The sequence below is a fragment of the Symsagittifera roscoffensis genome, chromosome 9 (genome assembly GCF_963678635.1).
Source record: "Symsagittifera roscoffensis chromosome 9, txSymRosc1.1, whole genome shotgun sequence".
In the NCBI taxonomy this organism is placed as follows: Eukaryota; Metazoa; Xenacoelomorpha; order Acoela; family Convolutidae; genus Symsagittifera; species Symsagittifera roscoffensis.
Window position 1 is genome coordinate 49,384,608 of NC_087070.1, and position 72,089 is coordinate 49,456,696.

The following is a 72,089-nucleotide window of genomic DNA, read 5'->3' on the forward strand; positions in this document are numbered from 1 at the left end:
CATTACGCAACCCTTGAAAAAAGCTTCTGTTTTTCCTTCAAATTATATCAGCGCTGCATAGCAATTTCTTCAAAACATGTAGATTCTGCATTAACTAGTTTGCTCACAGCAAAAAACTGATTAATGTTTCGACTCAATAAGAAACAATTGACAAAATGCTTAAATCAGGGCAGAACCTTGATGTACCGACTGCAATTTAAGATATATCGAATAGTTTTTGATACATTTATTTTTATTTGAAAAATCAAAAACAGTGAATAATAATAAAAAAAGGAAATAGTAATTTTGTGAAAAACGTCATACAAACGCTATAAAATTACAAAATGTTGTAAACACTACAAGTTTCGAAAAAAGCGCCAACTAGTTTTGATTTGCGTGATATTTGAAAAGCAACATATAAGTTTTAAACTCAAGAAATATTTAAAGCATCCTTACTTTGGAAGCATTCAGTCAAATTAACCAAAGGTTGTAAAATTTTTTAAAAATTACAACAATTTAGCTTGCCTCAAAAGAATATGCTTGATTTTGTGTTTAAATAAATAACCATTAAAACGTTAATTGAACAAATATTTTAGGCAACACCGTTTTTGGCAATTTGACACCGCCTTTTCTAGACGAAAAAATAATACGTACAGTTTATGATAGAGATAGATGTATTATAGTAAAGTGTTTGTATTGACATGGATTGATTTTGTTACAAACTAGCTCAAAAAACTCCGACCACACTTATCACAAAATTTAAATAAAAGTCTGGAAAAAACGAGACAAATAAATAACTTCTTTTTGACGCCCGTCGAATACACTTGAGGACCGTCGAACACACGTCACGTCCGTCGACCTTCCTCAAGACACCTGCAACAACAGAAAAAACTCTCTCTAAGCCTTATTTGCTCACGACGTTGTGGAGGTGTCGAAAAAACCTCAATTTTTTTTAGGAAATAGAAAAGTGTTTCTGCACTTGGAATAATTCTTAATAAATGTAATTTCGACAAAATGATTTTTTGACCTTTAAAAAGAGCAAAAACGGAGTGCTCAAGAGGATGAGTTCGAAAATCGATATCAGCTGGGAGAGGGCTGTGTTAATTAAATTACCAATTATGCAAAGAAGAATAATGAGTGGCTTTTCGTGAGCTTTTTTAAAAATATTTATATATATATTTACATATCTATATATGTAAATATATAGATTTCTTGATCAAAATTGATTTCTTGATCTGAATGCGCCCAGACGGTTATGCATACCTTATAATAAGCTCCCACGATTCTGTTCTTGTTATAATTTACAATGTCACGAATTAAACCACACTACGAAACGTTCCGAATTGAATTGAGGTAGCTAATTGGTTTTATTATTCCATATAGGACTCAAATTCTCATATTTAATTTTTGATATTATCAGCCTAAATAGTTTTGATAATAATTCATTTACCAAATTTTATTCAAGACCAATTAAAGAGCAGTCAAAATATTCAGGGCTTTGCCCTGATAAGAGCAGCATTGCTTATACCCGTGCCGAAAAGTTTTATATCTTATCCTAACTTTTGCTCATTCCGTATGAAAGGTTTAAATAAAGTAGGGATTTTCTTGATTTTTCCCCGCCATAATTCTGATCAAAAAACCCCCTTCCTGCAATTGTATGGACGGTTGTTCTAACCGCTTAGCCAGGTGACCGAATACTTACGAACAGTTTTAGTAAATTAATGCAAAGCAACACTTGTTATAACAAGTGTTAAATTGTATTGTATTGCTGCTCCCATTATGTATACTCGGAGCATTTTAATCTCAATGCGGTTGAGCAGTGAACTAACTTCTGGTATTTCTTTTCAGAAGTTGTTTATTTCTAAACTAAGAAGATAAATAGATCATTACTGAACAAAAAATACGATAAAATTTGGCTGGATAATCTAAATAACATTTCTGTCTAGACATACACTCTTCGTTGGGTGTGAGTGAACAGATAGTATTAATGATGCTAAGAACATTAAACGATTTATTTAAGCCTGGCGAATTATCAAATTATCAGTATCACCCACTACAAACTCGTTCCTAATTTTGTACGACTCAAAGTTTTAATATTGATAGTCAATAGTCCCAAATTGGCCCAAATGGCATTTTTCAAACCCACAGTATTTTTAGGAAAAAGACTTCACAGGTTAAACACCTGTTTAAATGTGAGCTAAAGACTTCAATTATTTTCAGATCATATAAAAAAATAGTCCCAAATTGGTCAAATTGTCAATTTTTCAAACCCCGATAACTTTGCAAATTAAAGACTTCACAAGGATAAATACATTTTAAAATTTGAGCTCAAGGTATCAAAACTTTTCATATGATATAGAAAAAACTCAACGTGGCTAGTTAAAAAATCGAAGTTTGTCTGAAGAAAAACAGAAACGCACTGAACACAAATGTTCCATCCTTTCTTCAAAAGTCGGGACGGACAGAAGGTGAATGTTAGCTTGCTTCCAAGATGACTACCTAATTTGCTGCGAAATTGTTTTGACACTCAATCAACCCAATTGCCAAGTATTAAACAGGTTTCAAGTTTCAATCGCTTATTTTCAGACTTTTCAATAGATGTTCGGATACAATAGATATTCGAAACTAAATCGCGTACGAGCTTTCTTTGAGCTTTGATTGGCGTGGCCATTCAATGGTAGCGTATGTTATACTGCTTTTTGGTTAAAACTACTAGTAAAAACAGAAGTTAGCCAGCCTATCGTTAAAAACTCTGACACGATAGAACTCTATTGTGTATCAATTTTCAATGGTACACTAAATTCTGTTCGTACTTGATATTTTATTTTGATTTGGACGCTGAAGCAAAGAAAAGCTCATAGTTCTTAAACAGTCCAAAAAACAAAAATTGACACGTCTTCGAAAAATACTCTAAAGAAAGCAATTCAAAGCTCACGATTTTGGAATTATATACTACACTACAAAAATCAAGTAAGCTAATTCTTATATCATCAAATATAAAAACGCATTTGACAATTATGGAACAATCTGATATTAAATAGTTTAAATAAGTTACTGTGGGAAAACTCAATTTATTATTATTATTATTATTATTATTATTATTATGATTATTATTATTATTATTATTATTATTATTATTATTATTACTATTATTATTATTATTATTATTATTATTAATATTATTGCCTCAGGTTTTGTTTGGAAGCACCGACGACTCAAATCCCAAGTTCGAAGGTCGAACTTGAGACCAATCATTGCCTCGAATAAAGTCTATGGAGTTTCATATTCATTCAGAACACGCGTCTTCTTGCCCCAATTATTCCTGCAAAATATGCGGAAATGTGTTCGCTACAACTAGGGGACTGAAACAACACATGCACGTACACAGCAGCTGTGTGGTGAAACCATTCAAATGCGAGGTTTGTGGCAGGTCTTATACTCAATTCTCGAACCTATGTCGACACAAACGAATCGTGCACTTCGATTACCGAAAAGTATTTTATTGTTCCACTTGCGGCGATAGTTTCAACTCTGTCATCGCTCTAAACAAACACCGACGCAGGTTCTGCATCAACAAGATTCTGAAAAGGGTCCGTCGACCATCAACTTCGGTAGCGACCACAGCAGCACAGATTTTGAATGTTCATGCTCCAAACACCCATTTCATGACAGGAAGCTGCGCTTCGGCTTCATCTTTCCACTCGATTGACGAGAACCGAACGCGGAGTCGACATAGTTTCAGTTCCGAAGAAGAAACTTTCATGAAAAGAGAGGAGATTTTAAATGACATGAGCTGCGAGTCACCGTCAAACAAAGCAACACGACAATCCAAAGATGATGCGGACTATTCCACCGAACAAGACATGTTTGAAAGTAACTTTCAAAGTGGGCTAGCCGAGAACAAACATCGTGATTCAAATGAAGCTTTTAGAGCGGCACAAAATTTCGGATCAACCGAAAAACTTCTGCCATTTGGTCATCAGGAAGCAAACGCTCTTGACCCTGAGCTGTCTGCTTGGCTGAGCATGGAAGACGTTTGCAATCAATCAGAGTACCAAAAACTATTGCAACAATCGCAACTTGGATTCGGTTCCGATGCCGGAGGGCAAGTCCCGAAATTGAACCCTGGAATCATCGGGGGTTCTCTTGTATCTGCACCCTTCTTTAGAGGTCTACTGACAGCTTCCTACGATTCGCATGACTTTTTTTGTAATGTGGAAGATTCTTTGACGATTTGTAGCTCTGCCAAGAAAAATTACGTGTGCAAATTCTGTGCCAGAGTGTTCCCTCAGTCAGCTAACTTGACTAGACATCTCAGGACTCACACGGGGGAGAAGCCGTTCTCGTGCAAGTACTGCAACTCAGCCTTCAGTATATCGAGTAATCTGCACCGGCACGTGAGGAATACACACATCAAAAAGAAACCATACCACTGCAAGGCAAGAGTTCATAAGTCATTGTTCTCCTATCAGTAGTATGCATATAGTGCGTTAGGATCGGGGGGGGGGGGGTTGTCATACATGGATGACCATTAGGTATAAATCATAATGGTCACCATGTATTAAATGATCAGCAATGGTCACCATGTAATAATCCTAATTGTCACCATGTATAATTTTATACCTAATAGTCCTCATGTAAAACTTCGGTATATTATTGAGTATTCCCACTGAACGTTGTGGTTACATGTTTGGTGCGGGAAAGGATTTGCCAAATCTTCGTTCTGAAACCAGCTGGAGTGTTTAACTGCGCTATAGACTGTTTGCTCAATTCTTCTTAAAACTTTGATTCAAACTCAAATTACATACAAATACATACAAAAGTATGCTTAAGACACTATCGCTTAAATGAAAATGTTTATATCCCAGATTAACTGAGTTCCAAAGCTGAACAAAATCTCGCACTTAAATACACACTAAACGCGGAATAGCGGTAGGTCAAATTTTATGTACAGACAATTCTCATATTAAATAACTGAATTTTATTTACTATACAAAAGTTAATGTGGTGTTTTTTGTGTTTTAATCTATTCGTCGATTTTTTGACCGTGGTTCTTCTACTTCAACTGCTTCATAATCGAAAAACGAATCGTTGAAGAATGACGACTCGTCCTCATCGGAAGTATTGGCCTCCAGATCCGCGATATCCCCGCTATCAATATCACTGTCGTTGGTTTCTGCTGCCCGAATCAGACCGGGGTCTGGAGTTTGCCAACTGCTATTGACCTGGTCCATCAGTTGTCGAAGCGAGCGATGTGGTTGTGTGTTCTCAACAGCAAAACTATCCTCAGAGTATTCATCATCAATTTCCGGATGGTCCCAATTAATGTTTTGAGTGTTAGCGAATTCTTCAGACACCCCATCTAGGAAATCGTCACAATCCCACGACACTGGCTGTTGACGATCTTCAAAAAATGGCATCCATTTTTCCAAATCGTCATCATCGGTTGGGTCAGAATTAACAGCGGCTGTGTTGTCATCACTATCATCAATGCCAATCACAGTTTGACCCAAGATGTTTTTGTGACCGTAGGGAAGAGTCTGCTGACCATCATCGAGGATGTAGCGTTTGTCATCAAAAGCTGATAACGATGTTTTCGTCGAAGTCACTGTTTGCAGATTGTGTGACTCGGATGCGATTCGACTGTTTTCAGTTTTGAATAACGAGCCAGAGGTCAAGGTGTCTCGATATCGCTGATGGCTCAACATCTTCTGAGCAGCTTTCGATACACCCTTCGCCGATAATTTTCTGCAATCTATAAATATAATTATATGATTTCTAATCAATTTTTTGATGATCACTAATGTGTGGTGGTAAAAAAAGAACCAAATGCAATCTGTGGTTTTGTGTTTTTTAGGAGCTACATCATGTTAACTTGAAGGTCAGGTGCAACAAAAAAAAATGACATGAAGGCCAGGTGTGACCTTAAAAATTAGTCATCATTAAAAAAATCGACCAACACAAAAAAAAAAATCCCCAAAAAAATTAAAAAATTTTTTTGCAAAAAAAAAAAAACACTTTTTCGCCCGAAAAATTTTTCGAACAAAAAAAAATTTTTTTTTTCCAAAAAAAAAAAAATTGTCCACAAAAAAAAAATCGTCCGCAAAAAAAAAATCGCCCACAAAAAAAAAAAAAAAAATTTCGCCCACAAAAAAAAATCGCCCACAAAAAAAATTTTTTTCGCCCTCAAAAAAAAAAAAATTTTCGCCCACAAAAAAAAAAAAAATCGCCCACAAAAAAAATTTTCGCCCACAAAAAAAAAATTTTTTCGCCCACAAATAGATATTGCTTTCCAAAAAAAATTCCACAAAAAATCAAAATTTTTTGAAATTCGTGCTCACAAATAAGGCAAATAGAAATTAATTAATTACCTCTGGACAAAATGGAATAAAGCTTGGGTTTGAGGGATATAAACTCGGTTATAATGTCTCCTGGAAACTCATCCTTGAATTTTAAAACAACCATTTTGTTTTTTGGGTCGTAGAGAGGGTGGTTCTTCGGGTAATTTGACAAGTCAAGTTCATTCAAAATATTCCTTTTTTCGGAAATTTCTCGGTATAAATCTTCACTTTTGACTTGGTACAGGAGACTGTCTGTATCAGAATACAGTAGTTGACATTCAAAATTTGGTTTCATTATATCGTAATGAAATTTATACATGTGAAACTTTGCTAACTCAAGAACACTAGCTCCCACAATTGTTGGGACATCCCAATAGATTTTTGTTGGGTTCGAAGTGAACGCTGCCAAGTTTTCTCCAAAAATTTTGTAGGATTTAAATTCGAATGCACTAATTTCTCGCAAAGCGGCATGATAATCTCTAACTATTCGAACAAGCATCCGTTTGCGCTTCGACTCGCATGTTTTCCCATAAGCACAATTGTTCAGTAGTTTGTACAAATCCTCCTCAAATTTATTTCTAGCTTGTTGTCGTTTAGTCGTGTTCAATGTGATGTATGGTTCTAACCATGCTTCTTGTTCAAACTTCAGCACACGGTGCACTTTTTTAACTTTAAGTCCCAACCTAACAAACAATTGCAATAGTTTGTAATGAATTGTATAGTTTGACTTGTCATGCAGCGTCTGCAGTAACTTTTTGGTCTTTCCAATTGAACGTCTTGCAATGTCTTGATTTTTCATCTGCTCGAGTAAATTCGTTTGGTAGGGACTCAACCAATCCTGGGGTACACTTTCTTTAGTAGGAGCTAAAGGGTAATCTTGATGATCCTCATGCAGTTCTTCTGGGTACTCGAGATCAACTTCCAATATAAATCCAATCAAAGAGTCTTCAGTCATGTTGAGGATTTGGTTCACAATCACCTCGTCTTCTATATGCTCTATTAACTCAAAGTTACGCATCGGTAATTTCTCCGTTTGCATGACGCCGCCATAGAGGTTATTTGCATCGATCATAAACCCGTAGGTGCTAGGTTGATCTGGGTTGAAGTCGGGGCATTCTTTGTTGTTGGCTTTGAAAAAGCGACTATGGAACACGGATGCAGTACCACCTCGCATCATATTCTCGACCATTTCGAGATGCCTGCGGTCTGATAAAAGCTGAACATTCGAGTCTTTGCAGATACGTTTGAAGGCGTCTCCAGCTAAGTTTGAAGCACTAAAATGGTGCGCGCAGTCCAGACCATAAGTTTGGTGACTAATTTGTCGAAATTCTTCAAAGACGCAAGCAAGAAGGAGTGTATCACACTTGAGATACAAGTTGTGATAATCCTCCAAGTTTTGACATTTGAACATTCTAAAAACTTTCCTTGCATGCTCCAGATCCGCTTGTGAAACTGCAACTTTTCCTCCATTCAAAACATCGGACCAATTTTGCAAAGGAGGCAATTCTTTTTCTGCAAATTTTTCTCTTTTGGTCATGTACGAATAAGGGTAGAAACCTTTTTGTCGTATCAGACACCGTTGCTCCTCCGTCTCGTTTGCAAAATACTTGTTCAAAACTGACATTTTTTCCGCTGGTAGATTATCAACCAATTTTTGCAAGGAAGAATTCAAAAACTTGCATGAGTCAATAAATCTGAGGTATTCAAAAACTTTTTGCTCGGATCCGTTTTTCCTTTTTATAGTTTTAATTAGGACTCCAATGCTTAACGATATATATTTTTCGTCGGTGCTAGGTATAACACTCATTGTACTTGTTGGCTCGCATTCATGCAATGCGAGACAAATGTGGTGAAGGTCATAGTTCTGGATGTTATGTCCAATGACTGGGGTGAAATTTACAGTTCGTCTTGCGAGGTTGCATTTTTCATGTGCCCATCCCAAAAATTTTCCAGAAAAATGGCAATGGTCAAGACATTTTTCGTGCTCATTGGTAAAATGTATACAGCAAATCCAACATGTTGATGTGTTTTCTTTGTTCAACGATTCTTGGCTTTCTAGAAATTGAGGAAACCGTCGCTTTTGATCATATATCTCTCTCGCTAATTGATGCAACTGATTGAGAAACTTTTTCATGCATTGATCAGAGCTGTCATAGTCAAAGAAGTAGGGCTGTGAATTTCCGTGCTCAATTACAGCCAATGAATACCCACAAGCTTCGTGTTTTTGTACAACTCGGGTAGATGATCGCGATGGATTATCAGGACAAGAATCTACAGGTTTCAGAAATGATTCAAAATCAAAATAAATCACAAGTGGTACAAACCACAAGGCCTGGAGGTTTTTGAACTCGTATCTGTTGGTACCTTTTTCTGCTGAAGGCATGACTACTAGAGCAGGTTCATGATCCTTACAACACTGGATGTGTTGCTCGTGAGTTTCATCACTCCAACTAATGTGAAAGCAGTTTCTACATAAACGTGCAATTGGGCGATACTTACACCCTTTGATTTCGCAGATGAACTTTAACAAATCGATTATAAGTACATAGTGATGCTTTGCAGGCTCATACAAGAGAAGCAGGTCCATGTCAAATATTTCAGTTTGGGTGCTGTTATCTTGGTTTGGTCGTTTTGATATATACATAGGCAACAAATCTCCCTTGTGGTACTGGAACACATTTACCCGCACGTCGTTAAGTTGTTCAAATTTTCCAATTGAAGCGAAACTCATGGGTGAATCAAAATTACTTTGGGCTTTGTGTGCACTTTCTGCAGTGTATGTATCAGGTTGTGTCCGCGCAGCTGCTGGGTTCGCTTTTTGTTGATCAGTTAGAAGTAGGTCAACACCATGCTTCAGACTATAAGCAGCGGTAAAGCAAAGTTCGAAGCAATTATTATCTTCGTGATTTCTAATGTTTATCAAATCCTGGGACATTCGAATTCGAAAAGGCAAGTCAATATAAGATGACCCACGGATTGGTGAAAACTTTGCAAGTTTAACAAAAACTTGAATTACATGTTGCAAAACCCAACCGCTTCCATAAGATGCAAAAGTCTCCAAAACTGCTTGCATTTTTTCGACCATTTCAAAAAACTCATCATCTTCTAATCCTAAGCTCATCACAGGTTTCATATCAGAGTTTGCATAAATGTCAATCCGCTCGTCGTGCTCAGTTTTACTAGAGTCATTTATTACTTTAGGTTTTACCAAACCTAAATTAGCGCTGAACTGAACTTTTCTAGGTCCTTCTGCAACTCGATCGATTATGAGACTTTGAATTTCATCTTTTTTCTCTTGCATAAACTGCAAAAGGTCAATCGGCTGAGTTTCATCCATGGGTTGGTTTCCGCCGATCACATACGTTTCAAGAACACCGAAAAAAGCAGACTCACTTTTTTGAAGATTGGTGCCGTTGATTTCGTCTTCATCGACAGCATGCACATCACCGAGAGCAGCATTAGCAGCGGCACTTGTAGTGGCTAAATCAGCAGAGGCAGCTCTCATAACAGGAAGACCATGGGTTGCTAGTAAATGAGCTGATAAGTTTTTGGGCGAATGAAATCCCAAATGACAATAATCACAAACACCTCCAAGTTGACCATGAGTGTGAAGAATATGTTTTTGTAAATTTGAAAGCATTTGAGCCGTGAATGAACACTCATTGCATCGATAAACAAAAAGTCCTTTTTCAACAAAATGTTTGTCACGCTCATGGCGACTTCTATTGCTCTTATTTGCATATTTCAGTGGACAAAAATTGCATTTGAACATTTTTTGAAATAAGTTAAGCTATTGATTTTAAGAAAGAAAAAGAATCAAGTGATCTCAAATTACACTCAGAAACAACAGTAAATTAGAAGCATAACTGTTCGTCTACCAATTGCAGAGAAAACGGTTTGTGTTTTGCGCGCGTAATTTTGAATTTGAATTAAAGTTCCCGCCAAAATTTGAATTAGATTTGAATTTCCCGCCATAACTGGCAAACTCAAATTCGATTGGACGAAACAGATAAATTGTTGTTTGAAACGTTAATAATTATTACAAACGATAGAAATTAATCTAAGCCAACCAAGTTTGGGCTAAATTTTAATCCAAAATGATTTTAGAGCCAAGATAGAAAAGTTTTAATTTTATATTTTATCAATTCAAATTATAAATTGATGAAATTTTCGAAATTGCAAATAAAAGTTGAGCATGTCACAACACATGATAGATCCTAAATATCCCAGTTGTCATGGGGACAGAATATCCTATAAAAACGTCAAAATTAGTATCAAAAACAGTTGAAATGATGAATAAGTAAAGCAAAATCTAAAAAATGACAGTTTTTTAACTTTCCAGGCGCATTGTTATCAATGATGTCAATCACGGAGCGGTCGCACGGTCCATATCACCATGAATTTGTCTCAGTTGTCTTTCGAGTTGAAAAAAAAGTCCGAAAAAATACTTTTCTGTAAAGAGAAATGAGTTCGTTGTTTTAGGGGGGATTAAGGGGATTAGCGTTTTTCTCGAAGACTATTGAAAAAACATCTACTCCCACAATCTCATTAGTCGTGCCCCTCAATGCACTTTCATAATAACACCACTTGCTCATAATAAAAAATTGCGTCTTCTGGTTGAAAATCGCATTTTTTCGGAAAAATGAAAAAACGATGAGTCATCAATTAAAAAGTTTGATTTTTATTATTTTTCTCAAATATTTTGCATGATGATGAATACTTGTATTTTTTTCAATATGACCATTTTTGGAGACAACAGTATCAATGATCAAATGGTAACTCCAATTTGTAGAAAAAGAAAAAAATTAATGCTTTTTTTTCCTTTTTGTAATTAAAAAATCAAATTTTTAACTAAAAAACCTTAAAAAAAATAATTATTTTTATCAAAAAGTTGGTTTTAAACATCTTTTATACTATTTTTAATTATGTTTAATTTGTATGATAACTATTTGAATAAACATATGACAACATAAGTTTTCATCCAAAATTATTTTTTTACAGTTTTTTTTTTTGACGTTAATTATCTTTTTTCAAAAAACGAATTTGATTTTTTTAATCTTGTTTTCTAAAAATTAGCATATATATATGGATGCTTTTCAGTTTTTTGTCAAGATCACTAATGTAAATAAGAACTTCAATGTTAATATGTTAAATCCTATTTGTGGAAAAAATGAAAATTTTACGGATTTTTTTTTTGTTTTTAATTGAAAAAAAAATAGTCAATTTAATAAAAATAAATGATTTTTGTAACTTCAATTTTTAAAGGCTTTTGAAATAAATTTTTAATCAGAACCCAATCGTGTGATAATTAATGAACAAATACAAGATACAAACTCAAACTCAATTTTAAAGTTAAATTATTATACACAATAAATACAAACAAAAATCAAAAAAACTCAACCTCAGTTTCAAAGTTATATAAGGTCCAAATACTCCTGCGCTTTCTCTAGTGTTGTTAACTTCCTTTTTTTCTTTGGCGCTAGACAGAGAGAAGGGGTTAAGTTTTCCATGTGGTTGCTCACAGTAGCCACAGGGGTACGCTTTGGAGTTGAGCAACCCGGTTCGTCAAGCCATGGTGAAACTACAGGGGAAGGATCAGCTTTCGGGGTAACTACTGATGGTGACTCAATTTGTTCCATTCCCCATAAACGATCAAAAAATTCAATTTCTTCAAAGTATTCTAATTGGTTTTCACACATCGGAGTAACATCACAATCGTATTTATACAAAAATTTTTTTACTGGTTTTGATAAAGTTGAAATATCAACCTGAAGAGCAAGAGGCTCGTCAGGATCCGTATATTTACCAGAATTGGTAAGGTAACTCAAATACTTTATATTCAGTTCTTCGTCTTTCTTTGAATTTTTTAAGGAAAGTTTACTGAATAAATGTAAAAAATTTTTGGGAATCATAACGTGATGAGTACAAGTCCACTCATCAGAATTGAAACTTTTTTCTTCGTTAATTATTGCTACAAAATTACCGTGAACGGTTTCATAAAAAATGGTTCTTTCGTAATTGGAATATCCGGCAATAATATAACAAGGCATTTTTGAAGAAAAGTTGGAAGAAAATGACAAACGTAACGCGGAGAGAAATGAAACTGAAATGAATTGTGAAAACGCCTCAAGAGATTAAAATAGGGATTGGTTCTTCTAAAATTAGAAATTTCAAGACCTCCTATGTAGTTTTTAATCGGTTTAATAAGGGAGGGCGTGTAAAATATTTATGTTACCTTGGGTGGTATTCTATGTTTATCTAAATTGCATTCAAACAAATAGCTTGTATCAAAAATAACGTTTAAACATTGTGACCTTTAACACCCATTAAAATTCTTATCAGTTGTACATGCACAAAATACTTATCCATGTGAACTAAATTGCAATCCAATATCTTTGCGATATAAATTACATGTGTATATAAATTAAAATAGATACAACGCCGCTTTCTTTTGCAGACATATACAATCAATCGGAACCATTCATTTCTTTCTATTCAGTTTTGAATCAAGTTACTTTGAAAATTTACTCGTTACAATGAATAAAACCAAAACAAGCACCACAGCAGATGCAGATAAAGATTTTGGCGATTGCTATTTCGATATTTCGGAAAACAGTAAAAGACTAGTGCGTGCTACATTGAAAACATATGACCAAACTGGAACTTATGTATTCCTGAAAGTTTTCAAAAAAGCAGCTGAAGGCGCTGAATTTGAATGTGTACAAAGACTTTCCTTAAGCAGCGAAGAATTTTCAAAATTACTAAAGTCGGGAAAGTCAATCCGAGCGCAAACAAGTGAAATTTCTGATACTGTTGAAAACAAAGACAAACCACAATCTAACTGTAAACGAGCCAGGAAATCTCAACTTTCCTCAAACACAAAGGATTTCAAGCACGACCCGAATTAATTTTCCTTTACAAAATGGCAGAAGCTATGTTCGAAGTTGTGTTACCTGATTATTTCAAAAAATTTCAACCAAATTTCAAATTTGTTATCACTGAAAAAAATCCTAATTTATCTACTTTTAAAAATTATGTTTTTGGAAGCCACTTCAAATCTGAATATTGCCCTTTTTCAGTCGAGAATGAAAAAAAAATTCATTACCATATATTGATTCAAGTAGATTCAGAGGAACAATTAAACCAATTTTTTCCTTCCCAAAAATGTTTCGGTGTTCCTTGTATTTTCACTTGCTTCAAATACTTAATTTCTCCTGCTAAAGATGTCAAAGGAAACGGTGAGTTATTTGACAAGCTTAAACTAGCTCTCACTTATTCAGCACAACCTGTTGCAGCCAATCTCGATTTGTTAGATTTCACTGCAATCAAAAAACGTTTACCCAATTTATTGCTTTCTGCAACATCATCTAAGAAACAAACTTCACCAAATCAAAACGTTTGCAAGAAATCTCCGGCCGTTGGGGGACAGAAACGAATTGATAATACAGTTACGCCTGCTGCATCGTCGACGTCAAACAAATCCGTAAGAGTTTCGACTTCAGTTTCAAAGAAACATACAGAAAGCAGACATGTTCAAACAGATGAGATGAATACAGAAACTTTGAAAAGATTTGAAAGTTTAATTAATGGACCCCATTCTGCCGCTTTTTGCAAAATAATGGATATTTTGACAAGTGGATATGGAAAACTTGATGTAGATACTGATGTGCTATTTGTGAAATTTTTTGTTGAAGAGAAAGTTAAGTTTTAATTGATACATACTTTTCATTATTCCCTTTTTATTATATTGAGTTCAGTAAACATGATTTCAACTTTCGATTTAAAACTCATTCATGAAATTTTTATAGACTTAAAATCACAATATCCAGACAAATCAGTCAGATTTCAGTATTTTTTAGCCACTTGTTTGTATTTGGATGCTGATATTAATTTGGATTTTGTTTTGAAAAACAGACCATATGGTGGTTTAATTGGAATAGACAATTCGTCGCTCGACAAACACTTGAAACATTTCAAGTTTCTTAGAATACATGCTATATTGCATGACGCAGCGGGATATTTGCAAGAAAAAAATCATACCGGTCCTGGGTACACATATGTTTTGCCTTGTCCAATAAAAAACTGTTACCTGGGTCACGTGACAGGTATTGCGTTTTGCTTATTTCTTAAAGCATTCAAACCAAAGTTATTTCGTTTGTTGGAATGTTGAGTGAAAGTCATGTTAACCCAAAGAAAGAAAACTAAAAAATTGTTTTTCAACCATCTCATTATTTTAGATATTGAAGGATTTAAATGTGGCAAGAAACCTTTGATCATAAAGGAACTTTCCGTTTGCTCTGCTAATACAATTGATACAATTCATTTTCTGCCACCAGTCCAATTCAACAATTTATCAAAAGAAGAGAAAAAAGCGTACAATTGGGTATCTAAATTTCTACACGGGCTTCGTTGGGACGAAGGTGAATACCCTTACTCATACTTGGATCAAATTTTTGACAGCATTCGTTTGAGGAACCCAAATTCCCATTTTTTTGCTAAAGGTACACAAAAATCTGTTTTATTAGCTGAATACTTGAAATTACCCGTGACAAATTTGGAAGATTTTGGCTGCCCAAAGATTGAACAGTTATTGGGTCAAGAAAAACATATTTGCAAACGACATTCTCATTTACTTCCCTCACATCAATTATTAAAGCATTGTACCCGTAGAAAATCCAAAGTTTTTTTCGATTGGTTACAAAATGAACTGTCCAATGATGCAAACAACCTTATCTCCAAATTTGGTGGTTTACGCTTCAATGACTAATCAGAGTCCTGAAAACAATTTAACACCAAGAATTAAAGTTACTCTTACGCGGACAGGCATATTAGATTGTCGAGGAAAACCTCTCCTGCAAAAACTCGAACAAATTACACTGAACGATATCGAAATCGACAATTTACGGAAATTTTTTACAGTTCTTGACTACTTTCACCTGTACAATGTCCAGACTCCAGGAATTTCGCCAGTCAATTCCGTTGTTCAATCTCAACCTGGAAGGGCTGCAACCTCAGCTGGGAGAGAGAAGACAAATTCATTTGCATGACCATCAGCTTCCAGCTGAACTGAAAGAATTAGTCAAAACTGATAACGTTGAGGAAATACATTTAGTTCAAGCCACTATCAGAGTTGCTGCTCATTTTGTTGTAAAGTTCAAATCTAATTGTAACCATGACAAATTCACAAAATATGAGTTTTTCTTCATTGAACGAGGAGTTGATTTGCCTGTTGAACCGAAATGACGAATCACATATATATATATGCCAAATTTTGTGAATCATAATAAATATATTTATTGATTGTCTTCATTTTCTTTTGATCTTGTGTGATTACTAGTTGCTAACATGTCGTGTTTGAAAATTCAAAATTTCAAAAAAAATTTTTTGCCAAAAGAAAACACACAAAATGTGAGTTTAACAGGTGAGAATTTACCAAAAGAGTTATTAGACGAAATCAGTACCGGAAACGTAGAAAAAATTGTTCGGATACTTCTGACAGACAAAAACATCGCAAGATATATAATAAAATACAAACCAAACGGCAATAGATCAGAGAGAAAAAAAGGCGATTGGTATGCAGTTGTAACTATCAACCTTGATAGAAATAAGCAAAAAAAGTCTTCGGGTAAACATGGAAATTGAAGAAACCACCATTGTCGAGAACAATGATTGCGACTTTGTTGACATTGGTGTTGCCGAAAAGTCTTTATCTCACGAAAACAGATCTTGGAAATTTTGTAATTCTGTTTCTCTTCCGTCTGCAGAAGTTGTCTTTTTCACGCAAGTCTGTTTCATTTTCATTTTGCTCTCTTTATCTATTTCAAAATTATCTTTTTACAACCTTAGTTGTGATGAGACTGCCATTTGGCTTTCAATACTATCCAGTACAGTTGGTTACATGTTACCCAATCCCAAGTTATAATAATGAATAAGATCATTTCAACAAAAGATCGTCTGTTTATGTCCGTTTCAGGTCCCTCAGGATCTGGCAAAACTGATTTAATTTTTCAAATGCTTCTCAAAGGTACATTCTATCCATCGTATAACAAGATATTTTATTTTTATCTTCACGATCAACCCAAATACCGTTCCTTTGTTTCTCACAACAAATTTGATATTGAATTTATAAAATTATCCAGCTTTGAAATTGTTAATAACTTACGGGATTGTATGATTGTCTTTGATGATACCTGTGAAGAAATTTTTAATGAAAAAGATTTTGTTAAATTAGCTACAGCAGGCCGACATAAAAATGTTCATGTTATTCATGTCAAGCACAATTTATTTCAGCAAAGTAAGCAATCACGTACAATAGATTTGAATACAACTCACTTAATTTTGTTCAAATCACCTCGCGACATTCAACAAATTGATTATTTAGGCAGACAGTTGAATAATGCAAAATTCCTCCGTCATGCGTATCAGTTGGCAACGAAAGAAGATTTTGGTCATCTGTTGATAGACTTGGATCCCAAAACTTCAGAATGTCTTCGTTATTCGTCAAACATAGTTCCACCATCACCAACCATTTTCTATTTACCATCCTCGAAAGCAGTTATCACATCTCTTGAAAATGAAAGAGAAAGAATTATGTATATTGAAGCAAATGCTCAATAGTCGCCATTGTAGATCAATTTTGACAGAAGCTGATTCAAATTTTATTAGATTTCTTTGCGATTGTTTTGTAAATGTTTTTCTGGGACATGTTCCAGCTAACAAGAGTTTCATCGAGAGTAAGAAAATACCATTTGGAAAAATTGTTGACCCTAAGTTTAGTATCCGAGAAAAACGAAAAGTTTTGGCAAACAATATTTCACTGGTTAAATCAATCGGAGAATCGTGTTACATTTACTTGAAAAACTAGAATCTCAGGCATGTATGCTGAAGAATTCATCCTCATTCCTCGAAAAACATATGCTCCAGATGAAAAAACTGCACCACAATCTCAAATCCTTCATAATCCATTAATTAACGACAAATCATCTCAACTCAATTACATACAACGATTTCGAGAACGAAATATCAGCCGTGACTCTCCACCACCATTAAACCCAACATCTCCTATTCCTTTAACCCCTAATAATGTAGTACCAAATCTGCACCGAAAAAGAAATTTATCTGCACTTACTAATTTCAGTGATGACGGTGATGATGAAGCAGAAAAAAATTTTGAATCAAACAATTCACTGCAGCAGACAAGTTCAAAGAGAACAGAAAAAAACGATGAAAAAAGTAATGGAAAAACCGCTGAAGTGTTTCGAAAGGTTATGGAATCCATTCAAGAGCTATTGGAAGCTAATAAATTGGAAAGGGCAAACATCGTGCTAAAGCAGTTGTTCAAAGTTGAATCCTTGACTTTAGACGTTGACGGATATGTTTTAATTCAAGGAAAACCAACACTCGTTAAAATTGAATCTTTTTTGTACGATACACAGCAAAACACAAAAAAACTTGAGGGTGTTTTTTATCCACAAATTTTGAAAGAACTGAATCTTGATCCTAGCTTAGTGTCCAACACTTATGCCAAACAGATTCTCCGCTCGCTTAAGAGCGAAGCAGCTAAGCCCTTCTCAACTTCTTCCTCCTTCGTCTCCGACGACAACCCGACAACTGAGTACTCGAAGAGATCAAAACCCTCCTCTTCGAAGACTCGATCGACAACTCTCAAACCCAGAACCAAGCAATCAGACAAAAGAAAAACCCAGAAAAAAGAATTTTTCCCCAACACCAACGACGACGATGACGACGATGATAAAAACTATGAAAGCAGTAAAGAATCGTTTGCGACGACGTCAACAAAAGAATGGAAATCCTACTATCAGTGAAGAAAAGAAACTCAAATTACTCTACACGAAAGGTCCAGCTGCATTTGGTAGCGTTAAAAATTTAACAAATGCTAGTCAACTCTCACCAAAAAAAGTTGAAAAATTTCTGAGATCTCAATCATCACATACAAAGTATGGATTGTTTCGTAAAACATATCCTCGGCTAAAAGTGATTGTTAACGATATCAACGAAATTTGGTCTCTTGACTTGGCTTATGTTGATAAATTGGCTAAATATAACCGAGGGGTACGATATTTGTTAGTTGCTGTCGATTGCCTCTCTCGCTACTTACGAGTGGAACCCCTGAAGACCAAATATGCTAAGGAAACAACCGAAGCTTTCAAAAAAATGATCAAAACAAAACAACCAAAAAAAGTTTGGGTTGACAAAGGCACCGAGTTTAAAGGAGAGTTCGAAAAGTTATGTACTAAACGAGAAATCATCAAATACAATACTCACAGTGAAAAAAAATCAGCGTTTGCCGAAAGAAACATTCGATCGCTGAAAAGTATTATGTACAAATACTTGGAGTTTGAATGGACTTACAGTTATATTGAAAAATTACAAAGTTTTGTTCAAACGATTAACTCACGCGTTAATAGAGTAACAAAATTGGCTCCAAACAAGGTCACAAGAAAACATGTACCTGCTTTAGTTTCATTAATTGCAAACAGTTCATCGAAGTTGGTACAGAAACCAAAATTTTATGTTGGTGACTATGTTCGAATAGCGAAGACTGACTTGCCTTTTAGAAAAGGTTACAAGCAGATTTTTACAGACGAAGTTTTTGAAATAGCTGCCATTCCTACTGTAAACCCTCCAACATACAGTCTCATTGATGCGGAAAAGGAAGAAATCAGCGGAAAATTTTATGAAAAAGAACTTAGTTTAATTGGAAACAAAGCTGATTATAACGAAAATGGGCAGTGATGAGTTTACTGTACATTTGATTTCAACAGCATCAATGGATTATTTCCCAGGCAACACTTTGGCCAGTTTTAGAAATTTTTGTAAAGAAGAAATAGCTTTAGACGGAGATTGGAGAGTTGCTCTCTCAGAAATAATTTTCCCCACAAAATTAAACAATGTTACTGATGAGGAATTTACGTACTTCAGAGCATCCGAAGTAGTAGCCAGTAAATCCAACGCTGGCAATCGGAATACAATTTCCAGACCCTACTATGGCGAAAAAGTTTTTATCAAATCAGGAGAGTACACTTTTATAGAACAATTGATTAATGAGATAAAAACAAAACTCAAAGACAAAATTCATTTTGATGCGAGTCCTCAAGAAATCACGAATAGCATGAGCATTTGGATGAACGCAAATGAAGGAATCTCATTCCCAAGTCCCCAAATACCCAGTCTGTTAGGCTACAATGCAAAGCTTGATGAGAACGGTGAATATCACATTGGTTACAAAATGATACCCTCCTTCGATGCATCTTATGAGGGAAACGAACTGTACGAATCTCATTTCCCATATGACTTATCAAGTGGGACAAGTCTAATTTTTGTCTATATTGACATTATTCAATACCAAACTGTTGGTGATGCAAAGGCCCCATTGTTACGCGTCATTGATTCAAATAGACGCATCAAAAACGGTAGTGCCTGCAGCATTGAACCTAATCATCGAAAAAACTTCACTAATTTAGACTACAAAAAATTATTCACTTCATCTGTACAATCAATATCGGTACAGTTGCGCACAGAAACTGGAAGACTAGTGCCCTTTGCAGGAACTGGTAAAGTTGTGTTGACTCTAAAATTCAAGCGCTTTGATTGAAAACCAATGGAACAATATTATGCAAAGCAAGCTTCACTTCCTCATTTCTCTGGACACTACCGACAACGCGGCAGTGGATTTGGCGCTTTGGCTGCTGGTATTGGTCGTGTTGCTATACCGTTTGCACGACGGGTTATTCTACCGGCTGCGAGAAAACTGGGCAGAGAACTTTTGATGAGTGCAGCGCCAGAACTAATTGATGTCGCTATGAAAAAGAAGTCTCCTAAACAAGCATTGAAAAACACTGTCACAAAAACTGCAAGAAAACAACTCGGTGGTGGTAGACGTCGTCGTCGAAAGACACCAATGAATGGATTACGAAGAAGAAGGTCAGTAGGGGCTCGAAAAAGAAAAACAACCATTCGAAGAAAAACCAGACCAGTGAGAAGTCGAGCAGATTTTTTCTCAAACATAAAAAATGATCGCTAATTTGTTACCCAATGAAGCTACCCATAGCTCTCTGGATTTGTTTGAAAAACAACCTCTTTTGATTACTTTTGAAAACGCTTTTGATCAAAAAATTGGACCTGTCTATTCACCCAATGGACCAATGCTTGAATTTGAAATCACCGGTGACCGTAATAATTTTGTTGACCTGCAAAAAATTTATTTGGAAATACGATGCAAAGTAACGCAATCAAATGGAGCTGATCTGCGATACGACAACACTGATCCTACTGTGTCTGATTCACCGTTCATCGTAAACAACTCCCTGTATTCCCTTTTCTCTGACTGTACCCTCTCTGCTAATGGACTCAAAATCTCAAATGCCAATAGTAATTTTGCGCATAAAAGCTTTATTGGAACAGAATTTTCTAACAGCAAAGGAGCCAAGGACTCATGGCTTAAGTGTCAGGGATATCGTTTTGAAAACAATCCCGCTGCAATCGATGCAGCTGATTTCACATCTCAACGAGAACTGGTCCGTGAATCGAGGCAAATTTGGTTCTATGGACCCGCTGGAGTTGATTTTTTCACATGTGACAAGCATTTGTTGAGCGGTGTTACCCTCAGACTTTCCTACAGACGTTCTCATGAAGACTTTCTCATTATATCGGAAGATGCTGCCAAGCATTACAAGCTGCAAATACTCGAAGCGAACCTATATGTTAGAAAAATGACTGTGACTGACCACGTGCTCTCTGCCATTGAATCAACTTTGCTCAAAACTCCTGCGAACTACCCATATCAAGAAGAAATTACAAAAACATTTCTTGCAACAGCTGGTCAGCGCAGCTGGCAACAGGAAGATATTTTTGCTCGTGAACCGGTGAGACAAATTATCATAGCATTGAACACAAATAATGCATTTCTAGGAACAAACCGAACGAATCCTTTTCATTATCAAAAATTTGGATTGGAGCAAGTTACTTTGAGACGAAATGGTTTACCAATAGCAAGTACACCAATCAGTACACAAGATCATAAACGTCTCTTCTTCAACACACTATCAGCGCTGGGTTTGTTGCACTGCGGGCTGGGAATCACTCTGGATAACTACCAACAGCACTTTATTATGTGTTTTGATCTCACTAGCACACAGCAGGCAGCTCATGACTTCTTGCATCCAGAACTTACTAACTGCTCAGTTTCACTCGATCTTCAATTCTCAAACGCTTTGACAGCAAACCTGGAAATTTTTGTTTGGGGTATACGCTCATCCAATGTATTTATTACCTCCGACCGCAAAGTCACAAAGAACGTCCTTCCCATTTCGACAGTCTGAAAATGGATGAAACCCAGTTGCAGGACCTCATCCAGAATTGTAAACATCTGAAATATAAGTTTTTTGGAGTATTTGCAGCCGACAATTTTCCACCTCTCATCCCAAACAATATCTTTATGATTGTGAACACTTCAAAATCAGATTCTCCGGGGACACATTGGATTGTGATATGCAACAGAAGAAATGTTTTATACTTCGCTGATCCTCTCGGTCTTCCTCTCTGGCAGTACACCAATCTGTATAAACGATTGAACGAGAATTTTCATCAAGTGACTGAATTGATGACAAACTTTCCCATGCAAGACTCAAACTCTACCATGTGCGGTTCTTTTTGTATTTATATTGCACATTTGATTTTTGATAAAAACTTTAATGGTGATGCTTCTGATTTTGTTTACATAACTGATCATGTTTTGAAACGTTTCCTAACTCACATGCTTACCCATTAACCAACCATTTAATATGGTTGATTTATACATTTTACAATTTAATTTTGAACAATACATTCTTTTAGTAATTGAAATTTTACCCAATTGTTAACTGAATAGCAGTAATTCGAGAAGTTAAGCTTTTTATCAAAGTGAGAAAAAAAGTACAAAATCGATCTATGGGGGGATATCACCATACCAGCTACTGTTGCCTCCTTTCAGTACAATTTCCGGACGGGTTTCGAAACGCCGCCTTTCGGCTGAGAGTCGAGCGCCATGCGTTTTCCTCTACTCGGACCCCAAGAAATTTTGTTCCACTTCAATTTTATAGTAACAAGTTAGGTACACGTCTTAGAAATGGTTGCAGCAAAATTAATGGGCACTTTTGGCTTTCATCAGTGTTCTCGTTTTTCAAGATCTTTAGACACTTCAACCTTTTAGCTCTATCAATCTTTCTATAAAATCAAAGCTTTTGTCATAGATTTCAGACGTTTATTTTTTAGTCTCCTGTAGACACGGAAAATGGAAATGTCGAAATTTTCAAGCCAATTTCATTATTTTAGAGTTTTCAGTGTTCCATAATTTTTCTTTGTTTTTACCTTCAATTGGCTGAACGAAATTTTTCATTCTTATTTTGGTCAAATTGATCATTAATTTTTGCCTAAATAGAGGTGGCGGCCGCCGCACTTGACGAATTTTGCTTTCTTCGAGATTCAGTAATAAAACATGCATTTTTGAAGGAAATCGTTCACCGCAGCCAACAGTTAAGCTACGCTGCCAAAATCTTGTGCTTTCCTATATACCAGATAGTTTGGTCGCATATAATAGGTATATAACGTCATTTTACATGTAAACAAACCAATACCCCCAAACTTTCGAAGGGAAAACATGCACCGACCAAAACTTAATTCCATTCCCGTTTCCACAACGTTCAGTGGGAATACTCAATAATGTACCGAAGTTTTACATGAGGACTATTAGGTATAAAATTATACATGGTGACAATTAGGATTATTACATAGTGACCATTAGGTATAAAATTATACATGGTGACAATTAGGATTATTACATGGTGACCATTGCTGATCATTTAATACATGGTGACCATTATGATTTATACCTAATGGTCATCCATGTATGACAACCCCCCCCCGATCCTAGTGCACTATATGCATACTACTCCTATCATTAGTAATTATTCTACAATAATTACGACTTAAATTGACAACTTGTTTGAAAACGTTTGAAATGGAATTTGAAAAATAAAAAGTGGAAAAATAAAAAGAGTTAATCACCTTTTTTAAAAAAAATTTCAAATAACGCGATAAGTATCACAGCAAGTATAAGCTTCTTAGAATCGTTTCACACCTCCTTTTTGAGAAAAATGATTATTTTTTAAATAATAAATTCTTTCTGTTCAGGTGTGCGACAAAATCTTTGGACAGCAGAATAATTTGAAACGACACATGAAGAAGCACGAGCATAATCACCCTATCTCCTCCGCCTCCAACTCACAGCTGATGAATGAATCACGTGACACGACGCCCGAGCTCTCGGACTCATTGACGTCATCAATGTCACTCTCGATAGGAATTAATCTCAGCACACCGTCTTCAGTGTTACAACGTGATACTGCTACTCAAATGATGCCATCCGCAGGATCCATCGGAGCCCTTCCAGCATCATCTACTGTGCAAATCATTCGAGGTTGTCCTTTGTCCTCTCTGCCCCAGTTAGCAAGGAAATCGGTCATTTGTCCCAACCCGGGAGTGAATCATGAGTCGTCGACTCAGTCGAATGTCCCAATGTCATTTCACCTCTAAAGGGTCGATGACCTTCAGCGAACCCGTGCAAAGCAGCTCTGCACACTTACCTCAACTCAATTCTTTACCAAAAAACAGCAGTTAAGACACACAGCCGAAATGAGCTCAGCTCTCGTAGGTTCAACGCCACGACCGATGACATGATGTCCAACTGCTGCCATAAGCCTCAAACAACTTTAATTTTGATTCGCACATAAATTAAGATTCAATTTGTACACAAGTTTTTTTTGCCATTTTGTAAATCATCACGTTTTTGAGTCAGCCTTGTGAGCGCTCAATTAAGAAATATTTCTAGTTTTGCCAACTTATTGGTAAACACATAGTAAGGTAGTAATATAGGTTTTTCGCTGTACCAGTTTGAAGTTTTCGTCATCATCGTAACAATAACTTTGAGTTTAGTTTCTGATGTTGATCAAAAATGTTCATAGTAAAAATTTCCATACATGGAAAAAAAAACTCTCAGCATAAATGTTCATACAATTCTGTACGTAAAGAAAACTGAATGAATTTTGGTGGCAAGATGTTTCTTCATAATTTGAAGTTGAAAAAAGGATAAGAGTTAACCTTTAAATCTTGTTTTGTCGGAGAGCTCAAAAAAAATTTTCGTAAATAGCCCTGAGATTATGTAATAGCAAAACTTCACTGGTAAACTACATTCAAAGAATTGTTATGCATGTTAATATATTGCATTTCACCGTCTTAGAGCGAAAACATAATTATTTTGCTTGTGGCTAAAAATTTTTTACTCAGATGAAAAAAATGGATTGAAAACGGTAGACATTTTTTTGCCAGCTTTGAAATTAAATTAGCTTATAAACAAAATACTGATTAACCTGGCTGCACACGAAATAACCACTGTGATAGACAAAAAAATCAATCTAACTTAACTAAAATGGACACTAAATGAAAAACATTTTTTGTTTGTGCATACAAATGATTATGCGAAAATGTTTTGGAACTTGTTCCGAGCATTGAAAATGGGGAAGAGTTTTAATGGCCACAAATAATGATCTGACTGGGTTGAGTGATATATCATATGAAAGCCCTCTCAGTCGTGATTCAAACCACCTTAAAAAGTTTTCAAAAAGATTTCCCAATGTCAAAAAAACCGGTTCGAAATTTTTGATTTTCTGTCTTAATTCGAGCAAATAAAGCAAGCGAACAGGCTCTTTTTGTTTTCCAAGCAAAATCTGGTACCATAAGTAATTATCGGAATGGGTCGAGTGTTATATCATACTAAAGCACTTTCAATGGTGATTCGAACGACATTTAAAAAATTCAAAATTTTTTTCACAGTGTCGAGAAAATTTGGTTTGAAATTTTATATTTGTAGTCTAATTTCGAACAAATATAGTGTGAGCGTGTATGCCTTAAATAGTTTTGTAAGCTATTTCAAAGCCAGGAAAACTTAAATGTACTCAAATAAAATTAGTTTTTGGAGTTTTTTAGCGCCATTTTGAAAACAGAGGTTAAAAATTTCTGCTAAGTCTTAAAAAAAATTTTATTTTACAATTTTTTTTCGTTTTTCTTCAAAAATTGTTTTCCGAATGACTTTTTTACTATGATTGTCAAATATGCCTAAGCTTTTTTCCGTCCAGATATTTTTATCACACCATGCAGAGAAAAAATACACTAATTTAAAAAAAAAATTTTTGCATTTTTCTAAGACTGTGATAGAACATTATGTGCTACTTGCCTAGTAACCGGATATCCTTGTTTAAATTGGAAATAGTTACTTGTAAATTTTGTAGTTTTTTGCAATCAATGCCTTAAGACAGGGATTTTTTTAAAATGTTTTTAAATAGACTTCAGTCATCGAATTTTAAATAAACTTTTTTGTTGGTATTTGTTTTTGAGACCTTCATCTTTTTATGGAATCAAGTTTGAGCAAAAAACGCTAATGTTCATAAAAGATTGTCAAAAGTTGAGTAAAATGAACACAAACTCTGACATTTCAGATTTCAGACCAACTTTTTGTAGGTATAGAGCACTTCAATAAAAGCATTGTAAACTGAAACTAGCAAAAATTTAATTAATCTCAGTTGTTTTGTGCTCAATTTATAAACAAAAACATAAAAAGAATCTAAACACTGATATTTTTTTTCAAAAAATTTATAAGCAAGGTACTTATACAATAGATTTTCCCGATTTTTTCATGGGAAGATCTAGAATCTTCTCGAGGGGAGCGGATTTTTAAAAATGTTTTGAAAATAATGTAAACTTTTTTTAGATCGATCATATTGACTTTCCGAGCGCTCCCAGATTACTAGCGATCATTATTTTGAGAAGATTTTGGCCATTGTTTTGAGCAATTTTTGGAAAAATTTAACTAAAAAACGCGTTTTTTGGTGCGCGCTCCCCTCAAAATTAGTATATGTTGGCGCCAAAAGCGCCTTAAGAAAAATTTCACGGTCGTCAGCCGAAAATGGATTTCTTAAAAAGTACTGAAGGGGGTCCTTTGGGTCGGTAGGGGTCAAATACCTGAGAGAGGGCATCAAGTCCCCCCGCCTATCCTTAATTCCTCGCCTGAATTTATACGGATTATTACCAACATACATTAGAAGAGTACAAGCTAGACCAATGTAGACAACGCTATAAAACAGTTAAGAAAATGGATAAAAGTAATGTTTTCTACTAGGGAAAACTAAATAAATAAGGACTTAAGCCAATAACTTTTATCATGCGGGATTTTAAAAGAATAAAAAAGGCAGCAATTTAGGAGGACAACAAATTTGCTTTGGCTATATGATGTATCAGTTAATCCAAAAAATGTCGCACCCACCTCAGATTAAGGTATTTAATTATTTAGCAAGGACCAAAAAAGAATAATTTTAAACTTTGTGTAGACAAGCAATCACAAAATATCAACAAATAGAAGATTACCTTATAGAAATATCCTCATCTTTCAAAATTCTGCAGCTTTGACTTTTCAACTATTGATATCAAAACGGGCTAACCATGTTGTTCGATTGATCCCACCAAATATTTATGCCAACTAAAATAGGTAGATGGATGCAGATAGTACCATTAATTTTTCTACCACGAAACTAATGTAGGTGGCATTATTTGGTTTTGAAGGGTAGGTTTTTGCTCTTTCACACATGTTCTGAAAAATGAAATATTAGAACGCATGAATGAAAAAAGAAATCATTTGCATAGTTTCGCGCACGTTTCCGCGCTCTTTCACAATTTTCCGGGCTCTTTCACAATTTTCTGGCATCTTTCCCTCAGAAAGAGCAGAAACATATTCTTCAACAGTTAGAACATAGTTGATGATGGCCTCGGACAAAAGAGCAGCACTCGGGAACTTCGTGCCCTCAGGCCGGGCTCTTTTTCCCTCGGACATCTTTCAACTATGTTCTAACTACTACAAAGACCTCAATTACAGTGTGCATCAACAACTTGCAGGTTTGTATTTCATCAAACAAGTGAGAAAAATTATCCATGAAGCAGCTTCAGGAGCTTTTCAGACGCATCAATTTAAACGAAAAGCTGTTCTAATTTTATTTCAGATTATTCAATGGCCTTTCTATAAAATTAAAACTGAACAATGTTCTTCTCTCATTATTAATTCTCCCATTTGAGCCCTGGGACCATGGATTTGGACTTTATGGTGTATAAGATTTCGTTGTAGTCTCTGCTCGTGATCCCTTTTCTTTACAAAAAAAGACAATCTTTTTTCCCCTCTTCCCAGTGTATTTGCTTCGATTGCTGTTGTCCCAGTTTGTGAATTGGCTCTTTTTCCTATCCCCCCACCTCACACAAGCATCAATTTAATGGTTTAAGGTGAGGTTTTACAAGGTTAATTATGAAAACCAAATATGTTTATCATGGGCTCTTTTTTCTTTTCCACGACCTGCAAATTTTTATATTTGAAGTAACTGTTTACTTTGTCCGATTGTAATGAAGTTGCCATGCGGACTAATTAGGCCATTACTAACATATTTGGTCTTCATAAGTAACTTTGTAAAACCACTCGTTAGACCATAAAATTCATGTTTGAGTGAGGTGGGGGGGGGGGGGGGGGGGGGGGAGAGCTTTATCATGGCTTAATTAGTCTGCGTGTCAATTTTCACGACAATCGGACAAGGTGAACAGTATTTTGAATAGTAAAAATTTGCCGGTGGGGGGGGGGGAGGAAAAAGAACCTGGGAATTTTCTTGCATGCTTTAAAATGATTCGCCAAGTTGTGTTGATTTTTGAATGTTGTCTCGCATGGCAGCTGAGGCAAGTGAAGTTTTACTTTGTTGTTTGATGCATCCTTCCTTCGTGTTGTATGCGTCCGCCTGTACTCTTACAAAAAAATTTATCTTACTCTTACCACATAAAATGGAATAGATGGCCTAATTGTTCCAACTTTCGATACAAAAGTAACAAAATATTTGAGCTGCTCGGAGTGGTTTTTTTTTCTTCAGACAAATTTTGACTTTTTGACTAGCCTTTTTTGACGGAATTTTTTTATATCATTAAAAAGGTGTTGTTGTCCTGAGCTTAAATTTGAAAAGATATTACACCTGTGATCATTTTTTGTATAGTTATGGGGGATTAAAGATTGTCATTTTGGCCGATTTGGGACAATTAACGCGCAATTGGAGATTTAATCCGTCTTAGAAATAGTTCCAAATTGGTTGAAGAAGCTTGTGTGCCATATTTTATTTGTTACAAGGAGCGAAAACTTTTCTTTTATACTATATATGGCGTGTGGGGGATGATTTTCATAAAAATTTTCAAATTTTAGAATTTTTTTTTCATTTTGTTTGATTACATTTAATTTTTTATGTTATTAATGTTATTACTGCTTGATAAACCTTAAAAGGTAGTCGGAACATTCAGGGCTTCGCCCTGATACGAGCAGTCTTGTTTCGTATCCGTATACGCCTTGCTCGTCCATTCTGATACGGGTGAGTCCTTTCATTCTGTTGCAAATGAGTCTCAAGTTGCGATCGACTACGCTCTGCATTGCGTTGAGTTCAAATGTTGTCATTGCTCGTGCACTTGCATCGAAAAAGCATCAAGGATTTAACCACCGTTTGCACTATTAAAATCTTAATTCTTTTGCAAAGCGAAGATTTCCACAACCATTTTTTTTTTACTTTTTTTTTATTTTAGCACATGCAAGAAGAAAGACCTGAGTAAAAACCGCAGTTCAATTCAAAAACAACATTCAGGCACTTAGGTCTTCTTTTTTTCCGATCATAGCATCTTGGTTTCGCCTGCTTCAGCGCTTCCGACACTTACTGCTTCTTTTTTCCGCCGTGACAGAATTCTTCAAAATTCTTCAGTCTAATTTTATGGTGTCTTTTCCTTCTTGTAGCTCCTCTAGCCGCCCTATAAAAGTCGGGTCGTTTCCAAATAGCGATTGATAAAGAGTGAAGAGTGTTTTTCACTACTTTTCACTGTTCGCTCGGGGTCTTTACTCGGAATTCTTCCACCTGGAACCCCCGCCCATTCCAGGCAGCACTTTCACTTGTTTTTTTTCTGCTCGCTTTTCTCGCACTATGCTTGCTTCTTTCATGGCCTCTGCATAATGTAAATTGAATAGTATGAAGACGTTACGCATCATTCCCTTAGACCCCTTGCCAGACAAAAAGAACTTCAGTCCGCAAATCTTTGAACAGCGGGCGAGTCCACTGCATTATCCTCCAAATGGTCATCATAATCTACGCGTAATGATCTGGTCGTCAATTTTGATACCAAAAATTTAACGCGTTTCATGCATTTCTTTTTTTCATTCGATTTTGACCTCAACTTGGCACGAAGGAAACATGATTTTGTTCTTTGATGTCCACACATCTATCAAATTACAGCTATAAACGTAAGCTAAAAATTGGAAGGCGGTCTGTATTTAGACCACCGCGTATTCAAACACTGTATTAAGCAATCACAATCGAGACAAGGAAGAAATGAATTTGATATCTTTCTATGTCTCGATTCTGATTGGTTAATACAGTGTCTGAATACGCGGTTGTCTAAGTACTGCTACGTAACCCTAAAAATTATCAGTGGGTTTTTTTATTGGTTTTCAATCAGTTAAGAAAATGTCGTCCTTGCTGATAACTATCTAGTGACTTTAATACTAATGGATTTTTCTTAGTTTAGAATAATTTTCGCCCTTCAAGCAGAAGCCTCGAGATGTTCTATTTGTTTTGTGAGGAATCAAGACAAAACCGGCTGTTTTTGAAACACGCATTGTGTACACACATTGTTCAACAATCATTTCTTCTAAGATTCTGATGTTTCGAAAACAGCTGGTGTTTTCATTCGGAGGCTATTCTCATGCGCGAAGGGCCGAATGGACGAAAAATTTTGTGGGCGACAGACCGAAAACAAAATTAGCCGAAATTAAATTTTCAAAAAGAAGCAATTGCCATTCAATTAAAATAAATTAAATGAAGCAATATTTTGCATCTTTCATAACTAAACCCTTGAAATATAAATTTTGTTCCAATTCGGCGGCGGTCAGTGACAATTTGAAAACTTTGAATAATTCTGCCGTTTTTATATAGGCCAATATCAATATTCAGTCCCTTGAAATGTTTACTTTCTTTCCAAATTTTAGATTACTGAAATCTGATTGGCTGTTTTTTATTTTCGCGCATTCCGTCCTTCGCGTATGAGAGATTCCACCTCTTGATTCCTCACAAAACAAATAGAATATCTCGAGGATTACGTCTCAAATGGCATAATTCCCAAATGGCATAAAAATGAAAAATTTCCCAAATGGCAACTGTTGCATTAAAAAAAATCGAGAACAACATTTTCATGAACAATGTGAGAATATAAGTCAAGTTGTCAATTCAAAAGTTGATTGACATTTTATCTTGAAAAAATTGTAAAATTTTTTATTAAAAGAGAAAAGCATAAGCTTCCGGTTATTGATAAGCTTCTTGTGGTCAAACGTTCGGTCAAATTTGTCGCTTAACATTTGTTTGAAAACAATTAATTCCAAACCTTTATTTTTTATGCCACTTGGGAATTATGCCATTTGGGTAGTTACCATCTCGAGACTTCTCTTTGAAGGGCGAAGATTATGATCTCTCCCAGGATTATGGTCTCTTGTTTTAACTTTTAACCAATCGGAAATGATAGACGATCCTATTGGCTACATCGGTATTGGCACACCGATTATAACAGCATCCGATTCGAGCACTATGATTTTTCAAAATAACAAAACGAGAACATTGTACTGTTTAACAGGAAAGACTCCACTCCATAAATGCGGCTCTATAAAGCAGTGAATTGTGTAATTGCTCAATTTTGACGATGAGATGAGGGATATTCTCATTATGGAGGGACCGATTGATAGAAAACTTGTAACCAACCAAAATCGCTAGACGTTTCTTTTGGCTAAATGACTTTTGCACAAAACTGAAATACAGTGCTGATTTAAATTATCCGGAAAATATGAACAAAACTTGAATTTTCAAACACGTTTTTCTCAAATTAGGTTAGGATTAGACAAAAATTGAAGAAAACAAAAACTGCTTCATCTAAATTAGTAGGGTGCATTTTTTTCTTCGAAATTCCCAACCAATAATTTATCCCAAAAATGAGTCATTTTGGCTTTTTTCCATTAATAAAAAATTACGCTGAAACTATTTTGTTAATTGAAGAGAAATATATATAACAAAATGCCTCTTACACAGCCCAACAAAGTTCTAGAAAAGTTATATCTCCAAAAACCTGTATAAGAGAAAATATTTTTGCTTGATAGTCAAGAAATGTGATTTATACTATATAAAACCCAAAATATTTGCTTAAAAACTAACTTTAAGCAATTTAATCAAATTTTTGGAGATTTAATTTTTCTGTAACTTTGTTGAACAGTGATTTAGATGTAACTTTCTTGTGAGGTAGATTACTCATCAATTAGCAAAGCAGTTTCACCGTAATTTTGGGGTAATATTGGCTGAGAATTTCGGAGAAAAATTGCAGCATATTAATTCTGATGAAATTCTAAGCAGCTTTTGTTTGCTTCATTTTTTGTCTAATCTCAACCCAAATTGAGAAAAATGCATTTGAAAATTCAAGTTTTGTTAGTTTTGTCCGGTTAATTTAAATCAGCACTGTATTTATTAGCATAAATTGAATTGTATCAGAATATCAAAGTTTGTGTAATTTGTGCAGATATACAACAAATTTTTCATTTTCTTCAAAGTTTTTTTTAACCACCACCAGATTTTTCCAATGCCTGACTTAAATTTCTGTCAATTTTTCATCGGTCAACGTTATTTTTAATGGCCAGGATTTATTCGCTTTTATTGAGACTTTTGCGATTTCGTTGAGATTTTTTAATATTCATTTCTGATTGGCTGAAATTAACTTAAAAAATGTTTCAACAGTCGGTCCAATCATTATGAGGGACGCCACCAGATAAGCTCCCTGCATTTAAGTTTAGGCGTAAGTAATCGATTATAACGGATTATTGTGATGATTTTTTGACAATTATAATTGATTATAATTACCAAAATTAGGTGTTTAAAGAATTTATAATTGACTATAATCGTGATAAATTCCAGGAGATTATAATCTCTTATAATCGATTATAATTGATTATAATTCTTACAAAAAACCCTTATCATCAATTATAATCGATTATAATCTCACATTTTGCCAAAATTTTTTCAATTCAAAACTATATTCGAATTACATCTTATGGATCATTATTTTTGTGTCAAAACAAAATTTCTAAAAAAAGATCCCTCGAACACTTTAGTTCATCTGAACACAAGTTTTACCACGAAACAAAAGTTTCATAGAGATCTTTTCATATGATTGGAAAGGTTCCCGCGGTAAATGAAAAATAAATTTTCCGAATCAATCATGAAACTAAATCAATTTGCTGATGTTTTGGTGTTTAAAAAGCTTAAAATATGCATCACAAAACAACTCTAATGGGGAAGAAATGAAAAAAAAAACTTAAAAATTTGAATTAATATGAAACCTTTAACAATAATTTTCTCAATTTTCATATGAACCAACGTCTACAAAAAGCATAAAATATAAGCAATTTAGATGCAACTTCGAAGATAAAATGGACAAACAAAAGGGATTATAATCAATTATAAAGGATTATAATGGATTTTTGTGCAAAGCTAAAGAACTAGAAATTTGAATAAAAATAATGGATTATAATCAATTATAATCAATTTTAATTGTATCAAAAATTGTATCAATTAATAATCGATAATATTCTGTCTTTTTAAAATCAAATTATAATTAATTATAATCCATTATAATCGATTATAATCGATTATTATGGATTATAATTAATTATAATTTGATTTTAAAAAGATGAGTTAGGACCGAAGTGTATAACTCATAGAGTAATTTCGGATAGGGTGCACCGTCTGCTCGTCACGCTATCTTATTTTCGGCCGGATAGATTCGTGCAACTTCTTAGTCTAATACCGATCCTAATCTTACTCTTATACTAGTCTCAGGTTGTTTAACTAGTCTCTGCTAGGCTCAATAGATCTAGGGTATACTGGTTTATTGCGGCTGCTGAAGTACTCGGGAGAGTTCAACTAATTTCTAAGTTAAATTCAAATCTCTCTGGTGCTGAAATTACAAGTAATTTCAGCACTTACAAATAAGTGGATTGTTAGTTAGATGGATCATGATTGGTTAATATTAAATACTTTACATTGGTAAAATATCTAATTTATCCAATCATAAAATGTAGTTTAGATCAGGATCCACCCATCCGGGTTTTACAGAGTTTTTTAGAATAGTTTTTCTGCAATTCGAAAGATGGATGATGGACGTTGGTATTTGGCGAACATCTTATTTCTTCTGGGTTTTCTTATTAGAGAAGTCCCAGATTCAATCATTGTGTCTTCTCAAGACAACGACTGGGTTTTCGCAACAAACTCAAATCTGATTTCAGAATGGTTGGCTATGTCAGGTTTTTCTGTTTCATTGGTGAGAACTTCTTTGTGTTTGACCTTGTCTGGGAATGGCGTGGAGATTGTGCGTGGTGGGGATGCCTGGTTACTCGGATCTGTACGTATACTTGAACATCGAGGTGGTCATTGGTCTAGTTCAATGAAGTCCTTTTCTGCGAAGTCAAGTCGTACTCTAAATCCTTTGAGTTGTGATTGTGGGCGGCATATTGATTGTAGTTGGCCATTCTTTCTCGAGTGTAGTAGGGTCGTTTTGTCTTTGGATGTTCGTCCTTGGTGTTGTATTCTGATCTATGTATTGCATAATGTAATTTACATTTTATAAAACTTTTATTAGTTTAATATTTTTTAATTATGATTTTAGTTAGTTGTTTTCACAAAAGCTTTTTGTTTTAGTTCAGTTATTTTGAAGAGTTACTCACCCTTGAGTAGCTCTTATTAAAAATAGGAGTGTGGTCACAAAGCGTGGATGTAGCACGGTGGGTTAGGTCGGCTATAGAGCATGCTCAGGACGTCCTTCCTGGTGGGTTAGGCCAGGAGTGGGAGTATGATTGCATGCGGTTTTTGTGAGAGGTCCTGTTATGTGACAACGTTTTATGTTGGGTTTGTTGTGGTTTTTCTTATGTTTTGTTGGTTGTGTCCTTTTTTCAAAAATCAGATTGTTTGTGGTATGGGTTTGTCTTTCGACTTTTTTGTGTTTTATTATTTCTTTCTTAGACTTTATAATAGTCTTCAAAAGAATAAATTATCCAGTTTTAAACTGGGTTAATCCGGTTTGGGTACCGTTGGTTTCCTTTTCTTAGTCATGCTGTTATGCTATGTGTTGTGGTGTTTAGTAAGCTGCATTGGTTAGTTTTGTTTAGTATATAATTCCTTTCCAACCGGGTTAAAGGAAAGTTTGAAACGTGTTATCTTGTGTTAGAGTTATCGAGTGTGAAAGCTTGAAACTGAAATTCATTATTTTAAACAATTCTTCGTGGGCGAGCTGTGCGAGTGTGGATAGAATTCTTATGCGAGTGAATGAAAATATCAAAAGTTTAGTACTGCTTTTGCTTCTTATGAATTTACTACATAGAATTTTAATTTTACTGCTAGTTGTTGGGGGAAATTAAGTTACAAATTTTCATCATTATTAGATTTACTGCTGGTGGGGAAAAATTTATAAATTAATTTACTGCATTGGTATTATATTTATTTAATTGTTGGTGCAAAAATTTAATAGGGTTTTAAACAGTTTTGAAGAAGTTTGCTATTTTTTATTTTTCTTTTGTGAATTTTTCAGATGATCGTTGGATGAAGGCTAAAATTCTAAAGAAAACATGGATAAAGAATGGTGAGTTTCTAATGTTTGAATTAATTAGTAATATGTATAATTCATACTTACCTGTTAGTCGTCGGGGAAGAAACCGTGGGGGAAAATGTCGTGAATGAGATCTGAAGTTTTTAGTAGTTTGGCTAATATGCGGATGATATTTTTAGTTTGAAGCAGTGGCCAAAGCAATTGAAGTGCCTTAATTGTGTTTAGTTCTTCAGTGCCAACTGCAAATTCATAAGGTGTGTTTTGGATTAGATTATATAATTTGTGGTTGAATTTAGTGTTATGGATGAATTCTAAAATGGGGATTTCTATAGGTTGTACAAACTCGTGTGGGATGAGGAAGGGTCGGGATTCTTCTGCGTTGAAGGTCTTGGTGATGGGACAAAAGATATACATTTGGGTTATGGGATCATAATTTCGAAGAATACCATGAAGGTTAGTATCTTTAATGCAATATGTGAAGTTAAGAAAGAATGGTGAGGTGTATTTGGAATTGATGAATTGAAAACGATGGTGTGGTTGTCTGGAGGGAGTGTGTAGGTCAAAGTGATTTTGGATGAAACGATAATAAGTATATGTGTGTGTTTGTTTAGTGCGCAACATAATATCGTGTGAGCAGTGCAAATCTCTTTCATGTGGTGCAAGGAAATGAAAGGTTAGTGAAAATATTTGGAAGCGTTCTTTAAAACTTTCGTAGGCTTGCGTGTCTGTTAGTGCTTCTGAGATAATGTGGTCAAACTTGCGATCGAAGATATTTAGTGTAAATACATATGGTGTTTTAATGAAAAATTTCTCGGTGATTTGTGGGTTAGCGAAGCGATCGTCGTCTAAGAATTGATCTTGGTTAGTTCTGATGATGTTATGGTCGTAATATTCTAGTGTATATTCATTAGCTCGGGGTGCAGTGTGTGTTTTTAGTGATTTTTTGTATCCAATGTAAGTAAATTGTCTAGGTGTGAGTGGTGTAGTGAGTCGATATAGCATGTCCATATTTCGTTCTATATCGATATGAGTGTTAGATAAAGGTAAGCAAAGGGGATTTGTAAAATGATAATATGAGGTCCAAGGAAGGGTAGGCATTAAAACGTATTCGTCTACAAAGTTACGTGTCTCGTTAGTGTCATGAGGGGTGTTTAAGGTGTATTGTGGAAATGAGGGTAAGGTGATAGCTAAAAATTCTTTTGTGTTAGTGTGTTGTGGATGGTGGATGTATTCACGGGCTGTTCCTGGTTTCGCTGGGAAAGGATGGTTGGGGAACTTCCTTTTAAAAGTGCGGTAAGCTCTATTAGTGCTGAGTGAAGATACAGTAGTTGTGGATGATGGTGCTAATGAATCAGTATAAATTGAAGAGGGTGTAGGGGTAGGAGGGTTGGATGAATCTATTGTGGATGAGATTTGGTTTATGGTTGGGGTGTCAAGGTGATAGGATTGTTGTTGTAAGGTAATGAAATTATCTAGTTCTGGGGAGATTCGGGGGGTGTCTGAAGAATGAGATGATTGGTTTGAGTGAAGTGAGGAGTAGGTTGGAGTGACTTGGGAAGCATAAGAGGGTGTAGAATTGGTTGGGTCAGGGTTATTTGGTAGTATGGGTTGAAAAGGGGGTTGGGAAAAATTTAAGGGATTGGTGTGAAAATTATTTGATGGAGATGGTTCGGAGTCGGCAAATTCATCGGGGGTTTCAATATTCGGGTTATTGAGTTGTGAGATGGAGTATAAAACTGAGATGTGTGAGTTAGTATCGGAATTCATGCCGGATGTTACATTACTGGATGGGAAATCGGGTGGCGGAAAAGCAAAAAGTGGTATTATTGGGATTGGAGTGGTGAGGTTGGTTGGGTGGGAATTTGATCGGTGTAGGGATCCAAGTTGTCGGCTCATCGTGGGCTAAAAAAATTATTATTTTGAGACTGAAAAGCGGTGGTATGGGGTTGTTCTATAATTTGTTCATAAGTATTTTCATCTTGTGAGTGGTGTGGCATTATATGTTGGATGGGACTTTGTGATATGGTTGGTCTAAAATTATTATGTGTTATGGCTAAATTTCGAAAATTACGTGGGACTAGGGATAATGGATGGTTATGTGGTAGGGGTGGTAACTGTGGTGCTGTTGGTGTTGTGTCTGCATTGTTATGTTCTTCGTCGTATGTGTTTTGTCTTGTTGCTATTTTTGTGTTGTATTCTTTTATTTGTGCGTCTAAAAGAATTTTGTTTATAGATGTAGAAAATATTCCAAAAAATCCTGCAAATAGTATGCGTGCTACACTTGCTTGTCTATTGACTTGTGTGTGTATAGCACATGTGTTATAGATTCCTTTTAAGAGTGAAAAAAGAAATCCAATAAAGTTAAACATTGCGTATAAAATAGTTAGTTTTTCTAAGATGTAGTAGGGCCATCCTAGAAAATCAAGAATTTCATTCTTGAGTGTAACAAAGCTAAAAATATTGATAGGTGATATATCTTGGGGACGGTATTTTTCACCGTTTAGATATATATAATCTTTAATGTCTTTAAAATATCCGCTATAGTCTTGCGTATAGATGTCTGCAAATCCTGCGGTTTCGGCAAGTTTGCGTAAGTTTTGGTCAATTGATTGTCTTTGTATTGTGTCCATTTGTGTTAATAATTCCTGGAATTGTTGTGTTCTAATGTGATGTTGAATATCTGATTTTGAGTATATTCCTATTGATTGTAAGTCTATATTTGGGTTTTGAGCGATAGCGCGAATGCTTTCTGGTGAAAATTTTTTGAGTGATTGCATTAATGTGGGATATGGGGTGAGAAGGTAATATTTATCTTCATCAGGGTTTAGTTGTACTACGTTGTGGCTATTTTCTGGTCCACATGGAACTGCGGTATCCCAGAAATAGGTTCTTCGTGAAAGTGTGTCAACGAAATGTACTTTATTCTTATAAAAGATAGGGATTCTTTTATAACATCGTTTATCTTCAAAAACGTATAGTGGTGATACTTTTTTAGTACAAGTATAAAACCATAAGATGTTTCCTTCATAGTCTAAAAAATTTGATCTATTTCCTGATAGTAAATATCCTGCGTAGGGTATTTTTAATACTGCTAGTGCAAGTGATTGTAATATTTGTGTTCTTTCTAATTCGCATAGTTGGTGTAATGTTTCTAATTCGGAGAGTGACCTTTCTTGAAAAATTCGGCTAATCGTGTAGTCTAGTTTCATATCTAAGTGAATATCATAGTGGATATTACCAAAATATGTATTATTCATTAGTGATAGTTCTTGTAAACGTGTGCTTTGATCGTTTTGGGGTTTTAAATGTCCACCAGGTTGACCTGTATTCTTTTGAAAATTAACTGGTATATATGATGTTCCTTCGTTTAGGGGATGACTTGTGGCGTATGGGTCGACTTTTATTTTTCCAGTGGTCATGTCGAATCCATTTTCGTATTCAACTAATATTTCAGAGTATTGTGTTTTGTGAAGTGGGTTTCTGTATTTACATGCAAGTTCTGTTTCTTGATATATTTGAAAACGTGTTAATTTATTTTCTATATTATGAATGTTTCGAAAATTTGAACTTATTTTGCGTAATGGATTTACATGTTCATATGGTATTGATTGTATAAAATATTTTTCGTGAAATTTTATCATACGAGCGTGTATTTTTGCTACTTGAAATGTTGTACATGTGTCTTCGGGGAACCAAACAATTGTTGCTTGTGTTCTGGTTGTAGGGTCGCAATAACCTTGGTCGTTTTTACAAGGTAATCTAATTCCTTGGTAAATCATTGTGTTGTCTGATAAATCTCGTGTGAGTTGTATTTTTTCGAGTTGTATTTTCCAATCGAAAAACATTATTTCTTGGTATCCTTTATTTTTTGTGTCTGCTTTGCAGTTTGATGGGTCATTTATACCAATGTGTGGTATCCAGTGTTTATCGTGTATGTCATAGGTTAATCGTCCGTGTGCGCCGTTGTATGGGTATTTTTCATCTAATTTTATATGTCCTTGATATCTTTCAAGTTCTGCTTGATGTACAGAATCTGAAAAAACTTGGAAATATACTAAAATTCTATCTGTGTTTTTATTTTTGGTGATGTTTAGTCGGAGTAACTCGTTTTTACAATCTTCGGGATTGAGATGTAAAAGTCGTTCTATATTACTCTGGTAGAATGATTCATGGTCAAGTCGGTTTTTATTTCCGTTTGAGACTTGTGAACAATGTACTTTCTTTTCAGAAAAGGTTGCTGTGAATTTATATCCTATAACTGTAGTTGCTCGGGCTTTTGAATAAAGTGTTGCTATGACATTTGTAGTTTCTATGGCTTGGGGTTCTGTTTCGCACTGTGATACTTGATTTATTGCATACTTGTGTAGTGTTTTTTGTTTGTTTTCTTCACAATCGTAATGTGTTACTAATAAATCTTGGGGTCCTGTGCGGGGAGAAGGGTTTATGTTTTGATTTGAGATTACTAGAAAAAGGAGTTGGAGAAAAATTAATAATTTTAGAATATACATGTGTATGATAATCCTGAGTATGGGTTATAAAATGTGATGTAACCAATTGTTTTTTTGGTATATCTATCGTATTTATATATTACTTCAGTGGTTATAAATGGTGGTGGTAGTAATTGAGCTGTTATGTTTGGTGGGTTTAATGGGTAGGGATGTTGAGTAATGTTGTTTAATTTAACTGTGATTTCAAATTTTAATTGTAAACTGTTTTGTTGGAGTATTTGGATATTGTGATCACGGATATCGTCGTGAATGTCTTGTCGGTATTGTAATCTATTAAGTGCCCAGTTGTGGAGGCGATTACTTTCTAGATGTTGTCCAAATAATGGTGGAGGGGCTGTAAATGTATTCCAATCTAGTCTTAAAGGGATATTTGTTGATGATTGTTCTCGATATCTGGCGTCGAGATTATTTGGAAAATTTAAGTTAAAAGGTGGTGGTGAAATCTGGCTTATTGATGGTGTTGATGGTAGTGATAATGTTTCTGGTAGTGATGAGGATGTTGTTGTATCCGTAGAAATATCTATTGGATCATTGACTAAATTTAATTCAACTTGTGTAAATGAATGTGTTGTCCAATATGGTAGTCGTGATGCCTGGTTTGGGGGGTTAAAGGGATTTTCACGTATTTGTTCAGATGTTGGTGTTGAACCTAAGTAATCTGATGGTAGGCTTGAGGTGCTACGTTGTGAAAGAAGCGTAGGGGTTTCTGGTAATATACCAATGGGGTTTTCTGGAGTGTTTTGTGATGGGGATTGAGGTATATCAAAATGAACTCGGGGAGTTAGAAAATTCTTGTTCCGTCGAGGATGTATAATTTGTCTATTTATTTCGACTGTATTTTGGTTTTGACTAGGATTTCTTATTCTACTTAATTCTTGTGGTAGTGTTGGGTATAAGTTATATGTTGGTTCGCTTAGAGGTGCTTGTCGTTGAGCTGGTTCTAGTGGTTCTGATAAACGAGCGTGTCGTTCTTCAAAAGTGTATGGGTTATCTTGAAAGGAAATTCGTGTAGATGTTTGAGGATTATTGGTAGTTGAAGGTGTTGTTGGGTTATCTTGGGATGATGTCGGTGAAGACTGACTTGGTGACTTTTGGGTAGCAATTTTTGATAGCTTTTTGGTCTATTCTTTTAGTGAAAAAGTTAATGTTTATTAAAGTATTCTTCTAAGAAAAGAATTAGGAGGATTGTTGCTAGAGCGACTGTGATGATTGCTTTCTTTATACATTTGCATATAGTCAAAATGAGGGATGATAGAAATGTTATGAAAATTACAAATAGTAGAAAAATATCAGTTCTACTGAAAATAGTTCGTATCATTTAGACAATTTTATAAATCGTACCTGTGTATATAATCAAGGGTTTTTGAAAGTTGGAGAAATAGTTCGAATATAGTGTAGAAAATTAAAAAAATATTACAAAAAATGATTAAGAGTATTAGAAAAGATTCAAGGATATCAAAAAGAAATATTATGAAAGTTTCAAGTATCGTAAAAAATTGTTTGAGGTTTGTGATAATTTTAGTGACTGTTTGATAGAAGAGCATTTAAGAAATGGCTTCGTGATCGAATATTTTTTGGTGTTTGGGGCAATTTTCAAGTGTGGTCGGATTATTTATTAGTTTTTTGACAAGTGGGTTGAGTTTCGTAAAAAAATTGTTGGGGGCAATTTTTATGGTGATCGGGAGGTCTTCTTTGTCTTTATTTTCATTTGTCAAATGATCTGGGGTATTTTTGAGATTTTTATACTTTAGGCTAAATAAAATGGTCGTTCTTTTACTTTAGGCTAATTTAACATATTTGTTTGGGGGGTATTTGAGGGCTGAGTTGGGGAAATATTGTTGATCTTTGGTTTATTAGATAAGGGAGGGTTATGATATTATGGTGATATTTATTTTAGTTGTCAAGTTGGAGTGGTTTGCTTATTTTTGACCTGGAGGTCGTAGAGTTATAGTTATAGATATGCCTGGAGTTTAATATTTTTCGTCTAGTTGGTTTGTGTTAAAGTTATAGAAGGTGACGGATTGGATGAATCCTATTGGCTAATTTTGAACTAGAATTGCTGCGTGTTTATCAGCATGTTATCTTGAAAAATGAAAGTGTGAAATGTTTCAGAGGTGCAAAGATTTTTAAATGTAGAATTTAAGGTTGTTTTTGAAATTCAACTTTCTTTAATATTTTAGATTGTGGGATGAATACTTTATAATTTTTACGTGGTTGATTTCTAAGTCGTGAAGACTCTCTATGTTCTGATTTGTCGATTTGTTTTTGGGGTATTATTTGTTCTGTCATTTTTCTATTTTTTCTTTCTTTTTGAGATGTATTTTGATCGAGATTTTTTGTATTGTTTTTTGTGGTGTTTGATTTTGTATTTTGATTTCCGAGGTGAATATCATTTTGTTCCTTTGTTATGGTGTCCGTATGTGGGGTATTTTGAATAACTTTTAAACCTGTAAAAGAATATAATTGAGTTAGTTCGCGGAGTGCGTATTCTTTTGGATAATAAGGTAATAGGTTATTTCGGTGTTGAACGATTTCTTTTTTATCTGAGTCGGTGATTTTATATGTGACATCAGTGGGTTTTGCAATTATTTGGTATGGTCCTTTACGAAGGGGTTGTAACTTTTTTGAAATTCCTTTTTGAGTATTAAAATTGGGTATTAAAACAAATGTTCCAATTTTTAAATCGGAGGCTGGTGTAAAGCGTGAATTTATTTGTTCATTAATATTTTGCCTTTGTAACAACTTTTTTGTTACCTTTTGGTAAATTTCATTGTGTTTTTTATCTCTGTTTAAAATCCATTCGGTGTGTGTACCGGAGGCTAATTTAAGAATTTGTGGGTGATGAAAATGATCTTCATCGTGTGTATGTAATAGTAGGTTATAACAAATTGAGTCTTTATTTGGTTGACAATAACCTTGTGCGTTTTTATGAGAGTTTGCTGTAAACATTATTGGTTTGCGTGGCTTTTGGTTAAAAACCATTTCATATGGTGACATTCCTAAAGTTGTCGTGATTTGTGAATTATATGCTAAGGGAAATAGTTTTACATCTGCTGACCATTCGGTATATCTTGTATCATTTCCATTGATGATACATCTGAGATATTCTTGTAATGAACGGTTCATACCTTCGACTAAGCCGTTTGTCCAAGGTGCGTGAGATGTACGTGGTTTGTGTTTAATGTTATATAAATGACATAGTGTGATGATTTCATTATTTATGAATTCTGTACCGTTGTCTGTAACTAAAATTTCTGGTAGTCCGAATTTTGCTATCCAGTGTTCATAGAGTGTTGTGTAAGCGTAATAAGCGTTACAATGTGGTACTGGGTTAAGTGCTACATAATGTGTAAATGCGTCAACAATTACCATAATGTAGGAGTTTCCTTCGGATGAGGGTGAAATTGGTCCTTTGGTATCAAATGAGATACGATGATTAAAGTACAAACTTTGTCCTTTAAAATCTTGTTTTTGTGCTATTTGTTTTTGATTTGGGTAAGGTTTATTTAGTTGACATACTATACAGTCATTGCATAGTACTTTTATCCAAATTGGTGCATTTGGGAAATAAAAGTTTTGTATAAAATTTGAATATGTTTTTTCTGATCCAGAGTGTCCTTTAATATTTTGTGTATGTGAAATATTAAAAGCTATAAGAATCATACTTAAAGGGAGACAGGGAACTGTAGATTCATTTAGTTTGTATTCTAGAAGGTCTGTGTTTTCGTTAATTGTTCTATTGTTGAATTTTCGAAAATATCTGAGGAGTGTTTTGTTTCCTAGAATAGTTGAATCTGCTTTGATAGGTTTAGTTTTATATTTGTGCCATGATTTCAGTTGTCGAATTACTGGGTCAAGGTTTTGATATTGTTTCAGTGTTGAAATTGTAATTGTTTCTGTTGGGGGGAGAAAAATGTTTTCGATTTCTAATTTAGATAAGGGTATTGTGTCAAGTGGGTCATGGAGGTCAAAAACTTGATTTATTGTGTATTTTGAATCGTTTGTTTGTGGTCCTGATAAGTTTATTTTATCAGTCAGATTTTCTTTTTCAGTTAGTGGAAAATGGTCTTTTTTAGGCGGGTGTTGTTTTATTCTTTTTTGTTGGGTGTTGTTTTTTATCCATTGTGAATATGGGATTGGTTTAAAAGTTGATGTTCCAAGTAGATCAACTTCATAGTGATTATTTTGACAATCTAAATAAAGTGGGAAATGTTGTAAATTATTTATTTGTGATTGTTCAACGTCAGTTTTTACTGCATATTTGCATTCCAATCGGGGTGATGTTTCATTTTCTGCAAGGTAGAATTTTATGTTTTTGGGTATTTCAACTGTGGTTTTTCGTGTAAGTAATTCAGGTGGCGTATTTCGACTTAAGGTGTCTGGTAATGCAAGATTTTTTCCTGCGGTCCAAACTATATGTAAGTTTGGGAATTTCATTAAAATGAGTTGAAATCTATAAACTCGGTGGTTTGGATTAGACTTTTGTGTAAAAAGAAAGATGATTGGTTTGTGGTCTGTGAATAGAACTGTGGGATGTTTTGATCCAAGTATCAGAAATTCATATTCTGTTAGTGTATATATTATGGCTGTACATTCTCTCATTAGAGTTGAGAGTCTTAGTTCTGCTTGAGTGAATAATCGAGAATTTGCTGATATGAGGTTCATTTTATTTGTACTATTATGTGATTGTAATAATGCTGCGCCGATGCCAAAGTTCGAAGCATCGCACATTGCATAAAATGGTTGATTTGAATCTGGAATTGTGTTTGAAATTTGTTCAGTTAGAAGTTTTTTAATTTCTTCAAATCGTGCTTGATGTTCTATATTCCATTCAAAATTATTTTGTTGTCTAAGTATGTTATAGAATGGTCGTAGATATAATTGCATTTTATAAACATATTTGCTTAAAAAGTTTAACATTCCAAGGAATTCTTGGATTTTCTTTTTATTTGTTGGTGGTTGGAGTTTTTGAATAGCGTCTATACGTGATTTCAATGGAGTGATTGTTTTTCTTTCTATATTATGCCCTAAGAATTTAACTTTTGTCAAAAAGAAGTGTGATTTATCGGGGGCGGCCTTCAGATTTTCGCTCTGAAGTATTTGGTGATATTGTTCTAAAACATTGAACATTTCCTCTTTTGTTTGTGATTGCATAAAAACATCGTCTAAATAGGTGATTGCGTTTTTCTTGAGTATTAGTGGTCGAAAAATTTTGCTCATAAAAGCTGAAAATTCCATAGAATAAGCGGTTGAATTCGTATTGTTGATTTCCAATAACAAATTGTGTTAAGCGTCGTGATTGTTCATCTAATGGCATTTGATTATATGCACTATTCATATCGGCGGTGGTAAAGTATTTTCCGTTTATTTTTGTTAAAATAACTTGTATTGGTTCAATGGGCCAATTACACTTTGATTCATCTATGAGTGAGTTGAGGTATCTAGCATCGAGAACAATTTTTAATGATTCTCCTTTGGCTAGAATGATAACAGGGTTGATAAATGTGTTGCCTTTTGGTTGTTCCTCTTTGTTTACTGGTGATATAATGTTGTATTGTTCTAAAATGTCGAGTAATCTGTTCACTTTATCGTGTAAGTGAATTGGTACTTTACTTGCTCTTTGTTTTTTGAAAACTGCGTCTGGTTTTAATGGGAGATGTAGTAATGAGCTGATTTTGCCAACATCAAATTTGGATGTTGCATAGACTGATGAATATTTAATTAGCTGTTTTGCTAGTTTTTCAAATTCGTCTTGTGTTATTTGTGAATGTTGGAAATTAAACATTGTTAAAAATTTCTGTTGATTCTCTGTGTAGTTACTTATGTTGAATGTAGGTTTGAAATATGGGGTTTTTGTGAAATAATCCGTATTTCTGTTTTCGTTACTTATTATATTATTTATAGATAATTCTTCATTAAGGATTGTGGATTGGCAAATATCTAGTAATTGGAGTATATTTTTTACACGATATGCTTTTTCGTGTATTGGTAATATTGTAGCGTTGGTTTCGCAATAGCCTAAAAGTCCTAAAGGTAATGTTACTTGGTAAGGTGTATTGTTGTATACATGTAAGGGAATAATATCTGAATTCGAGTTTTTCAAATATTTTATTGATGAGATTGTGATTTTGAAAAACTTATGAATAGGTTTGAATTCAAAATCTGACATATAAAATTTTTGTTTGTTTTGTTTTTTTATCATATTGGTGAACTTGTTTGATTGAAAAATTATAGATGTTTCCTGATAGTGGTTTCAAGTGTTTTCTTTGCTGGTTATATATTGGGTAAAATTTTGAAAAAAATGGTGGTTGTTTATTTAATCTTTGAAAAAATGTTAGGGATGTGTCTTTTGTTTTTGTATATTTATCTTTGATTAATATTTTACTATTCAAGATGTTGATTGTTGGTATATATTTAGAGATAAATGGTATTCCAATGATATTATGTTTAATATCAGTGATATGGAATATTTGTTTAAATGGTTTGGTTAAAATTTTGTTTTGCTCCATTGTTCTTGTGGGGAGAAGAAATAATTGAATTTTTCCGTAGTTTATTAATGTTGATCCTTGTGCTGTTGCTAGTTTGCTGGAGGTTTCAAGAGGTGTTAGCTTTGGGTGTAAGGTTTTTATTTCATTCCATGTGGGAATGTTTATTATATTTGATTCTGCTCCTGAATCAATTAAAAAATCAATTTCAAGATCTGGTGGTTGAAATTCTTTGCTTTTTGGGCTTTCCAAAAGAAATGGTATTGTCCAAATTTTTTCTTTGGGTTGTTCTTTTTGTATGTTTTGATAGATGTGATTTGTATTTAAACATTTTGTTTTTTCTTTCTCATTGGTTTGGTTTGTAGTGTTAATTTCATTAGTTTTTTGTGTCGTCAGTGTGGAATGGACGGGTTCAATATAATAATTGTGAAGGAGTTCTGATTGATTCTCATATATGTGTGATGAAAAAGGTTCTTCATATATAACAGGTTCATAGTCATTTTCGACTTTTATCATGTTGATGGAGAGAGTGTTTTCTGCATCGCTTTCTGAATCTGATGATTCACAGTTTATTTGGTTGAGTTGTAACGTATCAGTTACTGTGTCATCAATACCTGGAGGGTCTGATGTTGTTTCTGGATTAGATTGTACTTGATTAATATGTCTTTGATGTTTAGGTGTACTACTTCTGTGGCGATTATTAGAATTATTATAGTTATTATTATTCCGGTGTGGTGATTGGGAATAATTTCTATAACGATTATTATAACTTGAGTGTCGATTTTGTGAATTATTTCGCGATCTGTTTTGGTAATTATTGTTTGGTCTGTTATAGTTCGATCTATTATATGAGTTATTCCTTGATTAATTGTTCGGGTAATTCTGGTTTCGGTTGTTTGAATAACTTCTATTCCGATTGTTTGAGTAGTTTCTATTCCTATTGTATGATGAATTTCGTGATTGATTGTTTGGATAATAATTATTTCTTGATTGGGAATTAGATCTAGAAACAAATCGTTGTGTATTTGAATGTGATCTGGAGTAGTTATTTCGACTATTTGGTCTATTGTAGTGATTTTGTGATGAATTATGCGTGTTTCTTCGTTCTGGTGATCTTCCTCTATAACTTGAGTTATATGGTGATTGATTTCTTGTATAATTTGTATTGTTCGGGAGTGGTTTTCCTGAACTGTTGTTGCTGTAGACTGTTTTGTTCGGTAGATTTTGATCTTTTTTCATGTATTGATAGAATGATTTATTTGGTTCTTTATATTTTTGAGGTTTATTTTGATTGTCTTGCTGTTTTTGTCTACATTCAGAAATACTATGTCCGTATCGTCGGCAATAATTACACCATTTTTTGAAAGATGGTTTGCCTTTAAAGTTTGGGTGTTTTTCGTAAATATTGAGTATTTCAGTGATTTTTTCAACGAGATCTGTATCTGATTCTTGTATATTGTTTATATTTGTGGAAGCTGTTTCAATTCTGTTAACGTATTGTAATTTCAGATTTTCCGTTTCTTCTAGTTTCATCGTGATTTCTACTTGTTCTAATTTGTCTACTAGTTTTCGAAAATCTAAATCGGGTTCTCGAATTGACGAAGGATGGGATGCTCTCTTTTTTATTGCTATTTTCCTTAATTGTGGTGTTAAGGTCATCATTAAGATTTCTGTCATCTTTGTGTTTTTATAGTCATGTGTATTTAATGAATATGCTTTTCGAACTAGTGTTTCGATTCGTACTGCTAATTGCTTGACGGTTTCGTTTGGTAATCTGCGAATTTCATTACATAAAACTCTTTGTTGTTGTTTGTTTCTTTCGGAGTCAAACATTTTTGAAAATTCTTGTGTAAATCTTTTCCAATTTGATTTTATTTCTATAGGCAATACTGAAAACCATTTTTGGGCTGCGCCATCTAGAGTTGTTTGTATTAACGCTGTGCGTCGATGTATCCAGTTTTGATGTAGTGGCGTATTAATTGGTTCAGGTCCTATATTTAAAATCAAATTTGCTGTGACTGCATTTAAATAGTCTTCTACAGAATATTCAGGGTCTGTTCCTGTGAATACCATTAAAGGTTTATTTGATGTTATTGATGATCCACCCATAAGGTATGGATTCATCGTCATTTGTAATGATTCTGCTGCATTTGGCATTTGAGAAAAATTTGAAAGTTGATTTCTTGTTATTTCGTGTTGTTGAAGATAATATGGGAGTGGTATTTCATTTTGCATTTGTGCTGGTTGGTACGAGTTTGCAATCATTGGGTTTTGTTGCTGAATTGGTTGAAAAGATTTATTAATTGGGTTTTGTTGTTGAATTGGTTGTTGAATTTGTGTATCTATTGGTTGTGGAGAAAAAATTCTATGTTATGTATGTGGTTTCTGTATTCCTTGTCCACGATATTCTTGATTATAGGGTGTAAATATATCTGGTTGTAAGAAATCATCATCTGAGGATAAGTAATCCATTTGATAAGATGTTTGTTTTTTATTTTTATTTTGTTGAAAAAATGGATAGTTTTCACTACGATCCTGTGGAGGATGTAAATTTGTGTGGAAATTTACTGAATTAGGTGGTGCCATTGGGTTATCCCAGTTTCGAGATCTTGTATAATTACCAAAATTTTTTCGTGGTTGATAACTTGTTTTTGATGGATGTGTGTAATTATAATTATGGTCTGCAAAGTTGTTTCTAGTGAACGTTTTGCGTGTTTTTGGCGGTATTGTCATGGGTCTGTATGTTTGGTAATCCATGTGTGAATATTTTGGAGCAACCGAAGGTTTAACGGTTGATTGTAATGTTACCTGTGTTTGTGAAGAATTTGTATTTCTTGGTGTTGTTAAGTTTGGACGTATTGGTGAAATACTTTGTTGTGTAGTTGTTGTGTGTACGATTTCTTCATTTATGAAGTGTGATGGTGTCTGGATATCTTGTTGAGTAAGATTCCTAGTTCCATTGAGGTTTTCATTGTGTATGACTGTAGAGTTTAAACTATTATTTTGCATATCGGGTAAAAATGTATTATAGTTTAATGGTGTTGCATCAATGGTTAATGGTATTACTCGTACATAATCTCTTACATAAGATATCGTACTTATTGCTTGACTTGAGATTGATTGTGGGAAGTTTATGAATGCGGGATGAGACCATTCGGGGTCCCAAACATAGTCTGATTGTTCTGTGATGGCAGTATCATCGTTGGAGTTTTGGGGTCTAAAATTTTTTCTTGCTTGTGAAATTAAATCAATATTATGTGTGAAATAATCTATTATGAACCATGCCAAGATTTTTTGTAAGTCGTGTTTTGTATGTTGTGAAACTTCATCTTTCGTGAAATTTTCTTTAATTATATTTAGAAAATTAGAGAGTAGTGTGATTTCATGTCGTACTCTTATATGTTTAGATGTTTCTGTTGGTGAGACATTTGGTATCTGGATTTCGTTTTCTAATATCGAGATATAACTATATATTATCGCAAAAACTTCATTGGTGAATATGGAGTTTGCTCTTTGTGAGTTATTATATTGGATGCTTTTTATATATTCTGAGAATATTTTTGAGAATTCTAAATCAAGGTCGTCTGTTTGAATTATATATTTACTGTGATTCTGGTTTGGTGAGCTGAATTCTATGGAGTAGATTCCGTATTGTTGTGTTAGGTTACATATATCTTTTAGATAGTGATCGATAATTTGTCTTTTGATTTTTACATCTGGGAACTCTGTTTTACATGGACTGATTCCGGGTTCAAACAAATTTAAGAGTAAATTTTTGCAGAATATATGCTGTCCTCTATCAGTGGTTGCGTCTACGATAAAGGGGAAAATATCATCATCATCTGGACTTTCTTCACCTGGGGTGTGCGTTGAGCTCATTTTTTCGTTCGATGACTGTTAATATGTAATTATCAATGTGTCTAATTGGTTGATTCCAATTGTATAAATGTACTGGTTTGTGTTTATACTGCTTTTTTATTCTTCTTTTTCCTCTTTTTGATGAATTTGAAGTTGTTTCTGAGTCAGAGAAATATAATTGATCGTGGATTGGGCAATTTTTATCTATTGATTCTTTTAGTTTATAAAGTTCGTCTAAACTGTTGGTTTCTGATTCTGAAAATGCGTTTCGATTTTTTGAAAATCTTTTTCGTGTTATTTGTCTTTGTTTAGTTAGTATTTTTCTCTTTAATGTTTGTCGTTTTGTTCTAATGTATCCAACTGTTTGTGTATGAGGTGTGATTACAAGGTCGTATTTTTTGTTATTTATTTCACAATTGTGTAAAACGATTGTTTGTTTATTTCCTAGGTTTTTAAATGACATAAGGTTTAGGAGGTTGTAACTTTTTGGTTATAATCGAGAATATAATCGAGAATATAATCGATTATTAATTGATTGAAATCGATTGTTTCTCATTTTTAGTAAGACTGGTTGGTACTACAATCGTAATATAATCGATTATTAACGCTTGAAACTTGATGCGGGTCATTTAACACCTCGGTAACTTTGGATTGTATAATAGAAATGACCCAGTGATTATTTCTTCGCATTGGTTCAAAAAGTTATCTCCGCGCATATCTGCTACAGTTGGCATCAGTGCTAGAAGTCAAATTCAACATCTGCCATCAGTACTAGAAGTCAATTATAGTATCTGGCATTTTTTCTCCCATTGAACCTCTCGTGTCAAAAATGGGAGAAAACCGCAACGAGACAAAAAAGAACAAAACGTTTTGTTCTAGCTAATGGATATAACTGTTTATATTTCTATTGTTCTTGTTAACAGGTTAAATTTAAACAAAGAACCATTATAACCCAACTCAAACTCAGCATAATGAAAAAAGAGAATGCAAAAATTTTCGATCAATCAAAAAAGTAAAAAGTTTGGTTGAAATTGAAAGTGAACTTGAACACATTTTCTTCAAGATATATCGAGTTACAAGTTAGTTTCTGATCAAAACTATGCAATTGATAGCTGCCTTGAGTAACTTCGTCGGTGCAGTTGTGCTGGCGTTGAGTTTGTTCACGACTTCTAGCGACGGAGCGGACGAGGGGGAGATGTTAGCAGTTTGGGACAACTTGTTTCCTTGCAGGGCAGGGGAACAAGGGGGAATACCGTTGTCGAACCAGTGCGACGGTGAAGCAGGTAATCTTCTTTTAACGCGTTTTGGAAACATTCAAAATTGCGCAAATAATTTCAATCAGGGAAGTAAACAACATTTACATATAAAAAATGATCCACTTCTCGATAATAAAATTTGCAAAAATATTTGATGGCCCTGGTTTAGTCCAAGGGGTCAAATCCAGGGGCGGATTTAGGGGGAAGGGGGTTTTGACGCCTCCCCCCCCCCCCCCCCCCCCCTCAGGGATTCAACCTCCTGCCGACCCAAAGGGTCCCCCTTTGTATTATTTTGAGATATCCATGTTTGATGGCGGACCCTTAAATTTTTCTAAAGGCGCCTTTGGCGCCAATATATACTGATTTTGAGGGGGAAGCGCGCGCCAATAAAAAACGCCTTTTTTGGCCTGTTTTTTTAAAATTTTGCTTGCGGCGCAGAAAATTTTACCAAAACAGGGTCTTTTTAGTGCTTTGGTAGAACTCGGAACTTCACTTTGCTCGACTTAAAAAAGGTCGACAAAATTTTCGAAAACAATTTTGCGCCATAATAATTTTGCCTTAACACTAAGCAAAATTTCCTGATTTTTTAAAAATAATTTCAACCTGGGTCTTTTTATTTATTCCGCTTTTACTTATTCCGAGTTTAATTTTGCGATTTTGTTTTATTCAATGTAAACATGCAGACAAAGAAAACGAAACACTGATCACATTGATTGGCTTGGTTAATACAAATACGATCATTTTATTCTGCAGCCACCTTCTATTAAGTCCAAAGTTTGAGCAGTTATGAAGATGATCAATTTTGCCTGCAGTTTTTTTCTGCTCTGGATTAAATTCTGCTGTTAAATTGAAATAAAATTGAATAATTTACCAAAAGTTGTCGGTTTTTGGCCGATTCGGCATGCTCATAAATCGCCTTTATTGTGAACAAAACAATTCACTTGGTGCCAAATTTTGATTGACAAATTATAGCCATTCAGATTGAAAACAGATATTTTTTTCAGGATGTTGGAATATTAATTTCTGGGCTGAATAAGTAACAAGACTCCTCACCCATTTTGAGAAAAACACATTTTGATTTTCAATTTCAACAAGACTGCTCATATCAGGGCGAAGCCCTGAAAGTTCCGACTGCCTTTTAACGTTTATGGAGCAGTAATAATATAAACAACATAAAAAAATTAAATGAAATAAAATAAAATGAAAAAAATTTTTTCTAAAATTTGAAAATTTTTCTATGAAAATCATCCCCCCACACGCCATATAAAGTACAAAACAATAGATTTCGCTCCTTTTAACAAATCAATTATGGCAAATAAGCTTCTTACAACCAATTTGGAACGATTTCTAAGACGGATTAATTCTCCGCTTGCGCGTTAATAGCGCGAATTATATCGCGCGTTAATTGTCCCAAATTGGTCAAAATGGCAATCTTTAAACCGTCATAACTTTACGAAAAATGATCACAGGTGAAATATTTTTTCAAATTTAAGCTCAGGACAACAATAGCTTTCGAATGATATAAAAAATTTCCGTCAAAAATGGCTAGTTAAAAAGTCGAAATTTGTCTGAAGAAAAAAAAACCCACCCCGAGCACAAATATTCCGTTACTTTCGTATCGAAAGTCGGAACATTAAATAAAGCAGCACGGTAACCTTGATCGGGCTGACACATTTTGAAATGAGCTACCAGATATGAAAGCGATTAAAATATTTCACAGTTTTTTTATTGCTCCGACATTCGTAGAAAATGATAAAATAATTGTGCTCTGGTTTATTTTTTCTCCAGACAAACTTGATTTTTTAACTAGCAGTTTTGGACGAGATTTTTTGTACCATTCGAAAAGTGTTGTCGTCATGAGCTCGAAATTAAAAAAAATATATTTCACTTGTTAATTTATCAAAACAAATTTATAAAGGTTTCAAGATTCCCAAATTTTAATTTGGGACAAGTAACGTGCATTATATTTCGTGTAATTAATGCGTAAGCGGAGTCTTATTCCATCTGAAAAGTTGTTGCAAATTAAACTCAGGCATGTCTTTTAGTGCCTTTGTTAAATGCGAAATATGATGATTTATGAGCTGGCAGAAGTATATAGCAGCCAAAGTATAAATCAGCCTAAAGTACGTAGTTGTTAAAAGTTAGTTATGAAACAATAATTTAAAAGTTAGACGTAGTTTTTGGCTGGTTCATATACTCTGCGCATTTCTGATTGGTATTTACTTCGACTGCTTTATTCACACAAGTGAAAAAATTCACTCTCTAATTTAACTAGCGTGTGAAGAGATGATTCATTACTTCATCGCCCTGAAGAAACAATCTGAACTTACAGGGCTTCGTCTTGATACGAGCACTATTGTGTACTTTTGCGATGAAACTTAATAAAAATAATTTTTAGTGGATATTTGGATTCCTCGTCTATGTTGAGGGAATACAGTGCTGATTTAAATTATCCGGACAAAACGAACAAAGGTTGAATTTTCAAACGCGTTTTTCTCAAATTGGGTTAAGATTAGACAAAAAGTGAAGAGAACAAAAGTTGCTTAGAACTTCACCAGAATTAATATGGTGCCATTTTTTCTCCGAAATTCTCAATAAAAATTTTACCCCAAAAATGGGTCATTTTGGCTTTTTTCAATTAATCCAGAATTACGCAGAAACTACTTTGTTAATTGATGAGAAAATTATATCACAGGAAGCCTCTTACGCAGCTCAACAAAGTTTAAGAAGGGTTAAATCTCCAAAAAACAGTATAAGAAAAAAAATTATCACTTGATAGTCAATAAATGTGATTTTTACTATATAAAACCCAGAAGTTCTGTTTAAAAATAAATTTTAAACAATTTGCGCAAATTTTTGGAGATTTAACCCTTCTTAAACTTTGTTGAGCTGCGTAAGAGGCTTCCTGTGATATAATTTTCTCATCAATTAACAAAGTAGTTTCTGCGTAATTCTTGATTAATTGAAAAAAGCCAAAATGACCCATTTTTGGGGTAAAATTTTTGTTGAGAATTTCGGTGAAAAAATAGCACCATATTAATTTTGATGAAATTCTAAGCAACTTTTGTTCTGTTCACTTTTTGTCTAATCTTAACCCAATTTGAGAAAAACGCGTTTGAAAATTCAAGTTTTGTTCGATTTGTCCGGATAATTTAAATCAGCACTGTATATAACCACAACAATTAGATGCTGATTTTTGAATGAGTTTCTGTTGTTTCATAAAAATGAATACTTCAGCTCTAAACTCGTGGCGTTTTGTATAATGCTCAAACCAAAAACCACGTAGCAGAGTCCTTATGCTTTCAATCAAGCCAATGATGAAGGATTGAAAGCAACAAAACTAACCAATAAGTCTGTACGCACAAATTTATATATATTTTTATAACCACTGTTTTTACTAGACTGTGAGGAGACAATCACGACAACTTATGGAGACCAGTCGCTCAAAGTGTCAATAGACGAACACAACTGTCCCCCCTCAAGGCTCTTTTCTAGATCCCCACCCCACAATCGACACTTAATTTGTGGTCTATCATGATGCTAGCACTTTTAGCGACATGATAATAAATTTTGCAGAAAAAAGACTTTTAATAAATCTTTTTGCTCTGTTTTCATCCTAAATTCTCATTTTTACACTTTCACAAAACGCAAAAGTGTTTTTGCTTGAGACACACTTTGAATTTTTAATTAGCAGTTTTGGACGGGATTTTTTATGCCATTCGAAAAACATTGTTGTCTTGAGCTCGAGATTAAAAAAATAATTCTTTCTAGTTAATTTTTAAAACAGATTTACAAAGTTTCAAGATTGCCAAAAGGGTTAATTTGGGACACTTAACGTGCATTATATTTCGTGTAATTAATGCGTAAGCGGAGTCTTATTCCGCCTGCGAAGTTGTTCCAAATTAAATTCATGCATGTCTTTTCGTGCATTTAAGACTTTGTGTCCTAAATAGTGTCGGAAATGAGAAAAAAAACATCTTAGATTTAGAATATACAAAACCCATTTTCTGTCGTCCGAAATGAAAAAGAATTTTCAAGAGTCAGCAAACATTGAGAAAATTTTGCACAAAAGCTGTTTTCTTGCCACTTAATAAACTTTCTCTGTTGTAAAATTTTCTTAATAGAAAAATTGCATAGTGTTTTTAAACTGATTTCCATATTTTCTGGACAAATAAACCGTTAACCAGATTTGTTTCTTTGCCGGTCTTGTAGTTTGGTCAAACGCTTAATTCAGCAATCGCATTGTCCTTTTGGTTGGAGACAAGCATATTATCATATCAAAAAAATTAAAAGTGAAAAACAAACTGGCTGTCCAATTTTTTATTTCACGCTGGTGGTCAAAGCCTCATTCAGGGGCGGATTTAGGGCCCCCCCCCCTTCAGGGATTTGACCCCCTGCCGACCCAAAGGCGTTCCCCCTTAGTACTATTTTGAAATATCAATTTTTGGTGACAAACCCTAAAAACTTTCTAAAGGCGCCTTCGGCGCCAATATATACTAATTTTGAGGGTAGAGCCTGCGCCAAAAAACGCAACTTTTAGGTCAAAATTTTCCAAAAACTGCCTAAAAACGAATTTTTTGGCCTGTTTTTTTTTCAAAATTTTGCCTGCGGCGCAGAAAATTTGGCCCAAAATGGGGACAAAACAGTGCTTGGGGGAAGCTCGAAAAATCAATTTGGTCGATCTAAAAACAAGGCCGACAAAACTTTCGAAATTTTTTGAAACTCTGCCCCACCAAGGAAAACTTGGATCTGCCCCTGGCCTCATTAATGCATGAATTGCATACTGTAGGATTTCAAAGTATAATTTCACCAAATAATTTGCTCTGTTATTGTACTTTTTCAAAGCTCTTGCCTTCCACTGTTTTTTGAAACAAAAAACACTAAATTTTGTTTCAGATTTTTTAAAATTTAGTATTCAAAAATAGTTCGGTTACAGCGATAGAGTGACAATCAAGATCGATTCGAAGACTCTTATAATTTCATCCTTATGTGTTGAGACTTAAATAAAAAAAAATAACTTGAAAAACAAGAGCTTATTTTTAAAAAACAGTTTTCTGATCTTAATATTTCTAAGAAAACGGTGTCACGGTGTCAAGTTTTCATCGCTTTGTTTTTTTCAAAAAATAATCTAAAAAATCAAAAAACAAAATTTTTAGCTAAGAAAAAAGCATGTTTTACAGAAGCTAATGTGATCAACCTAGGGTTTTAGGACAGTTCAAAAATCAAGTTTTCAGGCCTAACAAAAATGAATGTTTTACAGAGCATGATGTTTTGCACATTTTTTTCTAAAATCTATACTTTCGCGTCAATCACTTCAAAACAAACAGGCTGAAAATCGGTTGTATTTTAAGTAGTAGCGGACTTAGGGGGGACGCCCCCCTCCCCTCAGCGATTCGACCCCCTGCCGACACAATGGGTCCCCCCTGATAAATTTGGTGATAAATTTTGAATCTAATGCCAACTTGATCGATTTGTCTTTTTTTTTTTCATTACAATTTTCCAACTTGTTAATGTGTCCTTTTACCGTTTTTTAGCCGGTTCAATTCGGTTTTAACTGAAACGAGTAAATGGAGAGGAACGCGTCTACCTTTTAAATGGACGGGCTTAAGTGGCTCGTGAAAATGGAAGCTTTTCATCTGATTTTTTTCCCAATCCGAAGGAATGATTTTTTGAAAATCTTTGAGATGTGAACAACTTCCCTGTCTTTTTCTGTGGTGAAAACAAAATTTATTGACTTACTCATCTTGTTCGTCTGGAAGTGTGGCAAGTATTTCTGTGAGATTTCTTTCCCCACTTTTGGCCGGTTGTTATTTCCGAGGATGTTCCTCTCGTGACCTTCTGTCAGGAAAAATGACAATCTTCGTTCGACCATCCATTTGAGAAAATCGGAAGTATCAGTTTGCCGGTGATGTTGATGGAATTGTCGGTGATTCCGCAATATAAGTCCTTGGTTTCTTTATCCACTGGACAATTCTTAAAATAAGGAATCCGTAGTTTTAATTCGTGCAGAACGATTCTCTTGAGAAAACTGACCGGGCTAGCAGAGTCCATTTGGATGTTTAAGGTTACTTGATCTTTTTCCCCGAGGCCAATATTTAACAGTTTTTTGAGTTCTTTCTCATCGTCTTCAAAAGTTGTAAACACAATCAATACAGATAATCGTCGTTTTCGCTCTGTCCGAATGCTGACCATGCATTGATCACGCCGCAACATTCTTTATTCACACGGTCATATTTACATCCGGACGGTCCGAAGGATTATAATCTGCATTATCTACAATTTGAGTGTTAACAAGGTTTACATTTATATAACGGGATTTACAATTTCTGGTGAAGTGACTTTTTTATTTACATGATGTACAAGTCGTGTCCTTTGCTGGACAAACAGCAAAATGTCCTTTTGAGAACTTCCCGCCTTATTTCATACAGGTATTGCTCCGTTCGATGTTCAGGGTTGGCTCTCTTTTGACGATAAAACGATGATAAGATTTGTGTACAGATGATCCGTTGGGTTTAAAACTATTGGTTATTTTCATATGGTTTATATTATTTTTTTGTCTATCAGGGCAGAGTCAGAAGTTTTCTTTGAAAGTCAGAATTTTTCATGTTATTTACGAAAATATACCTTACCCATTCGTCCTCTCCGGTAGATATGTCACACTTTTTGGCTATTTTGGCTAAGGCTCCCAAAATTGTTCTCATGACTCTCTGTCACCTTGCTTCCTGTTTAACAATTTGTGCCTTTCAAATGTGACGTTTGTTTTCCTGACGAAGGCAGTTGCTAAGTTTTCCCAAATCTCTTTCTCTCTATGAAATATTTTTATACTTTTGTGAATTTCTGGCCAAAGATTGGTTTTCCTTCGTTTCCTAGGGCTAGGTAGATGATTGAGCGAAGTTTGTTGTCGGCTTCCTCTATTCTCATTCCATTAACTTTCTTTGTTTCGGTTTTGCTAGATGCCGCTTCCTCGCCGTCGTTTTGTTTTTGTTCTTGGATATTTCTCTCTTTCAGTGTTTTTCTTTGGTTTTCCGATTCGTTTTCCGTCGGATTTTCTAGTGTTGGTGGAAGAGTATGGTGTCTTTCCGATGGATTTAGTAGATTCTCGATATCTACATTTTCTTTCGCAATAATTGCTAAGTGGAAAAGATCACTCCATTCTTCCCAAGGGATAGGTGGGTCCACTGTATGGTTCTGCCAAAATGGAGGTATTCCTCTCACGTTAGATACGTTGTTTGACTGCGCCTTGATAAAATGTTACTTTGTTACAGCTAACTCTACTTTATACAGTTGAAAAGATAAAAGGATTAAAGTGACTTAATCTGAAAGTTAAAACATTAAAAAAGGACAGAACATTCTCTCCGGCGCAGAGAATGAAAGTGATAAGGTCAAACATAAAAGACCGGTTAAATCAACAAGATAAGCCATCAGTTTATTATTAAAATTAAAAGTGGAATCACATCACTCCTCTTGTACTATATTGAGATATCCACTTTTGGATGTCTGACATTCACATTTTCTAAAGGCGTCTTTGGCGCCAATATATACTAAATTTGAGGGGTGAGCGCGCGCCGAAAAAATGTGATTTTTTGGTTGAAATATTCCAAAAATTGCTCAAAACACCTTTTTTGGCCTGTTTTTTTAAGTTGCCTGCGGCGCAAAAAATTTGGTCATAATATAATAGGGTCTTTAGAGTGATTTGAGAGAGCTTAAAAAAAAATTTGGTCAACCTAAAAAAAGGTCGAGAAATTTTTTATGAAAATCCGCCCCCCTCTCGAAATTCCTAGATCCGCGTCTGATTTCATGTTTGAGATTGCCGACCTTTTGGTCCAATTTTAGGCGAACCTTTTTTAGCCGACCAACCTAACCAACCTAGGTTTTTTCGAAGATGTTACTGGCGCCTATATGTACTATTTTTAAGGACAGAGCGCAGTCACAGAAAAACTTAGATCAAAAAACTTAAAAGTGTGCTCAAAAACTGCCTGCGCTGAACTGGGTGTTTTTGGGAGCTCAAAGAAACAATTTTTTTGACCTAGAAAAAGTTGACGAAGTTGAAACCCCCTTTCCCCGAGAAAATCTTAGGCTTGTCCCAAATCTTATTGGCAAACAAGTGGGAATGGGTTGGCTATAATTTGTTTTGCATCTTGGGTTTGCAAAGAAGAACTAGGAAAAATATTTTCAAATTTTACTATACTGAAAATAACCATTTCGGGTGTTTGGAAAAGAGCCCACCCCATCTATAGTTCATTGCTTTGTCCTGGCGAGCCCGGAGTATTTGAGAGGGTGGGAGGGGCGAATGAGAAAATGTGCTACCACTTGCGTCCAGTTGAAATGGGGGTGGGGTCGTTCTTCGATGCCATGGACTACTGCGAGGGAGTGTTCAACGTATCTGTGGGACCAGAGTGAGCTCTTTTCATACCTTCTAAGGAGAAATCAAAACTGACGCACTTTTTTGTTTATTTCTTTCATATCGTTTGAATGCTTACTTTTCATATCGTTTGAATTCTTGTGATGAAGAATATTAATAAGCATTTCTAGTTAAAGAGCCTTCTAAATGTTATCCTATCGTTGCTTGTCTTGATTTAAAATCCTTGTCTCAGTTAGCTAGCCGAGCTTTGCAGACTAAGTTTTAATTTACCTCGTCTCAAAATATGAGTTTTGGTTTCAAAATATGCTTCTTGCAATTTTAAAAGCCTGTGGAAGGAACCAATAAATATATTTAACCAGCCTCCAAAACAACCGGGACTTTGGGCTTTTTCCATTCTCAGCTTTGAATCATTCCTAGGTTTTTATTTTTGCGATTCCGAAAGCCTGTTCAAAAAGGATTTGACAATCTATGCTGCAATAAAACGTGCCGATGTGGAAAAGTGAATCGAGCTTTACAACATTTCTTACATCGTACGAACTGCTGCATGAACAATTTTCAAACCAATTGAAATAGTAATTCTAGAAAAGTGAGGCGAAGAGAGGAGGTGGGGGGTTAGGGAAATTGGAAAATAGTTGATTTTTGTGTGTTTTTCATAGGAAAGTGTACATGGCAAGACCCAATTCAAAGGCCCAGGTTGAGACCCTGGCACTGTGGGCGAAGAGCAAGGGCGTTCCCAAGGACATCAATGGGGTGTGGCTGGGCTACATCAAACAAGTTCTGGTTCTGCAGGCAGAACAGAACAATAATGTGCCAGAGGAGAGAATCCACTTGAGACGAACCGGTTTCGGGTAATCGCCCTCTTATTTTACCCATCTAAACTTCACATTAGGAGAGAATAAAACTAGGTATTTTTGACCAGTTGCGCACGCATGAATTCTTCCAGTTTTTAGGTCGACAAAGTTGATTTTTTAACCTCGTTGATACATGAAACACACAAAAAAAATTTGAGAAAAGTTTGACTAACACAATGTAGAAATAACTATTTTTTTTCGAAAGTTATTTTGCCGATAGAAGCAAGAGCGGTGCAATCGCCATCTTATAAAATTTTCATCCATCGATTTCATCCAAAGTTCGCCCTTCAGGAAAAACTGAAATATAGGAGCTTTTACTTCAAACTATAAAAAATTAGTTGAGAAACTTCAAAAACAAAAAAAAAATCAAGCAGAAAGAGTCATCTCCGTTTTTGCAGCAGACTAGAATACCGGAAACTTTCTTTTTTCATAGTTGTTTCGGCTCTTTTTCCTTCCCTCCCCCCTCCCCACCTCACACGACCACCATTTTTATGGTGCAACGAGTAGGTAGTTTTACAAGGTTAATTATGAAGACTAAATATGTTTGACCCAGCCTAATTAGTCCACATGCCAATTTTCATAACGATCGGACAATGAGAACAGTAACTTTACTAGAAAAAAATTGCTGGTGGAGGGTAAAAGGAAAAAGAGCCGTTGTTTCATGTGTTAAATGGAAGAACGCGTCACGTTACGATGTAAATTAAATGTGGAGTGATAGTGGAAAAGAGCCCGGAACTCTCAAAAGCAAAATTCAACTATTCAATTTAGGAGTTTTAACATTCACGTGTATTTTGGATATTAGCTAGGTTGAAAAAATCTGTCAAGTTCATCATTCGAGGCTATTTATCATGATTGATCACAATTCTTATTTAGCTGGTCTTCAAAAAAATTCAACTGAAGATTTATAGAGAAAAACTTGTCTGTTTGTGTAGAAAAATTTGATAAAAACTCAAATTTCATTATCATAAGATAGAAAGATAATAACCATGCGAAGAAATAACAAATTTTTGAGCGGTTTAGAAAACAATTTTAAGCTTTTTATGAATTTCATGGACCTCCAAAATATTTGTTAAGAGCTTTAAAACTGTAAAATTTCCAGAAAAAGTTTTGAACACAATTAATTTTCCCTGAACACGTTTAAGTAGATATGAAATGAGAGATTTTTTTGTAGAATAAACAACCGGGATTTCTAGAAAAACAGTAATTTTTGTCGAAAAGTATCATCTGCTGATCTTTGAAATTAAGGAGATCTCATAGTTAATATTTATTTTTATTTTCAAACTTTTTGAAAAAAAAAACTTATTTCTTCAATGCAATAACAGTTTTTTTAGCACTTAGCATAAGCGGCAAAAATACGTTTTTAAAAATCTCTCAGTTTACTCAGAGGCAAAGAAGTATCAAAAGCCTCTTACAAAGTGAAAAATGTGTTTAAATGATATTGCTTGTTAGGCAAAAACTTTCAAAATAGCTTTTTAATTTTTTTGTAGATTTATCAATTCAAAAAGTTGGTTCAGATAGTTTGAAGGATAGTCAGACTTACGAAGAATCCACCCTATTTTCTCACTACATTTTCAGGTATCTGCAGTAGCTGTTTCTCAAAAAGTCCATTTGAATATTTAAAAAAAAAATTTAAAATTGTTTCAAATGAAATTGTTTCAAATGAACAAAATGATTTCTTTGAAACAAACACGTCTGGAACAAACAAATTGCTTCAAATCAATTTAAAATTAGAAAATGCAATGAAAACAAAACTGGTACCACGCATTAGCTATCCCACCTTGGTCAAATAACCAGCCGTATCAGCCAAATACTGTCAAAAATTTTTCTTCCGAATCATTCAAATTAGCATAAGTGAAACTAAGTTCCAAAAAACGACAAACTCTGTTGAATAAAATAAAACCATCACGAAAAGATGGGAAATTCTCGCAAAATAATGAACAAAAATGCCCAATTGGTTTTTTGTGCTGCCAAAACAAAAAAAATCAGTGTCTGGGCAGAACCCTGAATGTTCCGAGGGTATTTTTTTCGGAAATTGAATTTGCATCAAAATATTGGTAAGTAGGTGAAGAATGAAGTGAAAATGACTTTTTGATTAAAAACTTTTTGAGGATCCTTTCTCATATGCAAAATGATTTACTTGAATAGCTCAAATTGAATTAATCTTTGAGCTGGATTCTTTCGCCGCAATGGCAGGGCGCTTGTCATCTATCCGAATATCTCAGCCATCTTAAGTTATTCATGTTACTTAACATTTATGTTGGGCCTTGAAGGCCAATAATATGTGGTGACATTCGCAAACCACTGAAGCTGTTGAGACCTCACGCAAATAGCGAGAGGTCTGTCTACAAACTATAACATTAAAAACGAGTTGACAATAAACCTTAACCCGCCGTGTTTTTAAACAATCGAGTACAATTGACACCCATTGATTAAATACTCCAAAGAGATTACACCAAGAGATGCGAGATTTGACCGGGAAGAGGATACAATTATAACATGGCGCAGCAAGAATACAACCCAAAGACTCTGTCAAAATTTGAGCTGTTCTAGCTTAAACGCACTACAGAAACACCAGTAAAATTGTCAAAATGGGTTGCAGGATTACAAATGGCGGTGTTTGCCGAAGAAAGTATCGACATTTGGGAGTTACTGCGTCAGAGACCCCTGACGCCACACCGACATCCTTCAACCATCCTCGAAGACCAGGCGAAAGCACAAAAGAGAGACAGTAAGTGCAGAAACCAGGAGAAGATAAAACACACGAGAACGAGAGACAACTAATAGATAGTTAAAAGACAACTAAGGAATACGATGCGGAACAATTCCAACGTGATGATGCAGAGATATGCGCAAAAAGACAATGTCGACCAGGTATTTAACGGCGCTGGAAAATGTTCGAACGGCGCTGGAAAATACATTCGCCACAGAAAACATCATCGCACTTGACCTATACATTTTGATCTGTAGAGTATAGAAAAAGGATTAATCCTTGGAACAATTCCACGCGGAACTGGTGCAGTTGCACTAATATTCAGATTGCGGTGACAGAGAAGATGATGGAGTGAGGGATATTTTAATGCGCATATGCTTAAGGGAAAAAGTCACGGAAGAACTCTTAGCAGAAACTAGACACCACAAGAGGTACATGAGTACACGATCAACCAAGAAAAAACGAATAGAGCAGCATAACAAAACGAAAAAAAATTGCTACCACTTGCGAAAAAAAATTGCTACCCATAGAGGGTGGGAGGGGCGAATGAGAAAATGTGCTACCACTTGCGTCCAGTTGAAATGGGGGTGGGGTCGTTCTTCGATGCCATGGACTACTGCGAGGGAGTGTTCAACGTATCTGTGGGACCAGAGTGAGCTCTTTTCATACCTTCTAAGGAGAAATCAAAACTGACGCACTTTTTTGTTTATTTCTTTCATATCGTTTGAATGCTTACTTTTCATATCGTTTGAATTCTTGTGATGAAGAATATTAATAAGCAATTCTAGTTAAAGAGCCTTCTAAATGTTATCCTATCGTTGCTTGTCTTGATTTAAAATCCTTGTCTCAGTTAGCTAGCCGAGCTTTGCAGACTAAGTTTTAATTTACCTCGTCTCAAAATATGAGTTTTGGTTTCAAAATATGTTTCTTGCAATTTTAAAAGCCTGTGGAAGGAACCAATAAATATATTTAACCAGCCTCCAAAACAACCGGGACTTTGGGCTTTTTCCATTCTCAGCTTTGAATCATTCCTAGGTTTTTATTTTTGCGATTCCGAAAGCCTGTTCAAAAAGGATTTGACAATCTATGCTGCAATAAAACGTGCCGATGTGGAAAAGTGAATCGAGCTTTACAACATTTCTTACATCGTACGAACTGCTGCATGAACAATTTTCAAACCAATTGAAATAGTAATTCTAGAAAAGTGAGGCGAAGAGAGGAGGTGGGGGGTTAGGGAAATTGGAAAATAGTTGATTTTTGTGTGTTTTTCATAGGAAAGTGTACATGGCAAGACCCAATTCAAAGGCCCAGGTTGAGACCCTGGCACTGTGGGCGAAGAGCAAGGGCGTTCCCAAGGACATCAATGGGGTGTGGCTGGGCTACATCAAACAAGTTCTGGTTCTGCAGGCAGAACAGAACAATAATGTGCCAGAGGAGAGAATCCACTTGAGACGAACCGGTTTCGGGTAATCGCCCTCTTATTTTACCCATCTAAACTTCACATTAGGAGAGAATAAAACTAGGTATTTTTGACCAGTTGCGCACGCATGAATTCTTCCAGTTTTTAGGTCGACAAAGTTGATTTTTTAACCTCGTTGATACATGAAACACACAAAAAAAATTTGAGAAAAGTTTGACTAACACAATGTAGAAATAACTATTTTTTTTCGAAAGTTATTTTGCCGATAGAAGCAAGAGCGGTGCAATCGCCATCTTATAAAATTTTCATCCATCGATTTCATCCAAAGTTCGCCCTTCAGGAAAAACTGAAATATAGGAGCTTTTACTTCAAACTATAAAAAATTAGTTGAGAAACTTCAAAAACAAAAAAAAAATCAAGCAGAAAGAGTCATCTCCGTTTTTGCAGCAGACTAGAATACCGGAAACTTTCTTTTTTCATAGTTGTTTCGGCTCTTTTTCCTTCCCTCCCCCCTCCCCACCTCACACGACCACCATTTTTATGGTGCAACGAGTAGGTAGTTTTACAAGGTTAATTATGAAGACTAAATATGTTTGACCCAGCCTAATTAGTCCACATGCCAATTTTCATAACGATCGGACAATGAGAACAGTAACTTTACTAGAAAAAAATTGCTGGTGGAGGGTAAAAGGAAAAAGAGCCGTTGTTTCATGTGTTAAATGGAAGAACGCGTCACGTTACGATGTAAATTAAATGTGGAGTGATAGTGGAAAAGAGCCCGGAACTCTCAAAAGCAAAATTCAACTATTCAATTTAGGAGTTTTAACATTCACGTGTATTTTGGATATTAGCTAGGTTGAAAAAATCTGTCAAGTTCATCATTCGAGGCTATTTATCATGATTGATCACAATTCTTATTTAGCTGGTCTTCAAAAAAATTCAACTGAAGATTTATAGAGAAAAACTTGTCTGTTTGTGTAGAAAAATTTGATAAAAACTCAAATTTCATTATCATAAGATAGAAAGATAATAACCATGCGAAGAAATAACAAATTTTTGAGCGGTTTAAAAAACAATTTTAAGCTTTTTATGAATTTCATGGACCTCCAAAATATTTGTTAAGAGCTTTAAAACTGTAAAATTTCCAGAAAAAGTTTTGAACACAATTAATTTTCCCTGAACACGTTTAAGTAGATATGAAATGAGAGATTTTTTTGTAGAATAAACAACCAGGGTTTCTAGAAAAACAGTAATTTTTGTCGAAAAGTATCATCTGCTGATCTTTGAAATTAAGGAGATCTCATAGATAATATTTATTTTTATTTTCAAACTTTTTGAAAAAAAAAACTTATTTCTTCAATGCAATAACAGTTTTTTTAGCACTTAGCATAAGCGGCAAAAATACGTTTTTAAAAATCTCTCAGTTTACTCAGAGGCAAAGAAGTATCAAAAGCCTCTTACAAAGTGAAAAATGTGTTTAAATGATATTGCTTGTTAGGCAAAAACTTTCAAAATAGCTTTTTAATTTTTTTGTAGATTTATCAATTCAAAAAGTTGGTTCAGATAGTTTGAAGGATAGTCAGACTTACGAAGAATCCACCCTATTTTCTCACTACATTTTCAGGTATCTGCAGTAGCTGTTTCTCAAAAAGTCCATTTGAATATTTAAAAAAAAAATTTAAAATTGTTTCAAATGAAATTGTTTCAAATGAACAAAATGATTTCTTTGAAACAAACACGTCTGGAACAAACAAATTGCTTCAAATCAATTTAAAATTAGAAAATGCAATGAAAACAAAACTGGTACCACGCATTAGCTATCCCACCTTGGTCAAATAACCAGCCGTATCAGCCAAATACTGTCAAAAATTTTTCTTCCGAATCATTCAAATTAGCATAAGTGAAACTAAGTTCCAAAAAACGACAAACTCTGTTGAATAAAATAAAACCATCACGAAAAGATGGGAAATTCTCGCAAAATAATGAACAAAAATGCCCAATTGGTTTTTTGTGCTGCCAAAACAAAAAAAATCAGTGTCTGGGCAGAACCCTGAATGTTCCGAGGGTATTTTTTTCGGAAATTGAATTTGCATCAAAATATTGGTAAGTAGGTGAAGAATGAAGTGAAAATGACTTTTTGATTAAAAACTTTTTGAGGATCCTTTCTCATATGCAAAATGATTTACTTGAATAGCTCAAATTGAATTAATCTTTGAGCTGGATTCTTTCGCCGCAATGGCAGGGCGCTTGTCATCTATCCGAATATCTCAGCCATCTTAAGTTATTCATGTTACTTAACATTTATGTTGGGCCTTGAAGGCCAATAATATGTGGTGACATTCGCAAACCACTGAAGCTGTTGAGACCTCACGCAAATAGCGAGAGGTCTGTCTACAAACTGTAACATTAAAAACGAGTTGACAATAAACCTTAACCCGCCGTGTTTTTATACAATCGAGTACAATTGACACCCATTGATTAAATACTCCAAAGAGATTACACCAAGAGATGCGAGATTTGACCGGGAAGAGGATACAATTATAACATGGCGCAGCAAGAATACAACCCAAAGACTCTGTCAAAATTTGAGCTGTTCTAGCTTAAACGCACTACAGAAACACCAGTAAAATTGTCAAAATGGGTTGCAGGATTACAAATGGCGGTGTTTGCCGAAGAAAGTATCGACATTTGGGAGTTACTGCGTCAGAGACCCCTGACGCCACACCGACATCCTTCAACCATCCTCGAAGACCAGGCGAAAGCACAAAAGAGAGACAGTAAGTGCAGAAACCAGGAGAAGATAAAACACACGAGAACGAGAGACAACTAATAGATAGTTAAAAGACAACTAAGGAATACGATGCGGAACAATTCCAACGGGATGATGCAGAGATATGCGCAAAAAGACAATGTCGACCAGGTATTTAACGGCGCTGGAAAATGTTCGAACGGCGCTGGAAAATACATTCGCCACAGAAAATATCATCGCACTTGACCTATACATTTTGATCTGTAGAGTATAGAAAAAGGATTAATCCTTGGAACAATTCCACGCGGAACTGGTGCAGTTGCAATAATATTCAGATTGCGGTGACAGAGAAGATGATGGAGTGAGGGATATTTTAATGCGCATATGCTTAAGGGAAAAAGTCACGGAAGAACTCTTAGCAGAAACTAGACACCACAAGAGGTACATGAGTACACGATCAACCAAGAAAAAACGAATAGAGCAGCATAACAAAACGAAAAAAAATTGCAATCAAAGACAATCAGCTCCTCGGAAATCACAATAGCAACATGCAAGAACCAGTTAGGTTCATAATCCAACAGCGAAACAAGCCAACGTTCGGCACGGGGCAGTGGACGAGGAAAAACCCCAGGTTCTCAAAACAGAAAGCAAAACCAACAGGGTCATCAACTACCATGTTGTAGCCATCAACTACAAGCACTGCTGCATATTTGGTAAAACTTGTTCAGCAGTTTATCTTTAAAAAAGCCCCACAAAAGTCAAAATTTATTTAAATTGCAGCAGAAGGGAACTTTTACAAAAACTTGCTGGACAACAGTTGTCAACTAGGTCAAAAAACGTGAAAAAACATGCGAAGTTACAACAAGACCAGCTTGAGGACAACATAGACCCTGTTGCATTTGCAAAATTCACGATCATAAGCTGGCGGAAGACCCTACAACAAAACAAATATACAATCATGACTATCAACGTAGAATTCAACTCAAAAAAGCAGTAGTGAATACAGAACATACAGAAGCAAAGCGCAAGAAAAACAATACATGGTTGGGTTGCACTAAATCTGAAGAATTAAGTACTATTCATACTGCATTTGACTCCTCACGCTTTACCGTAACGGGAAGTTGACTCGGCGGGCTATTCTAAATTGAGTCCTTCCGCGCTGTAAAAAATTGGGCTCCGCCGGATACATGTTAATGCGCGATATCTTACGGCAATGCGGTTATGTTTTAGGCAACTTAGGACTACGTCATGGGACTCAGTTTTTTATTTTAGGCGGAAATTAAAAAGGTTAAATTATTCGAAACGGTTGACATCCCACTCTGATTGGGTTAAATTGATGAAACATTCGGTGTAAAATATATTGAACGCTATGGTACCAAACTGACCATTTTCTGGTTCAAGGCGGCCACTGACTTCTAACCACACTCTTCTAAGCATATAAATCCAAAAACTAGGGCAACAAAAAGAATAAAATGAGAAAAAATAAGCAAAAAAAAATGATTAGAGATAGATAATTAAGCAAGTGAAACAGTAAATTAGATTTACAAATTCGGCACTAACTATTGATGTTTGAAGCCAGCATTGCTCACGAAAAGGAGCGCACAAACCATATAATGAAGACGCAGCCCATTAAATCGCATGCTACAAGGGAGTCAACATCGAACGCCTGAAGATTGGTCATAGCGATTGTAACGGGATAGAGGACAATGTAGTCAGTACCACTCATGAGGGTAGATGACAATCGAGCAAGTATAGTCAGACAAAAAACTCACAGAAAATTGGCATCAATTTGCAACAAGAAAATTTAAAACACTATGTGGTACTAAGCATTGAATCAGAGAATGAGTCCGACCAAAATATGGCAATTTTGGACAAGATGACAAAACAATATGGTCCAAACAAAAATTAAAAAAAAAAACAAATGTACAACAAATGGTTAGAAGGGTAATCAATCACTTACAGGAGAGAGAAGAACAAAAAATCAGCCCTTTCATGGACCAGGAAAAATGAAAAAAAAATCATAAGAAACAGTGATAAATAAACTGTTAGCTCAGTTGTAGCTACCTTGGAAAACGATCGATCGGTCATTTTGGCACTGGATTCAAACCAGATCAACAAATGCTTTCATTTCAGATGCCAAACTTTGAAACATTGCCGGACAATATTTCAAACTTTGACAATTAGGATACTTGGACCGGAAAATTTTTTTTCGACGATGGACATAAGATACGCATACACACAAGCAATTTTGTTAAACCAGAGAAAAATGCAAGTTTGATCTGGTTGGGAGCAAAGCCAAGAGAATATATCAGTTGCTAACGGGAATTAACGGAGTGATGAATATGCCGAACTTCAAAAATCAATCGATCTTACGCTAACAAGGTGTAAATACCCATTTGCGTTTCTTAACGAAATACTAGTGATGACAAAAAAAATTTCGTAAAAAGAGGTGGTCCTCAAATTCTTATTGAATCTTCAAGAAACAGAGAACCTGGCTAAATACTGACGTATGTACCAAATTGCGTGAAAACAAGTCAAAAGGTTGAGGTTTACCGTCATTGAAAAAAAAGTTTTGACTAAAATTAAAGAAAACCAAAACTGTTGAAAAACTAAACTCCCAAAAAACTTACAACCATTGAAAATTTCATAGGATCAATACACCAACTGTTCTTATTTGCCATAACCTGACCGCAAAAACAACCGCATTAGACCACTACTGAAACACTACCAGAAAAACAGCTTCAAATGTCTAGAAAGCCACAAAAAAAATTAGTAACCGATGTTACAGAAAACAGTATTTTTGCTCAAAGTTTCGATACCAGGCTTGTATGCGATGGACAGACATCATGACTACGAGCGGCATTGGAACGATACTTCCTGAAACCTGAAGGATGGGTATAAGTATCGAATGCATCAATTCTTTTGAACTCACATGAGGAGAAAACTAAACGAACATGCTTGAGCTATTAAGAGTAATTTGGTCGGTGAAATACTTTAAATACTACCGTTACGGTTAAGCATACACAATATTTACCGGTCATGAAGCCCTTTTAAGTGCATTGAACGAGTCGGAAATGACGAAAACAGATCAATCGATTCTAACAAGAAAGATTGGTAGATTATTACCATTCATTTCCGATATCAAACATCTAGAAGTTAAAAAATGGGACTGATTGACTTATTATCAAGAAATCCAGTCCGCGCGGCGCTCACAGCCAGCAATTATTATAAAGAAAGTGTACAGAAGTTGCTAAGATCAAAAACAGAAAACTTAGACAACATATTGCTCAGCGGACTAGCCAATAGGAATCAAGCACCAAAGTGTTTAAATGACAGTCAAAAAGAACGCCGTACACAAATTGACTCCGTTCTAAACTTGCATTCGGAAACATTACTGTCAGAATTTGCTGACAAAATTCACATTATGAAAAACTAAAAGAATGAGTCAAAATAGGAAAATCATTTCTTTCTTATCATGGAACGATAAAAATTGAAGAATAACACACCCAATAAACAGGCGGCGAAGCGTCCATGAACGGACAACAAAGTACCCATCACACTTTCAACCAGGAAACAGTAAGTAGGAACAGGAAAAAAGTTAAAATCACCAAAAGAGTGGGAACACAAAAACAACAGCGCTCAAACATTCACATAGTCACAAACATTCGAAACACAAATACTGGAAATACAGAAGAGGAATCCGGATCGATCTTGAGATAAATTGTCCCAAAGAAGCCCTCTTGAAATGGACACACACCAACTGGTCTTAGCCATAGACAAGGAGTTAGTACCACCAAAAGAGCACAATCCAGGGCGCTTGACAGAGGAGGAGGACGCATCACTTGGTCGGAAAAAGCTGAACAAAAGGTTTGAACATAAGTTCACAAAAGTGAGGACACAGAAGAATATAACCTGAGACCACTGGTGCCCGAGTCGAGATTTTTCACCTAATTTGAAGCAAGATTTGAGCGGTTTGAGCGGTTTTTTTAGACAATACGCTCAAAATCTTGCTTCAAAATGAGCGGTTTGAGCGGTTTTTGAACGGTTTTATCTAAAAAAAAAACCGCTCAAACCGCTCAAATCTTGCTGAAAAACCGCTCAAACCGCTCATATCTTGAGCGGTTTTTGAGCGGGATCTCGACCCGGGTGCATTTCTTGAAAGAGCGGGACTGAGAATATTGTGTGCGCCACCGTTTTGTGTCCGCGTTTTGTGTCCGCGACAGTTTTTTGAACATAAATGGATGAATGGTTAACCCAAATCACCTGCGAGACACAGTGCTGGAAAATATTTATACTTTGAATGCATCAAGCTGCAAGGACTGCCGAGAACAAGACAAAAATCTAGAGAGATCTCAAATCACATAGGATCAAAGACACAATAAAAACTATCGGTCCGAGCATGAAGTGCAAATAGAAGCAGAGCTTCAAAAAACAATTATCCAGAAAAGGTCAATCCAGATGATGACTAGCAAGAGAGTTAAGAAATGGAAAACCCGGCAGAGGCACTGACTTATCCAATATTCGTCGAGACACCAGAAGGGGAGTTAGAAAGAACAAAAACCACAGAGCCAGCAACAGAACAGTAATTGGAACAGGGCACCAATAAAACAACTGAAAAAATACAAATAGACGCCGCGAAAAGAAACCAACTGCGACAGGGTACCCAATAAAGAAGGGAGCAACAAAGAGAAGAAGACAAGTGGAATGGAACAACAAACAGTTGTCGAGAAACAAGCCCAGCTGCAGAGAAGACAACATCCAAAGTGGGCTTGC

The 72,089-nt window shown here is 35.0% G+C and overlaps 1 protein-coding gene across 2 annotated transcripts; it reads left to right on the plus strand.

Moving 5' to 3' along the window:
- The first annotated feature begins 2,821 nt into the window (after nt 1–2,821).
- Nucleotides 2,822–24,126, plus strand: LOC134854679 (zinc finger protein egl-43-like). 2 transcript variants are annotated; one of them, XM_063871035.1, is made up of 3 exons: nt 2,822–2,949; nt 3,171–4,418; nt 23,511–24,126. In XM_063871035.1, the coding sequence occupies exons 2-3, from the start codon at nt 3,252–3,254 to the stop codon at nt 23,910–23,912; spliced, it is 1,569 nt and encodes a 522-aa protein (XP_063727105.1). In that variant the 5' UTR covers nt 2,822–2,949; nt 3,171–3,251; the 3' UTR covers nt 23,913–24,126. The 2 variants fall into 2 exon arrangements, with proteins under 2 accessions (XP_063727105.1, XP_063727104.1); XM_063871034.1 differs by having other exon boundaries at nt 3,185–4,418.
- The last annotated feature ends 47,963 nt before the right edge of the window (nt 24,127–72,089 follow it).

What these genes read in the sequence shown, in the direction of transcription:
- LOC134854679 (XM_063871035.1), top strand. Translation starts at nt 3,252, where the DNA reads ATGGAGTTTCATATTCATTCAGAACACGCGTCTTCTTGCCCCAATTAT. An exon ending in AGAAACCATACCACTGCAAG is followed by an intron (nt 4,419 to 23,510) that starts GCAAGAGTTCAT and finishes CTTTCTGTTCAG; the next exon opens with GTGTGCGACAAAATCTTTGG.